Below are 60,948 nucleotides of genomic sequence, written 5' to 3'. Positions count from 1 at the left end.
ACGCTCGTTTGCTGCTGTCGTTACTGCGTGGTCAGGGAATCTTCCAGAGGGAAGGCCTCAAAATCCCTAGCTTTGCCTGCTGGTGGTGACCGGGATTGAGGTCGAGTCATTCGGACAGAGATGGCGCTCAGTACTCAGTGTCAGAGAGCTGATTCGGAGGCTCGAAGTTTTCGGATAACTCAGAGACGGATTGTGATCGGGCATGGCAGGGAGAGTTTTTCTTCCTTCTCCCATCTGCATGAGATATGGGACATTTGAGAGACTTTGAACTTTTTTACTGTGCTCATGGACTTCTTCATCAAGTTATGGTATTGTTGCACTGTTGTAACTATATGTTATAATTATGTGGTTTTGTCAGTTTTTTCAGTCTTGGTCTGTCCTGTGTTTTGTGATATCACACCAGAGGAAATATTGTATCATTTCCTAATGCATGCATTACTAAATGACAATAAAAGAGGACTGTGTGTCTTCATAATCATATCATGAGATTTTTTACTGTCTCAAGTAAGTACATTTCCTAAAAGTCCTGATAAGAATCTACTAGATGTAATTTTTAATTTGAAACCTTTTTATAATGGATCTATATCTAATATTTAAAATATGTTGCTGGGAATGAGCAACATTCCTTTAGATAAAATTAAAAATCTTTGGGAACAAGTCTTACCGACTTCAATTTCTGAGGAAACTTGGAATGAAATTTTTAAATTGGTTAACACTTCATTGTTACATGCTCACCACTCTCTCCTACAATTTAAAGTGGTCCATGGGGCCAGCATGACCAAGGATAAGTTGTCTCGCTTTTATTTGGATATATCTCCTTACTGTGATAAATGTAATAATGGAGAAGCTTCACTCATTCATATGTTTTGGACATGCCCGAGTCTTGGAAAATATTGGAAAGAAGTATTTCAAACTTCTCGGACTTTTTAAAGTAAACTTTAAGCCTAATCCTTTGACCACTTTATTTGGTATTGTTGGAGGAAAGGATATTATTTTGGAGCCATCTGACTTGCACATTTTGGGTTTTATTTCTCTTATGGCCAGAAGGACGCTCTTGCTTAAATGGAAAGATGCGGCCCCTCCTATTCACGCTCAATGGTTACGTGATGTGATGTCACGTTTAAATTTAGAGAAGATTCAGCATTCAATTTCTGAATCTAATCAAGACTTTCAAACACTGTGGGGACCTTTTTTGAACTATTTTCAAAACCTTTGATTTGCCATTAAAGCACAGATGATGGCCAATAATATACTTTTTTTTTCTTTTTCCTCTTTACTAATCAGCTTCGGTCTTGGTAGTGGGTTAATTTTTTTTCCATATAGTAAATTTACTATATTTCAATATTATGAATTAATTAATTTGTATGAATATAGAGTCAGGAGTTTGTATGTGCGATTTAGTATAATGTATTTGAAATATTTTTTTCTTGAACTCTGTATTCTCCTATGTAGAAAATTAATAAAAATATTGAAAAAGATTTTCTCTTATTTGTATCTATCGAGGTAAATGGACAGTTGATGTTTTAGGTTGAGATCCTTCCTCAGGACTGGAAAGAAAGAGGGTTGACAGCTATTATAAAAGGTGGATGTGACAGCTGGTGAGGTGAAAGGTGAATTCCAAATGGGAGGAGTAAGATAGGCAGGTGGGAAGGGGAAGTGAGAATGATGCAAGAAGCTGGAAGGTGCAAGATTGATGTTAAGGGACACAGGAAGGTGCAGATGCTGGAATCTGTAGCAACACACTAAATGCTACAGGAACTCAATGGGTCACGCAGTATCAATGTAAGGAAATGGACAGTCAACATTTCGGGCTGAGATCCTTCATCTGGACATATAGAGGTTAGGCTGGTTTCAGCACTATACAACCAACAAATCAGATACTGGAAAAAAAGATCAGAAGTAGGTGTCTAGAAAATAACTAGATATGATACTGAATTTTTTATGATCCGAAGGGACAAAGGAACAAGCTTCCAACCACCAAATAAAGCAGCTTCAGATGACCAAAGTAAGGGAAAGCATAAAACTGAAATGTAAGATGTACAAAATATACTAAAAATATACACTGAAAATGGGAGAGATTCCAAAAACAACAAGAAGTGACAGAGCAAATATAAGAGTTACATAGAAAGAGAGAGAGAAAAAAAGAAACTGGAAATACCCTGTTACGAGAATACACATAAAATTAAGATGTTTGCTGGCCTGGGCTAGCATCAGTGGCATCAGCAGTTGGTCTGCCACCTGCCCTCAGGGGAAGGAGAGATAAGGAACAATGGAGCAGCGTCTGGAGATGTGTAATGAAGGGATGTGGGAGGAAGAGCTGTCTGGAGCGGCTCCCCCCTTTGAACCCTGAACTGTTTGAAGTGATGGACAGGCGATACCCCAGCAGGGGGATAAAAAGGGACAGGTTCGCTAAGACAGACACACACACCACCCGAGGTAACGAGACCCTGGAAGCGGTACGCTTCTCACGAGTGGGTGGAAAGGTACGATCAGCGGGAACCCGGTGTGTGTCCGCCCTTGCCTGGGTGCCGGGTTCACTGCAGAGGATCGACCGCATCTGGAGGAGGGGTCACAGTCGGTGACCTCAGGTGACATCACCAAGGACCTGCCCAAAAGCTGTTAGTGAGCCATCTCGCTGGTCTGTGAGCCATCCCGCTGGTCTGTGAGTGAAGCAGTGTTCTGAATGATCAGTTGTTCCTCTTCTGTCTCTCTTCCCCCACCTTGTCCATCGCCATGGCAACGATTACTGCGAACTGAACTACAAACTGGACTGAACTTTGAGTCATTTTGAAATTGGTCATTTACCCCTAGACAACGATAGAGCTTGATTGATGCTGTTATCTTAATTCTGTGCACATGTGTGGTTATCATTGTTGAATTGTTGCATTTATTATCCTTTCGATTACTGTGTTGCTTGTTTCTTTAATAAAACTTTCTTAGTTCTAGTACTCCAGACTCCAACTGAGTGATCCATTTCTGCTGGTTTGGCAACCCAGTTACGGGGTACGTAACAACCCAAATTAATATTAAAATCAATGCAGCTGTTATAGAGAAAAGGCGTGCTTAGGAGCTGTGTACCTCTCTAAAAGTGAGAAAATTAGTATTGTAAGTGAAAAATAAGGAAGTGGAAGACATGTTTAATGCTATCAATGTTTACTATAAAGGAAGAGAAATGCAGGCAAGATGTCCCTTGGAAATTGGTACTGTATCAAGGATTTAAATCACCCAAGTTAACGTAACACTAATGAAGAAATTAATGTCACTCAGAAATCCTTAATTCCCCAGAATCAGATTATTTCCATTGTGGGGAAGAGGGAGAGAGTAGCTTGGGCTATAAACTTAAAAAGCCAGTTGACTGAATATTAAAGTTATTGAGGGAATCTGACAGGACAGAAAAGTAGGAATTAATTTTGCTTGTTAGAAATCTGGAATCATTTTTATATTGCAAAGTTTTTTTATCATTAAGCCAATTTGACAACAATCTTTTTTTAACCAGGTGTGTAACAGCATTTCCTACTCTTGAATAGAAGAAAAACTAGTCAGCCCTTTTGTGAGTGAAGTTGGAAAACAACTCTACAACCAAAAGGTTCATCACTTCAAATTTGTTTATCAATGGTATGAAGGGATGTGGACAAAGATTAGGAAAATGAAGTTATGGATTAGCCGATGTTCTCTTTGAATCAAAGAGGAAGCTGTAAAGGCTGAATAACCTAGTTTTGATTCCACATTTGCTTCTAAAACTACTGCTAAATTCAGATGTCTTTTCCAGGCAGATAATTCCTGAACAGAAATCCCAAATTGAACCAAAGCAGCTTTAGAGATTATAATTATTTCATATATTATTCCTCTATAAACAAATTTTCATTTGTATTTCCAGTGGAAGTATTAGTTAAATAATAAACCACTACTGAGTTTGACGCAAAGTACTGGATGATCTCAATGGATTGAGCAGGATCTGTGGGGGGAAAGGAAATATTGATATTTTGCATGGATACTCTGAATCAGGACTGCATGTGCAGAAGGAAGATAGCACATCTTGGTGGGGGGGGCAAAAAAGGGTGGATTTGGAGACAGAGGCAAGTGAGTGATAGGTCGAAAAAGACAAGGGAAGAAAGACAGATGGAGTGACATAGGGAAGGATGGGTGAAGGTGGAGACGAGGCTGGAGGGTAATAAGCAGGCACATCTAGGATACTTACTGTATGCTGGTTTCTGATAAGTAAAGAGGTGATAATCGGAACCATAATTGAAGAAGAGGTCAGGTGGTACCAGATGGGAGGGGGACCTGATGGGCGAAGTAGATGGAACCAGGAGAAGAGGGGCATGTGCTTGACCATTGGGTTCCTTCAGCAGTTTGCTTTTTTTCCAGCATCTCTGTCTCCACGACTGAGTTTGATCTTGAGGATATAAGAATTTGCCATAAAGTAGAAAAACTTGATTTGTACTGTTTTTTCCATCCTTTTCTAAGTATCAATGAGATGTCATCTTAAGCAAAACATTAGCCTCAATTGAAGGAATGAATCAACATATTTTATTTTATTTAGAGATACAGAGCAGAACAGACCCTTCCAGCCCAACGAGACGCACTGCCCAGCAACCCACCTATTTAACCCAAGCCTAATCACAGGGCAATTTACAATGACCAATTACCCTACTAAGCGGCATGTCTTTGGACTTTGTGAGGAAACCGAGCACCTGGAGAAAACCCACGAGGTTCACAGGGAGAACATACAGACGGCGCCAGAGCTGTAACAGTGTGGGCTAACCACTACACTGCTGTGGTGCCCCAGTTCAAGCATCTCCGACACCTGCCCTCCCACTCTGAGTGTTTCTTCACCGCAATGTACCCTTCCTTCCTTTATTGCTGTCTTCCATCTACCTCAGTATTGTTACAGAAACACTCACTTAACTTTGAAATTAAGTATTTATCAATTATATTAATATATATTTAGAAATCCAAAAGACTATGTAAGTACAATAGTAGAACTAATAGTTGCACAGTGCTAATGTTATGGCTTAATGCTAAAACAATAAATATGCACTAGATTGCACATTGTAAAGTGAGAAATAAACCACTTTTAGAACTATTCCTCAAATGTAGAAATTGCAGGTTTCTGCGCATCATCATTGTCGCGTGTTGTAACTCCTTGCAGGGTCCAAACAATCAAGTTACCCGATATGAAAATTCAGCTCGTCTGTAAGAGATGACGCAAATAAACCTTTACCATTATTGATCTTGTACACATTCTCACTTTTCTGCTGAAATTTACAGTCTTATTTCCAGTGTTCTTTTAGCTTCCCTAGAATAAGGGCCTCAACAACCATCACGTGTCATTTTAGTACAATCCTGTCTGCTATCAGGTATTTCAACCTGGTAGACTTTGCATGGCTATCTTTCTAACAAATTACAGTGAAACTAATTTTGTAATTTTAATCTGATTGGCGATGAATTAGTGATTAAAATGGACTTGCATAAATCAATCTCCATTTTGCCATCAGACGGACTCGTTGTTTTTGGAATCCATTCAACCATTGTCCTGTTGTCCTTTGCTGATTATCGGTGCAATTCTACCTTATTAATATGGATTTCAGAAGAAAACAATTTCTTCTAGACCCAAAGGCTATTATTATTCTTGAGATATTTCTCAGGATCTTCTCGAGGTGGAGAGCCTTGTGAGTGCCTGAGATCCCCACAGCAATGCCAGCTGGAGTTTAGCTCATGGTAGAGTCACCCATGGCAGTGAGGTCAGGGGGAGGTTCCAACCAGGACCTCAACAGTGGAGCTGGTGGAAGGTGATGACACAAAATGAGGGCAGTGAAGGTGCAGGAAGAGACCTGAATCAAAGGATCCCAATGGTGAGATAGATAGCAGGGAAGGTTCAGGCACAAAATGGAGACACTGCCTAGCAGGGCGGTCATCGATAGAGTGATCTGAGGCAGAGTGGTAGTGCTTTGGCTCATTTGGGCTTCGGCGATATCAGGTCGAGGCGAAGTAAATTACCCGTGAGGAATAGAAACAGGGAGTATGTCTGCGAGGCCGGTGTTCTGTACTGGGTGTCACATGTGGGATGTCCGGGAGACTTCCAGCCTCCCGGATGGCCACATCTGTGCCAAATGCGTCGAGCCGCAGCTCCTTAGGGACCAGGTTAGGGAACAAGAGATGCAGCTCGATGACCTTCCTCTGGTCAGGGAGAGTGAGAAGGTAATAGAGAGGAGCTATAGGCAGGTAGTCACACTGGGGCCTCAGGAGACAGATAAGTGGTTAACAGTCAGGAGAGGGAAGGGCAAGAGTCAGATACTAGCGAGAACCCCTGTGGCTGTCCCCCTTAACAATGAGTACTCCTGCTTGAGTACTGTTGGGGGGGCGGGGGGGTGGCCTACCAGGGGGAAGCAACAGTGGCTGCCCCTCTGGCACAGAGTCTGGCTCTGTGGCTCAGAAGGATAGGGAAAGGAAGAAGGCAGCAGTGATAGGGGACTCTGTAGTTAGGGGGTCAGACAGGCGATTCTGTGGACGCAGGGAAGAAACATGGATGGTAGTTTGCCTCCCAGGTGCCAGGGTTCAGGATGTTTCAGATCACATCCTGAAGTGGGAAGGAGACCAGCCAGAGGTCGTGGTACATATTGGTACCAATGACGTAGGTAGGAAAAGGGAGGAGGTCCTGAAAACAGACTACAGGGAGTTTGGAAGGAAGTTGAGAAGCAGGACCTCAAAGGTAGTAATCTCGGGATTACTGCCTGTGCCATGTGACAGTGAGTATAGGAATAGAGTGAAGTGGAGCATAAATGTGTGGCTGAGGGATTGGAGCAGAGGGCAGGGATTCAGATTTCTGGATCATTGGGACCTCCTTTGGGGCAGGCATGGCCTGTACAAAAAGGATGGGTTGCACTTGAATCCGAGGGGGACCAATGTCCTGGCAGGGAGGTTTGCTAAGGCTACTGGGGAGAGTTTAAACTAGAATTGCTGGGAGGTGGGAACCGAACTGAAGAGACGGGGGAAGGGGCAGCTGGCTCACAAACAGAGAAAGCTTGGAGACAGTGCAAGAGGAAGGATAGGCAGGTGATAGAGAAGGGATACGCTCAGACCGATGGTTTGAGATGTGTCTATTTTAATGCAAGGAGCATCATGAACAAAGCGGATGAGCTTAGAGCCTGGATCAGTACTTGGAGCTATGATATTGTGGCCATTACAGAGACTTGGATGGATCAGGGACAGGAATGGTTACTTAAAGTGCCAGGCTTTAGATGTTTCAGAAAGGACAGGAAGGGTGGCAAAGGAGGTGGGGGCGTGGCACTGCTGATCAGAGATGGTGTCATGGCTGCAGAAAAGATGGAAGTCACTGAGGGATTGTCTACTGAGTCTCTGTGAGTGGAAGCTAGAAACAGGAAGGGGTCAATAACTCTACTGGGTGTTTTTATAGACCACCCAATAGTAACAGGGACATCGAGGAGCAGATAGGGAGACAGATTCTGGAAAGGTGTAATAATAACAGGGTTGTCACGGTGGGAGATTTTAATTTCCCAAATATTGATTGGCATCTCCTTAGAGCAAGTGATTTAGCTGGGATGGAGTTTGTTAGGTGTGTTCAGGAAGGTTTCCTGACACAATATGTAGATAAGCCTACAAGAGGAGAGACTGTACTTGATCTGGTATTGGGAAATGAACCTGGTCAGGTGTCAGATCCCTCAGCGGGAGAGCATTTTGGAGATAGTAATCACAATTCTATCTCCTTTACCATAGCATTGGAGAGGGATAGGAACAGACAAGTTAGGAAAGCATTTAATTACAGTAAGGGGAAATATGAAGCTATCAGGCAGGAACTTGGAAGTATAAATTGGAAACAGATGTTCTCAGGGAAATGTATGGCAGAAATGTGGCAAATGTTTGGGGGATATTTGCGTGGTGTTCTGCATAGGTACGTTCCAATGAGACAGGGAAAGGATGGTAGGGTACAGGAACCGTGGTGTACAAAGGCTGGACGGCCTGCTGGCCAATGATGGAGTAAGATCTCTTTACTGCTGCTCCTAATTTATTTACTTTTCTTTCCAACCTGTGAGTTTGACATCAGTGGTGGGTAAATTGATGGAAAGTATTCTCAAAGATGGTATATATAATTATCTGGATAGACATGTTCTGATTAGGAACAGTCAACATGGATTTGTGCATGGAAGGTCATGTTTGAAAAATCTTATTGAATTTTTTGATGAGGTCACTAGGAAAGTTGACAAGGGTAAAGCGGTGGATGTTGTCTATATGGACTTCGGTAAGGCCTTTGACAAGGTTCCACACTGAAGGTTAGTTAGGAAGGTTCAATCGTTAGGTATTAATATCGAAGTAGTAAAATGGATTCAGCAGTGGCTGGATGGGAGACACCAGGGAGTAGTCGTGGATAACTGTTTGTCAGATTGGAGGCTGGTGACTAGTGGTGTGCCTCAGGGATCTGCACTGGGTGCAATGTTGTTTGTCATATACATTAATGATCTGGATGATGGGGTGGTAAATTGGATTAGTAAGTATGCAGACGATACTAAGATAGGTGGAGTTGTGGATAATGAGGTAGGTTTTCAAAGCTTGCCGAGAGATTTAGGTCAGTTAGAAGAGTGGGCTGAAAGATGGCAGATGGAGTTTAATGCTGATAAATGTGAGGTGCTACATTTTGGTAGAACTAATCAAAATAGGACAGACATGGTAAATGGTAGGGCATTGAAGAATGCAGTAGAACAGAGGGATCTAGGAATAATGGTGCATAGTTCCCTGAATGTGGAATCTCATGTGGATAGGGTGGTGAAGAAAGCTTTTGGTATGCTGGCCTTTATAAGTCAGAGCATTGGGTATAGGAGTTGGGAAGTAATGTTGAAATTGTACAAGGCATTGGTGAGGTCAAATTTGGAGTATTGTGTACAGTTTTGGTCACCGAATTATAGGAAAGATGTCAACAAAATAGAGAGAGTACAGAGAAGATTTACTAGAATGATACCTGGGTTTCATCACCTAAGTTACAGAGAAAGGTTGAACAAGTTGGGTCTTTATTCTTTGGAGCGTAGAAGGTTGAGGGGGTACTTGACAGAGGTATTTAAAATTATGAGGGGAATAGATAGAGTTGACGTGGATAGGCGTTTTCCATTGAGAGTGGGGGAGATTCAAACAAGAGGACATGAGTTGAGAGTTAAAGGGCAAAAGTTTAGGGGTAACATGAGGGGGAACTTCTTTACTCAGAGAGTGGTAGCTGTGTGGAACGAGCTTCCAGCAGAAGTGGTTGAGGCAGATTTGATGTTGTCGTTTAAAGTTAAATTAGACAGCTACATGGACAGGAAAGGAATGGAGGGTTATGGGCTGAGTGCAGGTCAGTGGGACCAGGTGAGAGTAAGAATTCGGTATGGACTAGAAGGGCCGAGATGGCCTATTTCCGTGCTGTAATTGTTATATGGTTATATGGTTATAAATATTACATGGAGATTTGTGACAAATATGATTATATGTACTTGTCCACTCCAAGGAGGAGGCACATTTTAGAATCTATTTGAAGTTAAGATACAATAGACAAGTACACCCACAGCAACTTTACCTGTACAGCTGCTTGTTAATGCATGTGGCGGCAACTCAATGCATAAGAGGGTGCGGTCCTAGCCAAGGGGTTCAGTTGTTATTCAGACCAAACATCAGAATGGGGAAGAAATATGATCTAAGTGACTTTGTCTGTCAGATTGTTGGTGCCAGATGGATTGTTTGAGAAACTGCTGATCTCCTGGGATTTTCACACACAACAGTCTCTTGAGTTTACAGAGAATGGTGTGAAAAATAAGAAATATCCTGTGAGTGGGAGTTCTGTGGGCGAAAACGCCTTGTTAATGAGAGAGGTCAGAGGAGAATGGCCAAACTGATTCAAGCTGACAGAAAGGTGACAGCAACTCAAATAACCACACATTTGTGTGCAGAAGAGCATCTCTGAACGTACAATACATCAAACCTTGAAGTGGATGGGGTACGAACATAAACTCAGTGGCACTATATTAGGTCGAGGAGGTATACTGCCTTCACTCTACCTTCAACCAACATTCCACACAACCTTTCTCTCCCCACGATTTTCTTCTATCTTCAAATATCCCCTGGATATTTTTTAACTCTCCACACGATTCCTCCATTATCCACAACTCTTCCTGCAACCCCTCTTTCCATTCTTTCTGCCGCATTCCCTGTTCAGCTGGGCTACTGTCAGATGTATCAGCCTTGTGCACCACAGCACCTCAGTCAATGCGATTGATATCATTTTAAATACCTCAACCAGATCACACCTAATGCTTCTAAAGCTTATTTACATAATCTGTCCTCACTACTTAACCCCTTGAGATATAAATAATAATCAGGTAGTAGGGAGATGAAGGGGTAGCTGACGGCAAAATTGGGAAACCATGCAAAGGGAGGAAATTGAACATATTTCACCTTTTTTTTTGATTTAGAGGCATGGTAACAGGCCCACAGCACCCAATTACACCATGTGACTATTTAACCTAGAAACCCATACATCTTTGGGATGTGGGAGGAAACCAGAGCACCCAGAGAAAACCACACGGTCACAGGGAAAATGTACTAACTCTTTACAGACAGCAGCGGGAACTTACCTTCATCTGCCCTTATTAAGAAAGAGATTGCTGCTAAAATCATTGTAAAAGAGGGGGTAATTGAATTTGAGGAGAAGAAAATCTTAGAGAAACTTGTATACTAGAATGTTGGCCATATCCTAGGCAGATGACAGACACTGAGGGAAGAGTCAAAATGCAGCATTCATGGACGTAATCATTTAATCCTCCGTAGATAACTCAAGACCTAAAGGGTGAGGGGCACGCGAAAAGACTAATAGTGGCAGAGGTACTGTGGTGATCAAAGGACCAAATGGTAGTCTGGGGTATCTCTGAAAAAGTGAAGTGGGGTTGATTGGGGTACAGAGGGATATAAGGAAGTGGTCAGAAATGGTTGTAGCTGTTATTGAGAAAATGGGAAATGACAGATTGTGGAAGATCAAGGGGAAGGCAAATGGAGGAGAAAACGGGGGTGACCTCAGATGTGAGGGCAAGGTTAGTTGAGAAGTTGATAAATATCATACTGGATCACTGTATGTGTCGACTGAAATATGTAATTATTTTCAGGATGGATTAAGTAACCTGTAATTTGTTTCGGTCATGGCTATTGCTCCTGTGCCGCCGATGTCACTTCCTCTTCCTCCGATGTCACTTCCTCTTCCTCCGATGTCACTTCTTCTTCCTCCGATGGCACTGCGGGTTCTACAACTGCTGGAGGATTTTCCGTCTGCTCAGCATCGTCAACCACCGGGCTCGCCACCTCCACTGCTATTATCTCCGTGGCCTCTCCACCAGCTTCAGGTACTTCAGGAGTTTGGGAATCATCTGTTTTTAAAGATAGTTCAAGATAGCCATCAAAACATATCCAGATACTGTATTAATATTGCTGCAGCAGAATCACCACTCTGAAAGCAGGGCCACTGGCAAATTTGACTGCAGCACGAGGGTGCAGGTATTAATTTTACATTAATTATAGATTTTGTATTTCACAAAATCTACAATTAATATATTGGTGATTTTGATTCTACACAAAGATGAAGAATTATTGAGAGCTAATGCCCTTTTTTATTTCCATTGGTTTTTTAGTTCTGTTTTTCAATCAAAGAAACAGATTCACTGTTATCAACTTTACACTATTGCTCCAAAATTATGCCAATACTATTCTAGAATAGTCTGGTACTGGACCAGTGATCCCAGACTGGCTGTTACCTAACTTCAATTAGAGCAGCAAACACGAGAAAATCTGCAGTGCTGGAAATCCAAAGCAGCACAAACAAAATGCTGGAGAAACTCAGCAGGTGAGGCAGCATCTTGGAAAAAAGAGTCGATGTTTCGGACTGAAACCTTTCTTAAGAACTAAGAAAGAAGGGCGAAAATGCCTGAATAAAAAGGTGGTGGGAGGGGAAAAGAGTCTAGCTGGAAAGTGATAGATGAAGCCAGGTGGGTGGGAAAGGTCAAGGGGTGGAGAAGAAAGAATCTGTTAGGAGAGGAGAGTGGACAATAGGAGAAAGGGAAGGAGGAGGGGACCCAGGGAGAGTAATAGGTCGGTGAGAAGCAGTGAAAGGTCAGAGTGGAGATTAGAGGAATAAAGCAGCAGTTGGAGTAAAAGATTAATTTTAACACTACTGAAAGAAGAGATAAACATCAGCCACAGTTTCAATCTTATTCATTATCCATTGAGGATTACTGAGAATTGAAGGTATGCATGTGTCAACACTACATGATCTTAATCAACAAGGTTGTTCACTTCCAATCCACACAAGAAGAATATTCACTTTGCAAGGAGTCAAAGGAAACAGGGGACAGTCACTTGGAGCCCAGAAAATGAGGAGGTTAAGGCTTTGAGGAAATGGGATCATCAGGGAATCCATTTAGTTATCAGCGTTTCATGGAATTGGAGGGGCAACCGATCAGGGATTTTGAAAGATTGGAACTACTGGGATATGAAAGGGTCAGAGATACTGGGGCAGCAAGGGGTCAGAGGCAGGTTGATCATGGGGTCTGAGCCACTGGAATTTCAGGGATCATACCTGGAGTGAGATTAGAGTGTGGTGTGAGTCAGCACTCTGGGATGGCCAAAGGATATAAAACAATTTTGTGTTCTTGAAAGAATCAAGCCCATAACAGCACAACAAAAGCTCAATTGTCCCACAGCTGTGGCAGGAGTAACTTGTAGTGATCGCTTTCAGGTCACTTCTCTAGCTTTGTGCTGGGTAGGCTCTAACCTCACAGCATGAACATCGATTTCCATAACCTACGCTAATTTTCCCCCCTTCTTTTTCAGTTCCCCATTCTGGCTCCTCTCCTACTCCTTCCCTCCTCGTCAGCTGCCATTCACTTCCCTCTGCTGCTCTCAGCCCAAAATATCGACTGTTTATTCCCTTGCATAGATGCTGCCTGACCTGCTGAGTTCCTACAGCATTTTGTGTGTGTTCGTCTGGATTTCCATCATCTGCAGAATCTATTGTGTTACTGAAATTGCCTTTGTTTATTTGTGGCACTGACAGGTCTTTTGATCAAATATTTTGGACCAAGCCTAGGAAGTCTTCATTTGACACCCATAAGAGATTGCTGGCAATGATCAATACTGATGACCATGGACTATTTATCCAGCCTAGTGCTGAAGACTTTAGACATCTGCTACATTCTGATTAAAGTCATCACCTTCAGTAATTTCACAGAATCTTGCAGCACAGAAGAAGGTTGTTCAGCCCGCTGTACCTCTGCTACAGAAGAGCTACCCTACCTAGTCCAGTTCGGCTCCTTTCACCCCTACAGTGTGGTAGCTTTTAACCTTTTGTGTTTCTACCAGCCTTTCAGATGATATATTTCAAATCAGAACAGCTGAATGTCTAAAGAAAATTCTGCTCGCTGGTTCACTGGCCAACTGCCTTAAATCTGTTTATAGAGTCCTCTCCCATTTTAAACAATCTCTCTCAATATATAGTATATATATTTTTAGTAAGTATATTATTTTTTTCTCTGGTATAAACTAATATGTTTAACAGAGTTCAATCCAAACATCTTGAGTTCTGTCATCCCCACAACTTAACTAAAATCCTTCAAACTTTGTGCTATTCTGATGAATCTCTTTTAGACCTTCCCCTATTCATTGGTGTAATTTCTAAAAATGTCTAGTGCACAATATTTTAGGTGAAGCCTCACAAATGAACAATTAAAGCTTCATATTTGAGGTCTCATTGTTTAAATTGAGGTGTAATCTGATATCTAGATCATCTAATGTTTCTATCAATGACGTGGCAATGGTGAAAACAAATAGCACACTGAGGGAAACATACTGTACTAAGACACAAGCTGAGACTCGCGTAACATAGAAAGAATATTTGTGAATCTCTTAACCATTCAATCTGAACTTCAGAACAGTGTAATGACTGAGAAAAAAGTATAAACTGGAGTGGATGAATGTAATGTCTGGGAGGAAGAAAGAGCAAAAGATTGGATTATGGGACAAGATAAAAAAAGTAGAAAGTTGGAAGTCTTTGTTTTGAAAAGTTATTATTTAATAACTTTTAAATATCCAACAATTAAAATCTACAGGAATATACTCTTCCAATGGTTCATTTTTAACATCTGGTGTTGTTTTAGGATGAAGTTGCATTGATAATTTAAAAGGCTATTTAGACTGGAAAGAGAAACAGATTTCCTGCAGCTGATTTACCTCACATCTATCATGCACATTGAATACTCCTCCTGGCATTTGATGCCTTTCAATGGTGAGCCACAACTAGAGCTTGTGAAAGGTAAAAGATGGATGAACACAATAACCTCATTAACTCTTCATTGCGGGCTGTAAACCACAATCATTGCTGATTTGATTTGACATTTTTCACTCTATGTTCTGATGTGCATGTGACAAATAACTAACCTTTCTATCTTTAATCTCACACCTTATTTTTACTATTTTAACACTTTGAACAAATTGGCCAATTTTTTCACTTGTACTTTAAAGACAATATCTGGCTTCCCATTATTTTGCACATAATTATTTTTACTATATAGTTACAGTTTAACAATTTAAAACCCACCCTCTTCGAGGGTGGGCACGTGGCCAAGTGGTTAAGGCATTGGACTAGCGACCTGAAGGTTGTGAGTTCGATCCCCAGCTGAGGCAAGTGTTGTGTCCTTGAGCAAGGCACTTAATCACACATTGCTCTGTGACGACACTGGTGCCAAGCTGTATGGGTCCTAATGTCCTTCCCTTGGACAACATTGGTGTCGTGGAGAGGGGAGACTTGCAGCATGGGCAACTGCTGGTCTTCCATACAACCTTGCCCAGGCCTGTGCCCTGGAGAGTGAAGACTTTCCAGGCGCAGATCCATGGTCTCGCAAGACTAACGGATGCCTTTATTATTATTTATTTATTATCTTCGCGGACCATGAAACTATATACTGGCACATGTTGGTAAGCATTCGAATCACCCTACATAAACAGCATTTCCATGAGTCAAGAGGTTTTGCAATATTCTCTGCACAGATTTAGAATTAAACCTGATTCTAACTCTAAACTTACAGTGTTCCATATTATAATTGTTACATTAAATATCAAAATTAGAATTTTAAAAGTAATTCTAAATGTATTTAAATACTATAAAGGAGAACACATTATCATATACTGCATACAAGATAGTTCATATGTTAAATAGGAATATTTTTCATATGTCAACTCTGAAAAATCACAGAAACGGCTTGTTTAAAGTGTTTGGTATACATATTTGACCTAGTGCTTTTTCAACAGTTATTATGAAAGCATGCTAGCTAGGGAAATTTTCTGAGAAAACAAGTTGAAATAAAATATAGTTTTCCCATTGTCCGTCTGAAATGGTTCTATCGGGAATTTGTAAAACAAAATCCAGACAATCCAAAATGAAAAGATGGAAACTTTTCTTTTGTTACCTTAAATGGTGCTGGAATTGACTGCCCACTGTGCTAATGACTAAAGATTAAACTTTTACACACCAGAGTTCATCACATAATAGATTAAAAAAATTATAAATTTTTTTAAATTATGAAAATATGCTGATTTTGTTTTATAGACCTAACATAGAAATCTGTTTTATGCAACTTCTCCCACATATTTTTAATGAATTTTTCAAGATAATAATAATCATCCTCGTAATGATCATTATAATAACAATTAGCATGCTTGGCTACGTTTACCAGCATGAGCTGAGAAAAAAATGAAAAATAATAATAATAAAATATTTTGTGGTGATCATTAACAGCTGTGTGCAGTATATTAGTATTAGTTTCATGGTTGTGCCTCACTATGAAATGAAAGAATTACAGGAAATGTTTGCAGGGTGATGCGATATGGGTGTCTATAGAAAGTGGATGTTTCTAACTTATGGAAAAACTATCTTAAGACCTGTTCTCAGGAACAGAATCTTAGGTAACTTGCATTGAATTTGAAGCCACTCCAATGCATCCTGACCATTGACTACCAGTCACTCTAGCTTAGGGATACGCTATCATCTTAGCTCGGGCCAAACATATATCCTCATTTATAAAAGACATCATAATTTTTTGTAAGGAGTCTGAAATCTGTGAAAAAGGACGGCTTTAGGTAAAACCAACCTACATAAGCAAACAAAAGGACTATCCATCTCCCAAAATATAGTTAGGCCTGTGATATACTTCAACTATGTATTTGCTTTCTGGCTGGAGAGGCTAGGTAACCTTTAGCTGAAGTAGATGCTGGCAGAACTGTGATCATTTCTTCTTCCGCTGTTGACTTTTCCTTGCTGGGTTCAACTGATGCAGGAATTTCAGGTTGCTTAACACTCTCAGCCACAGAGGCCTCTTCACGAGCTTCCACCACTTCAGGAGATGGCACTTCATCGCAATCTACTGAAGGTTTAAACAGCCACATGAAATTATACAGAGATGCAATATGAGCTATTCTCAACTGTTAGCTTCATCCAAAACAGACTGATGCAGGGCTGTTTGCAGAATTTGCTGCAAAGCAGACAGTATTTTTAAAGTAAATGGAAAAGCTTTATATACAATTTGGCATTAAACCACTCAAACCTTAGATCCTAAATTGACATCCAAGACAAAGCAGGAACTGGACTCAGTACCAAAATGAATAAGCTGTTGTTCCAATCCCAGTTAATACCTGGTAAATTGTGCTGGCACTCAAACTGACCTGTGCACATCACTTGGCCCAGAGTTATAGTTAAAAATGATGCCCTCAATAGTTAGCTGTCTATTAAAATATCTGTGTACTGTCTCACAGTAGAATGGCCATATTGATATGCTAAGCCAGGAAAAAAAGCAAGTGGGAACAGGGGCATATCCTAACATGATTCAACACTGGGAAGTGATAGGCAAGGAGGAAATCGGAGAGAAAAGGTAATTTTGGTTATAATAAGCAATTGGAGGAACAGTTGTGGAATACATTGAAGAATCCCACAGAAAAATCTCCAAAGCAAACAGCACTGCATCACTCACAAAGCTTCTGAGCAATGTAGCCCATTAAGCTAACCCATGATGACAGCGGAGTGATATGTCCATTCAAAACCAAAAGCACAGAAAATAGATATTACTTATAAGTCTGTGTAGCATGCAAAAGGCAAGCAATTCTGTTCTTAAAATTTACAATTGACAGTCTTTAGCCTAAATGAAAAGGAAAGGGCAGGCAACAGCACTGACATACAGTAATTCCCCTCTTTATGAAGTGTTCTTGCAAGTTACATGAAGAATGTTATAGTTAGGGGAAATGTTAATGTGCGTGCCTTTTATACAAATTTAACATCAGTGAGGAAAGTAGTAACAAAGCATGATGGTTTATCAGTTGGTTTGACAGGGATTACTGAATTAGAGTACAATGCAGGAGGATAAACATAAAGACAGATATGGAAAATATGCTCAGCTTTAAAATAAACTGTGAATAAATGCATTATTTATAAAATGCACTTTAATGAGGTACTTTCATTTTGATGTTCTATATCTTGCATAAATTAAAATGTCTTAAAGCAATGTTGGCAAATAAGTAAGCAGTCATTCAGTTCAAATGAATTTATGTAGGAATGAGAAAAAATACAAGAGATCTACCCCTGGTGTCCAACTATACATCCACATTTAGACTGTTGTATTCTTGGCATTTTATTCTGGAAAGTGTACAATAAAGAACAAAATTTAATAAGTGCTGAAGAGGAAGTGCAAATAAAAAAGTAAATAAATAAACACATAATTTATATTCTTCAGCTTGCATTTCTTGATACAGTCTCAGATTATGTAGTTTCAATTTACAGAAAATCATGATACCATTAAGAACGTTTTTTTCTAGAAACACAACACCATCCCCTGTAACACACGTTGCCTGCATAGACAAAAAGGAAAAAACAAGAAAGCTATATTCTCAAAATTAACCCATGATCTTAACCTTTGGAATTTGTAACATAGAACAGCACAGGACAGGAACCAGCCCTTTGGCCTGCAATGCCCATTGTTACCATGACACCAATTTAAACTGCACACTCGCCTGTGCATGGTTGATAACCTTCCATTCGCTTCCTGTTGTCGAGTCATACTGCATGGAAACAGGTCCTTAAGCCCAAATCGTCCATGTCAACCAAGCTGCCCATCTAAACTGGCCCAATTTGCTTGTATTTGACCCAAATCCCTCTAAACCTTTCCTATACATGCACCTGTCACTGAACTGACAGCTTATCATAGATACTTAGAAACTGGGAAGAATAAAAGTAGCAAAAATGACCTTTTCCAACTCAAAAAGAATTACATAGAGACAGGACCTTCCTACCCAATGAGCCTGTGCTGTCCAATTACTCATGTGTGATCAATTAACCTACTAACTCGTACGTCTTTGGAATGCGGAAGAAAACTGAGGAAACTGGAATGTCGAGAGGAAACCCGCACCGTCGTGAGGAGAACTAACAATCTCCTTACAGACAGCGGCAGAATTGAATCCGGGTCACTGACACCGTAATAGCATTACACTAACCACTGCACTATCGTGCCATCCACAGCAAAAATGGAAGATCTTTACTGCTACTTCTTTCTTTCAAGTATTAAGGTACAGTTTGATCCAATTTTTAAGTACGCTTTCAAAACTTACTATTTTTATTTCATCAGATTTAAAATATTATTACTTCTCAATGTCTGAAAGGTTGTTATTATATTACCATGGGTAAAAATGTCGGACACTCCACTTCCCCAATTAATAATGGGGCTCCAGAGTTCAGAATTTAACGAGCATGCTTACATCCAATTTTGTATGTATGTGCACATTTATGTTGGTGTTACAGTATCTTCATAATCTCAAGTGTGTGCCGTTTTTATAATGATTTTAAAAGCATTTTTATCTAAAAATATCCATAATCTTTTGGCTGCCACTGGGAGTTAAGTGGGAAATAAAGGGCGGGTTGCTAAGGAACCCATTTATATGGGAATCCCAAGCTTTCTGCAAGATGGGGACAGGGTTTTACATGGACTTTCTCTGGATGGTAGAAAGGAAGTCTTGTTCCATTGACATTCACTGGGAATATCTGGTTTTTGGGGCCAAGGAAAGATTGTGAGGACTAACATTCCAAATCACAGAAACAAATTTTATAAATAATGTTTATCCCAAGAATGTTGGAATTGATGCAACTGATGCATATCAGATTTATTTAACCTGTGGTTAAGTGAAATGTGTCTTACAGTTTTGATATGCATTCACAAAAATGTTTGCTGCACAGAGTACATTATACACGTGCAGATACACTACTTCTTTAAAAAACCTCAATGTGTATGCTAATTTTGTTAGTGTTACCTACAGCATTTATGTTTTCAGCACATCCCAAACTAAAACTTCCAACATACTACATAAGCCAGAGATTGTGCTAAATAGACCCAGATGCAGTAACTGCACATCAATAAGCAAACCTTAAACTAATCATGGCTTAACATCTAGCTGTGTTGGCATCTTCAGTCATGCATGGTTTTAAGTCGGCATTTTTGCAAATATTTAAGAATGCTATCTATAGCTACTCCAGGCAATTTACTATAAATTACATATTAAGGTCAATTGATTATTGGGTACTCACCGGTTTTCTCTGTACCTGTAAATAGGAGAAACAAAGAATAAGAATTTGTTAAAACACAAATAGTAACAGGATCATTTTGTTAAAGAGAGAAAGTGCTGTCAAGTTCCCTCACTTGACCTTGTAAGTAAAAACATCAGTCACTACAGAATTCAAAAGTTGTATGTCGCAAGGAGGATTCCAAATCTGTGAAAGTTTGCTCACGTGAGCGACAACAGGAGTGTCTCAATTGATCTTTGGATCTCTGAACGAATGAAGAGAGAACATTAGCATAGCTCCTGCCCTGAAACCTCTTTGGTGCGGATCCTGGCCACATGCAGGATTTGACTCAGGCCTGCTGCTTCCTGCAGTGCTGACATTGAACTCTCACACTCAGGAGAACCACTGGCTGGAATTTTAACAGCCTGAGCACCTGCATCTTCACATGAGTCAACATCTTCAGGAGAGGAAGGGAGAAGACTGGGAAATAAGCAGAAGAATTAAAAGTAAGACTGCTAATTCAGTCGAGTCACAATCAAATAAATTCCACGATGAAGCATCATTGTGCTAAAATTTACAATTATTTCAAGTAACAGAAAGGAAACAAAATAGTGAAAATTTTGGGACAAACAATATGACAATCAAGTCTCCAAAGAAACAAAGTGAGAAATAAGGAGCCTTCAAAAACAGATTTTAATTAGTGTGATGTAGTCCATAATTTGGGATAGATGAATTAAAGTTTTTTTTGTAGAGGTATTCACAATAGAGGATACAACCAGCATCCCAGAAAAAGCTGTAAATTAGGAACTGGGAGGGAGGGAAGAAGTCACAGAAAATTACAACCAACAGCAGAGAAAGCAAAATTCTAGAAATGCAGACTTACAGGTGTCCACGATAACTCAGAACTCCATTTTGCATGAAATTATGGAATTACAGAAAAGTGATGGCGCAAAGAAGTGGGATTTTATTGTAAAAACTAATTGAATTCCTGGATAGTTTGAATTAAGGAACTTTGGTTTGAGGAGACTAGTTTATTCTGCATAGAATCACACCGTGAAACTAATGGCTGAAAGAAGATTATAGTTGGGAGCTTAATGTCAAAGGATACACATTGTATCGATAGGTCAGGCAGGAAGGTGGAGGAGGTGGCTTTGCTTTGTTGGTAAAAAATGAAGTCGCATCATTAGAAAAAGGTGATAGAGGATCAGGTGTTGAATCTTTGTGAATAGAGCTAAGGAACTGGAAGGCTAAAAAGACACTGATGGGAGTTATATACAGACACCCCAAACATTAGTAAAGATGTGGTCTACAAGTTACAATGGGAGAGAGAAAATGCACACCAAAAGGGCAGTGTTACAATGGTCATGGGGGATTTCAATATGCAGGTAGATTGGGAAGATCACGTTGGTGCTAGATTCCAAGAGGGGGAATTTTTACAGTGCCTATGAGATGGTTTGTTTTAAGAGTATCTCATTATTGAGCCCACAAGGGGGTCAGCTATTCTGAATTGGGGGTTGTGCAACAAACATTAATTGACAAGAGAGCTAAAGGTAAAAGAACCCTTAGAGACAAGTGATCACAATATGATTGAATTCATCCTGAATTTTGAGAAGGAGAAGCTAAAGTCAGATGTATCAGTGGAGTAAAGGGAATTAGAGGCATGAGAGAGGACCTGGCCAGAATTGATTGGGAGTGAACACTGACAGGGATGAGGGAGAGCAGCAATGGCTGGAATTTCAGGAAGCACTTCGGAAGGCACAAGATATATACATCCCAAAGAGGAAGAAGTACTCTAAAGGCAAGATGACACAACCGAGATAAGTCACAGCCAACAGAAAAGCCCATGAAGCAAAAAATAGTGGGAAGTTTTCAAATACCAACAGAAGGCTACTAAAAAAGTGTTTAAGAAGGTAATGATGGAATACAAAAGTAAACTAGCCAATAACATTAAAGAGGAAACCAAAAGTTTCTTCAGATACATAAAGTGTAAAAGGGGGTGGATATCGGACCACTGGAAAACAATGCTGGAGAGGTAGTAATGGGGGACAAAGAAACAGCGGACGAAGTGAATAAGCATTTTGCATTACTCTTCACTGTGGAAAACACTAGCAATGTGATGGAAGTTCCAGATGTCAGGGGTCATGAAGTGTGTGAGGTTACCATTACTAGGGAGAAGATTCTTGGGAAACTGAAAGGTCTGAAGGTAGTTAAGTCACCTGGACCAGAGATTGGGAGGCATTAGTAATGATCTTTCAAGAATCTCTGGATTCTGGAATGGTTCCAGAAGACTGGAAAATTGCAAATGACACTCCACTCTTCAGAAAGAGAGAGAGGCAGAAGAAAGGAAATTATAAACCAGCTAATCTGACCTCAGTGGTTGGGAAATTGTTGGAGTCAATTGTTAAGGATGTGGTTTCGAGGTACTTGGAGGCACATGATAAAATAGGCCATAGTCAGCATGTTTCCTCAAGTGAAAATCCTGCCTGACAAATCTGTTGGAATTCTTTGAAGAATTAACAAGAAATATAGACAAAGGAAAATCAGTTGATGTTGTATCTTGGATTTTCAGACGGCCTTCAACAAGGCACCACACATGAAGCTGCTTACCAAGCTACACACCCATGGTATTATAGGGAAGATCCTAGCGTGGATAAAGCAATGGTTGACTGGCAGGAGGAAAAGAGTGGGAATAAAGGGAGCCTTTTCTGGTTGGCTGCTGGTGACTAGTGGTGTTCCACGGAGGTTTGTGCTGGAACTGATTCTTTCTACATTATACGTCAATGATTTGGATGATGGAATTGATGGCTTTGTTGCAGTTTGCAGGTGATACGAAGATAGCTGGAGGAGTAGGTAGTTTTGAGAAAATAGAGAAACTACAGAAGGACCTAGACAGATTAGGATAATGGGTGAAGAAATGTCAAATGGAATATAGTGTTGGGAAGTGTATGGTCATGCACTTTAGTAGAAGAAATGAAAGGGTTGATTATTTTCTAAATGGAGAGAAAATAGAAAAAAGTTGAGGCACAGAGGGACTTAGGAGTCCTTGTGCAGGATTCCCTAAAGGTTAATTTGCAGGTTCAGTCTGTGGTGAGGAATGCAAATGTGATGTTAGCATTCATTTCAAGAGGACTAGAATATAACAACAAGGATGCAACATTGAGACTTTATAAAGTAACTGTAAGGCTTCACTTTGAGTATTGTGAACAGTTTTGGGCCCCTTATATAAAAAAGGATGTGCTGAAACTGAAGAAAATTATTCCAGTTCAGAATGGCTCATCATACAAAGAGCATATGATGGCTCTGGGCCTGTATTCACTGGAATTCAGAAGAATGAGGGATGACCTCATTGAAACCTATCAAATGGTGAAAGGCCTTGATAGAGTGGATGTCAAGACATGTTTCCTGTGGTGGGAGGGTCTAAGATCAGAGGACACAGCCTCAGAACCTCAGAATAGAGGGGCATCCTTTTAGAACAGAGATGAAGAGGAATTTCTTCAGCAAAAGAGTGGTGAATCTGCGGAATTTGTTGCCCCAGGCAGCTGTGGAGGTCAAGTCTATATGTATATTTAAGGCAGAGGTTGATAGGTTCTTGATTGGTCAGCGTATGAAGGGGTACGGGGAGAAGGCAGAAGATTGGAACTGACAGGAAAACTGGATCAGCTATGATGAAAGGGCAGAAAAGACCAAATGGGCCGAATGGCCTAATTCTGCTCCTATATTTTATGGTTTTATCATCTAATTGTCATATAGTCCATAATGTATTCATGGATTTAATTTCCTACTACCAGTTCCTGCTTTGTGATTTACAATACCTGCCATGGAAGGCTCCTTTCATGACATCATAAAACTGAAAATATGAGAAAGGCTGTTCTGCTCAAAGGTCATCTTTCAGGAAAATCCAAAATATCAATGCCACAGCTAACTTCAGTGAAATACCTGAATCATGACCACCGTTTGGATGCCAAGCACTGACAAAAAGAAAACAGTATCTGGATACAAAGGGAGTGGAATCCTTTGCATATCTAAAATGTGTTTCATTCTATTCAAAATTAGTGAAATCAACCTTCCAGCTCTTTACTTCACCCCCTGCCCCGCTCCTGGTTTCAGCTATCACCTACCACCTTGTACGTTTTCCTCACCTTCTTGCTCTGACTTCTAATTCTGATGAAGGCTCGCGGCCTGAAACGTCGACTATTTACTCTTTTCTGTAGGTGCTGCCTGGCCTGTTGAGTTCCTCCAGCATTTTGTGTGTATTGCTTTGGATTTCCAGCATCTGCAGACTTTCTCATGTTTGTATACATCCAATCAATCACATATTTAATGTTGTCCCTTCATAATGTCTAAACTTTAATTCTTTCTGCCACCATGCCAAGCAAGGATGTATGCTTAAACATCCTTCTAACAATATCAACTTCAAATACTTGGCTCATTTTATTCATTCAAAAAATTTTGCTGGGGGAAAATTAGAAGACCATCCCATTTCACTGCAAGCATATTTTACCCCATTGGACCCCACCAAACTCCCATGCTACCAACAATAAAAAAAAGTAAAATGCAAGAAATGCTCCTTCCTCATCTGGAGGCAAGACCACTGCTTTCTCGTCCTACAGTCTGGTGTCATTTTAACTTTATGTTGAGCTTCCTTTAAAATTCTGCATCTATTCTTCTTGTCTGCTCCGTTGGCATCATATCTTTTCTTACGCTCAAGTATTCCTGTTCTAATAAAAAAAACTTACTTATCAGCACAACTACTTTAACACAGCCATATTAAATAAATAAAATTGTACATACAGTACATGTATATTTATTTCAGCAACAACAGAAAATGAATTAGATTTGTACCATTTTTCACTCTAAAGATGGATAGAGACTATGACCTATGAAATTTTAATGACTTTCTCTCCATTAGCTGCGTTATCCACCCTATTATTATTATAAAACATTTGCTGAATGAGCTTATACCACACTTTATTTAAATGATATTGCTTCCTGGAGTTGATAGATGTGCCTTGAGGATTTGTGCCTAAACACACGAAGAGGAATAGTCATGCAAAATTGATGAAGTTGTTCCAGAATTATATTTCCTGAGTTATCTAAAAGAGAAATAGCAGGAGCTATTTTGAATTTCATAGCTTGTAGAAGTCAACAGACCTTTACAGAATCAAAATCATGATTATTATCACTGACTTAGATGATGTGAAATCTATTGTTTTGCAACAGCAGTAAGCAGCAAAAATGGCAGAAGTATTTTAAATTCCACTTTAATTCTTGAAAGAAAATTGGATGATGTGTATTCATTGCTGCTTATCTTACATTTTTCCTAAACAGCAAATTGACCAAGTTTATGTCTCAACTTGATTCATAATATTCATACTGTCTTCCTGTTATTTACAAAAGGTTGAATGGATAAATAATATAAGTATTTGCTTGGCAATCTTTCTCCCATTATCTTTCTGATTTATGTTTATGGCATTATGTGTTTCATTCTTTGCAATGTTTCCACAGGCCTCTGTGATATTAAAGCTAAATATGTGTTCCAGAAACTTGGAGGGTTGCTTTTCCCTTCAGCTCCCCCTAATTCTCAAAGGAAACCGGATCATATTTGGCACAATGAAAATGGTAATTGGGAAGCTCATGAGAAAAAAAACATTGTCACATATGATGCCGGTGACCATGATAAATTGATTCTCCTCATCCTTTTTATCTTGTCTGTAGGTTTGGCCATAGGAGATCACAACAACATCCTCCTACATCTCTCCTCTGTTGTTTACCAGTCTGGGATTGATTCCGTAATTACCCAGAGCAATGTCTCCAAGTTTCCCTAGGATATATCCTTAACTCTTTCCTAAACCTTCATGAAATCATCCGAAAACACATCAGATTCCATACGTGCTTATAATACTGAGCTCAAACTCACCACCACCTCTCAGCATTACTCCACTGTCTCTAGTCATAGGAGACCCAGTGTGAGCAGTGATCTTTATAAATAAAATCACGGTGCACCTAAAGCCAAGAGCAATTCCTGAGGATTTCAGGCCAAGTTTCATTTATAATCCTCTAATTTTCATTTGTAAAAAGCATTTATATTCCAGATTGTTGCCAGCCATGTCTATTTCTACATCAGTCACAACTATTTAATCCCCACTAAAGGTTTAATTTTCCAAATGCTTATATGTCCAGGCTATTGCTGCAAGCACTGACAAACATTCTAGCTGAGCCTGGCACAACAAGTAGATCAGGATCTGAGATACCTGAAACTTATGCATAAAAGTAAAACTTACTCTTGGGTTGAAGTTCCTGAGGCATCTCTTCAGACTCACTCTGAATGCTCTTTGGATGCTCCATTAGCTGTGCAACCCTGTCATTGTACCTGACTTTATCCTCTTGGAGAACTTTGTATGCCTGGGGAAACACAATCCAACATTAGTTACTTATTCTAAAAGACACTGCAGCCAACTGATTCTTTTTATGCAATTTCTGCATCCAAGTGAGAATTACTTATTTCTGTCTGGTGTGTCTTTTCATTCCAGCACGGCCCTCTGCCTGGCAGGTCAGAGGTCAATCAGCAGGTGGATCTTTTCCAGTGCTGCTTGAAAAAAGGGTACCTTAAATCTGCAATTTCAAAATTTAAAAGAGGGGAAGCAGAAAGATTTGCATTTCTAAAGTACTGAATCTTTCATCATTTTAAGCTAATCAAGTAGAAATTTATTGTTCACAAACGTATGGACCAAAAATTCTGACAAAGAGCAATGCACAATTACCTCATAATTGATTTTACTAATGAGCTTATAATAGACAAATACTGGCCCAGGACATCAGAGATAATCTCTTTATTTATTTTTTAAATATTGCCATGTGATATTTCACGCCCAGCTGAGAGGCCAAAACCTAATCTGAAAGACAATAAAAATACCCTTCACTCAATGCCCCTCTGGAGTATCAGCCCAGACTTTGTGCTCACCCCTGAACCCATAGTCCATAACCTTCCCAGTCAGAGGAGCAAGTCCTAATAATTAAATCATGATGAGTATTAAAATCTGACAGTTTTCCTCATGGGGGCGGTTCATTGCCATTCACTAACCACACTAAGCTCGGTGTGAATGAAGTGTCAGACATAAGCTTGAAGGGGAGGGACAGTATATTATGCAAGGTAAAACAACAAAGCCTGAAATTGATATTGGTCTTAATATGTTAATTGAACTGGATCTTACGTAAAGGCCCGCGCCTGCAAACACTCCACCGATCATCAGAGCATAAAACATGTTCCCGCCTGAGGAACCTGAATGACCACCAGAGGACATCTGGCGAATCCCTGTGAAGCAAAGCAAAGTCATGATAAAAGAAAGCAGAGAATCACACAGCGCTGAAGTGTAATCTGGTCACAACTATCAACACCAATGGGATGACATGGTTGTGAAGGAAGTTAGCATATCCTCATTGACCACCATTAATTTATATAGAGGCACCACAGAAAGCATTCTAAACAGGCAGAACGCAGCTTTTAGTTCATAGAGCGGCGTGGGGGCATCGTGGTCAGCACAACGCTTTACAGTACAGGCCGGACCATCGGGTTTGGATTCCCATCCATGTCTGTAAGGTGTTTGTACATTTTTCCAGCGACCATATGGATTTCCTCCGGGTGCTCTGGTTTCCTCCCACATTCCAAAAATGTATGTTTAGGGTTAGTGAGTTGTGAGCGTCCAATGTTGGCGGTGGAAATGTGACAACCCAAGAACAATCCTCCCTGATGTGATTTGATTAAATGGCGCATTTCACTGTGTATTTCCATAATAAAGCAAATCTTTAATCTTCACGATGGCCACAGGTACAGGAAGCTACAGCACATTCAAAGATGTTGGAGCAGAAGGGGGAGATGGCCATGCTGAAGGCTACTTTATGAGGAAAGGGGAGACGACAGTAGATGAAGAGAGTTCCTGAGGAGGAAGAACCATTAACTTGGGAGGCCAGAAAGGAAGGAGAGAGTCAACAATTTAAATAGAAACAGGGTGAGGGAGCAAGTGAATGGACTTCAAAGACAGGATATACGTACTGGCTTTGGAGGCAGTGCAGAGGAGGTTCACCAATTTGATTCCAGAGATGAGGGGGTTACACTATGAGGAGAGATTGAGTCGCCTGGGACTGTACTCACTGGAATTCAGAAAGATGAGAGGAGATCTTATAGAAACATATAAAATTATGAAAGGGATAGATAAGATACAGGCAGGAAAGTTGTTTCCACTGGTAGGTGAGACCAGAACTAAAGGACATAGCCTCAAAATTTGGGGGAGTAAATTTATTACAGAGATGAGGAGGAACTGCTTTTCCCAGAGAATGGTGAATCTGTGGAATTCTCTGCCCAATGAAGCAGTGGACGCTACCTCAGTAAATATATTTAAGACAAGGTTGGATAGATTTTTGCATAGTAGGGGAATTAAGGGTTATGGGGAAAAGGCAGGTAGGTGGAGATGAGTCCATGGCCAGATCAGTCATGATCTTATTGAATGGTGGAGCAGGGTCAACGGGCCAGATGTCTTATTCCTGCTCCTATTTCTTATGTTCTTATGACAGGAAGTGTTCAGAAATAAACCAAGTCGAGAGAAACTAGAAAATCTTGCTTTTTCAGCACAACAGCAAGTGTGAACACTGTAGATATTGGGCCCAATAAGCCAGCATTAGTGAGGGAAGCAGCAGAGTGAATGGTCTCAATCTTCTGATGGAGAAGCGGATGAGTTAGCACAGTTGTTGCTGGAGGCAGGGGCAGGAAGAGAGTGGGGTGTGCTGGAGGTGGCTGGAGGCAGCAAGGGAAGCCAGCAGGCAATCATTGCTCTTCTGAATGGGTGGACAACACCTGCTGTGTGTACAGTCCGGTCATACCATCTCAAAGGAACGTACATGGTTAAGAACTTAGCTGTGATTTTCACTCTGTAGTAATATTATTCTGTTTCGTAAAGATGTGGCAGATATGGAAAATGGTAAATCTCACAAAGTGCATTGCAGATCAGTCCAGATATTATTAGAGATCAGGACAGGAAAGCGACTTCAGGTAAAAGCAAAAAATCAGCCATGATCTATTGGACAGGAGAACAGGCAGGAGTGTCCAAATGGTTTACTCCTGCTGTTACATCCTACAGCTATATCTTCACCTTAAACCCTGCCCACAAATCTTTAATAATATATTCCCAAATGATTGTTTTAATTTTTAATAGATTTATCCTAATTTAATAACTCTATTAATCTATACACTCTGGACTTACCAAACAAATGTGTTGAGGAAATGTTTCCCTTGCACTGTAAATTCAGATAAAATGCCCTGTACTGTGCAAAGGGCAGTGGAAGACATTAATGTGGAACGTGTGCGTACCATACTTCAAAATCATTCTAGGATTGATCGCAGAGGCAGGGACCCCAGTTGTGAAAAATGTTATTGTAAGTGGGTTGCAACCCAGGATGAAGGAGATGTTTATTGCTACTTGTACGGGAGAGAAAGGCAAAGATTGTCAAAGGCAGTTACACACCAGAAATCTGCACCCGTTCGGGAAGTTGGGGACAAAGTATTTGCATTAGCACGTTGACAAGCCTGGTGTCAGGGCAGGGACAGAGGGCGGGGAGGTCACCGAGCAGTCTGTTTGGTTCGCAGACCACCTGTCCACTGAGCTCAAGAGTGGCATCAGTGCCAAGGTAACTTCGGCAATTATCATTCTCCACTTCCACCACCACCCCAGGAAACACAGTTCACTTTAAAAAACCCATTCGATTAATGCCCCCAGCCACCAGAACAGAGATGCCATTCCAAAATTCTGACTGTCTTGGAGCTTACTGAGCCCAGTAACAGCTTGATTTCTAACTCTGAAGCAGAGCCACTTACTCCACGGTTTGTGCTCCTGATCGGTCGCTAGCGCCATTGAGCAACGTGTCAGTAAGTATAGTGGAACTGCCAGGACAACCAGTCTCGTTACCTGTCTCTCGGAAGGTCACATACCAGCTTCTTGGGAACAAAAGAGAACATCAGTTCCTCATAGCACAGAACCATCCCCCTCTACCTCCCGGCTAATCTATTGGGTTGGAATCTCCTTTGCAAGCTGGACTGCATGTTGGTATTGTCTCTGAAGGAGTACAACTTGAAGAAACTACTGGTAACAGAATCTGAGGACAACTAAATGACCAGAATTTGAAGAACCAGATTTGGTATATCCAAGTGTCTGTGCCTTGTTAAAGGAGTTTGTACGGAATACACCCGAAGTCTGGTGGAGGTTTACTGACGATTCTTCACCTACAAGGGTGTCAGCCATGGTTAAGCAACTGCTGCAACTTCCTGAAGAACGCAGGGTGCTGGAAAAACGTGCCACCGCTCTTCTGCAACCAGGGCTTTGGGATACTCCACTGCAAAATCCAGTTTCAAAGAATGGCCCTTTCCATCATGATCCAACAACCATCCGCCACTGACAGGGTTACAATGGAGTTCCATGGACTCTGTACCACTGAGCCTTAGCCAAGGCTCATGTTGCCCTTCTCAGAACAAAAGTAGGGAAGTGTGGAACCTGCGGCACGGCAAGTTAATATAGCTACAGTAGTGTGCAGCTATACAGAGTGAGGTCTTTCAAAAGATAGTTCCTGTTTGTACAGCAGGGAACACCAACAACACGAGCAGTCCAAGACAAAATAAAGATGCTAATGGACAACTGAAAAGCACACATCTTCTATTGCACAATAGCTCTGACTAAAACTACGGTATCATAGCTGCCTTCAATCAGATTAAATGTAAATAAAGGATTGAATAGCATGTAGTTTTATTAGTTATTAATATCTGTGAGAATGTATCATAATTGGTATTCTGTGTGGGTATAAGGGATTAGAAGGTGCACACCATTTCAATTGGTCAATACCTGTATAAAACTGACAATTCTGAGCAGAAGTTTTAGAAGTTCTACGACAGGGGTAGGACAATTCCCCATGTGCACAAGTAAATAAGGTGTGATTGAGAAACAAGTATGAATTATTTGAGTCCAAATGTTTGGCGACAACAAATCTTGCAGCTTCACTAACTGTGTGCCACTTCTATTTCCAGGAAGTTAGAGCACTGGGGACTTAGGCCAATTTCCAGGGATTATCTTTGGTCTGAATTTTGCCAACACATGCTGCCTGACTCAATATTTTCAGATTTACTAAGTAGATTTTCTACCTTTGACCATGTGAGTGAGTGTTTTGAATATGTCTTCATTGGTGATAAAGAGTGCTTCCAAAGTATTCATAGAGAGGTTAGGTGAGACAGAGAATGTGTTAAAATATTAATAGAGTTGAGTTGGCTACACCTAAAGTGAGTAAGTAATGAGCACCAGATGGCAGAAGACAAGAGTAATGCAATTGTCAGGGTGTACGTGGCCCTCCAGAGGGTATTAGATAGGTATCCTGTAACAAGATTATCACCAAAATTGAAAATCATGGCACAAGGCTGGTATTGATTGTATGGATACAAGAGTTGGCTCAGTAACGTACAATATAGTGTGATAGTGAAAGATTATTTTTCAGACAAGAGGAAAGTGAAGAATAACGATCCCTAGAGGTCAATTTTAGGTCTACTGCTTTTTTTTAAATCACCTTATGCTTGGGAATGTAAGCTGCAATCCATAAATTTTTGGATGACTCAAAAATTTGGCGGAGTATGAACTGCAGAGAGGGTAGTGATGAATTGTATCAGGATGTAGACAGGCTGGTGGAATGAGCAGGCACATGGTACATGAAGTTTAATGTTGAGAATTGTGAGGCAAAGCACGTTGAAAGGAAGAATGAGGAGAAGCTATATAAAATAAAGTATACCATTTGAGAAGTAGCATTAGGCTCCTGACCCAGCATGGATAACTGATTCCACAACCCATGGACTCACTGTCAAGGACTTTGTAAATCATGTATGCAATATTACTTTTTTGGTATTTGCACAGTTCGTCTTGTTTCGCACATTGGTTCTTTGTTAGTCTTTGTGCGTAGTTGTTCATTGATTCTATTGTATTTCTTTATTCCAGTGTGAATGCAGCAGGGCTGGATGAGAGAGTGGATAATAGGCATGAACAACTAAGGACTTTATCATTAGAGGTATCAAGAATAAAATCAGGAAAGTGAAGATGAACCTTTATAAAATACTGGTCCATCCTCAAATGGAAAATTGCTACTTTATAAAAGGGCTGTGAAGGTATCAGAGAGGATCCAGAAAGTATTTGCCAAAATAGTTTCTTGGATAAGCAATTAGAGTCACAAAGATGATTCAAGAGCCTTGGATAATTTTATTTTAATATGAAAGCCAATAGAGATCGTAGGCATGTACAGTACTGTGCAAAACTCAGGCAGATTTTTTAAAAATCTGCAAAGTTGCTTTCAAAAATAATGCAAGTTTCTAAATATCAAAACAATTACTATAAAGAGCAGTAAACAGTAAAAACTAGATCAAAATAATATTTGGTTTAACCACTGTTTGCCTTTAAAAATGCATCAATTTTCTTAGGTACATTATCGTGCAGTTTCCTATGAAAAGCAGCTTGTAGGCTGTCCAAGCATTCTGGACAACTTGCCACACTTCATCTGCAGACTCTGGCTGTCCTGCTTGCTTCTGGGTCTCCAGGTAAACACCAGAAAGCCTCAATTATGTGGAGATCAGGGGAGTGTGGAAGCCATACCATCTGTTGCAGGACTCCTTGTTCTTCTTTTCGCTGAAGATAGCTCTTTATGGTCTTGGCCGTCACTCATCCATGTAGTGTTCTCCGGCTTTTCTATGGACAAATTGCTTCCTGTTTGAGCAAAAAATTTTAAATGATGACTTGTCAGTCCAAAGCACTTGCTACCATTGTCCTTATGTCTTTGCGTGTGGGTGAGTCTCCTGGCTTTGTTTCCACTTTGGAGGAATAGCTTTTTGGTAGCAACTCTTCCATGAAGACCACCCCTGACAAGACTTCTCCGGACTGTAGATGGGTGTACTTGGGTTCCAGTGACTTCTGTGAGTTTAGAGCAGATAGCAGTGTTGGAGTTTTCTGGTTTAAAAAGGATGTCAGTTTGACGTGTCTCTCATCCTGCTGCACTCAGTTTCCATTGCCGACCACTGCGCCTCAACCTTAGCCATTTCTTTGAGCTTCTTCAGAAGAGCTTGGACAGCACATCTTGAAACTCCTGTCTGCTATGAAATTTCTGCTTGGGAGAGACCTTGCTGATGCAGAATGACCACCGTGCGCCTTGTTGCTAAGCTCACTCTTGCCATGGTGTAAGAATTGATGATTTGAAGATTAAACTGTCACATTTGCCACACCCTCACCTTTTGCCTTTTAGTTTGGATGTTCTTCACCCAGTTTGATTCTTTCTACTCCCGTTTCTGTCTCAGTTCATCAGTTTAGCTCATTCAACTCATTATGTCATTGATCATTAGCAACTGTTTGTTATCTTTGGTTAACCATGCACTAGGCTATATACCTACAAAGTAATCAACGTTTTTATTTGAAAAGTGGTCTTTTACTTAATATGTTACTTTCTTCAATGAAATACAGAATTTTTCTGTAACATTTTTTTTTGGAAAATGAATGTTTGGAAACCAGCTGCCCAAAACAAGCGAAGGCCAAGATATATGTACTGTTTTGTCTTCATATCAGGAAACAAAAGGTCTGTCTTGGAGGAACTGTGTCAGCATCTGTACTGATGTGCCCCATCAATGGTTGGCTCCGTCAGAGGTTTCGTTTCTCTTGTAAAACAAAATTCTGACCTTGTCACAACACACTGCTTCAACATTGTCAATAAGTTTTTCATATTGTAAATAGCATTAATTAAAATCAATTTTCAACCTTTATTTAAATTAAATCCACCAAGCCTACCTTTAGAAAAATTAAATCCCATTTTGGCTTAAGCCAGTTATTAAACAGTAATTTATTATATTTATGAAAGGGAAAGAAGGAGATTAATTTCAAGAGAAGTAAGCTAAGCTTACCCTCCCCCTCCCGGTTTCACCTTTCACCTTGTGTTTCTCTCTTCCCCTCGCCCCCAACTTTTTAAATCTTCTCATCTTTTTTTCTCCAGTTCTGCTGAAGGGTTTTGGCCCGAAATGTCTACTGTACTTTTTTTATTGATGCTGCCTGGCCTGCTGAGTTGCTCCAGCATTTTGTGTGTGTTGCTAGGCAGTTTCCATACTGTGTTTTAAAACGAATGCATATCGTAAGTCTATGATTTTGTTTTACTGCATGGCTTCAAAGAGAGCCAATTACCTTGGCAGTGAGGTGGTGCAGACATTAGATTAGATTAGATTAGATTCAACTTTATTGTTATTGTGCCGAGCACAGATACAAAGCCAATGAAATGCAGTTAGCATCTAACCAGAAATGCAAAGAATAGTGTTACTTACAAAATAACTGCAAATAAAAAGTGCTACAGCACACAAATATAAAAGTACTGAGACAGTACAAAATGGGTGCAATACTGCTAAGCACTGTGATGTGAGGTTCAGCAGGGTCACAGCCTCAGGGAAGAAGCTCTTCCTGTGCCTGCTGGCGCGGGAGTGGAGACTCCTGTAGTGCCTACCGGATGGGAGGAGAGTAAAAAGTCCATGGTTAGGGTGAGGTGCATCCTTGATAATGCTTTTCACCCTGCCCAGGCAGTGTTTATGGTAGATGTTCTCAATGGTGGGCAATTGGGTGCCGATAATCTGCTGGGCAGTTTTCACCACACGCTGGAGTGCTTTGCAGTCCGATACGGGACAATTGCCATACCACACTGAGATGCAGTTGGTGAGTATGCTCTCAATGGTATAGCGGTAAAAGTCCGTCAGTATCCTGGGACAGAGGTGAGCTTTCTTGATGCTCCGTAGGAAATAAAGGTGCTGTTGCAACTTTTTGATCAGGATGGAGGAGTTCAGGGACCAGGTGAGATCCTTGGAAATGTGGACACCAAGGAAATTGAAGCTTGATACACGCTCCACTACAGACATGATGGGTCTTATTGATGAAGTTTTAAGGGAATTGGGATAGTAAGGGATTAATGATTTCTGCAAAACTGTACTTTGTCAGTGTGACTGAGTGGTATCTGCCTGGCAGAATTGTCTGGTAAACTGCTTCTCTGCTTTAATCAAGGACGGAACTGTCTGATTCTGTAAAGTAACGATGTGTGTGTCTGATGAAACTCCAAGTCTGAATACTCCTTTCTCTCACCCTCTGTACCTTGTAGTTCCACAACTAAGAACCGGAAAACAATTCCATATATGGATAATGATGGTCTCTTTGAACTGTATAAATGTGTAACCTGCTGATAGAGGTCCGATCCCAGCCCCCAGAGGGAGAGGAGCTCTGTCCCTCTGGTGTTTGGCTCCACGTGCCTCTCGCTGGCTGAGTTCGAACAAATAAACTGGTGAAAAGGATAAAACAAAGAACTGTTTGTGGTGTGGTTATTGGTCCGGTCAACTTAAGTTCACATATGGTGCCGTGACTCGGATCCCAACATAAGGAAAGTCCCTACAGGCTGAATAAGTGACGAGGGATTCTGGGTGAGTGTAAACGGGCTGTAGTGTGCCCGGAGGTGTCTTACCTCTGACCAGCCCTTCCACTCAAACAACTCCTGCCCCTCCCCTCGAGGAACCTGTACCTTGACAGGATCCAACAAACCACCAGGACCAGGGGAATAAGGTAAGCAGTTGTTTTTGTGAGTATTAAAGTCTGCGGATGCTGAAGAATTGGGCAACAGGTCTTTGGCCTGGTTGACTAAACTGTATAATTGAGTCGACTTAACTAATTGGGCAACGGGCGAGGAAAGGGCCCGATCTATTTGTATAATTGGGCAACATACAAAGAAAGGGCCCGATCTATTTGTATAATTGGGCAATGGGCAAGGAAAGGGCCCGGTCTATTTGTATAATTGGGCAACGGGCAAGGCAAGGGCCCGGTCTATTTGTATAATTGGGCAACGGGCAAGGAAAGGGCCCGGTCTATTTGTATAATTGGGCAACGGGTAAGGCAAGGGCCCGGTCTATTTGTATAATTGGGCAACGGGCAAGGCAAGGGCCCGGTCTATTTGTATAATTGGGCAACGGGCAAGGCAAGGGCCCGGTCTATTTGTATAATTGGGCAACGGGCAAGGAAAGGGCCCGGTCTATTTGTATAATTGGGCAACGGGCAAGGAAAGGGCCTGGTCTATTTGTATAATTGGGCAACGGGCAAGGAAAGGGCCCGGTCTATTTGTATAATTGGGCAACGGGTAAGGCAAGGGCCCGGTCTATTTGTATAATTGGGCAACGGGCAAGGCAAGGGCCCGGTCTATTTGTATAATTGGGCAACGGGCAAGGAAAGGGCCCGGTCTATTTGTATAATTGGGCAACGGGCAAGGAAAGGGCCCGGTCTATTTGTATAATTGGGCAACGGGCAAGGAAAGGGCCCGGTCTATTTGTATAATTGGGCAACGGGTAAGGCAAGGGCCCGGTCTATTTGTATAATTGGACAACGGGCAAGGCAAGGGCCCGGTCTATTTGTATAATTGCGCAACGGGCAAGGAAAGGGCCCGGTCTATTTGTATAATTGGGCAACGGGCAAGGAAAAGGCCCGGTCTATTTGTATAATTGCGCAACGGGCAAGGAAAGGGTCCGGTCTATTTGTATAATTGGGCAACGGGCAAGGAAAGGGCCCGGTCTATTTGTATAATTGGGCAACAGGCCTTTGGCCTGGTTGATTCAGTCGACTTAATTAATTGGGCAACGGGTAAGGAAAAGGCCTGGTCTATTTCTATAATTGGACAACAGGTCGCTGGCCTGATCGATTAAGCTGTATAATTGAATAACCAGCACAGGACGGGTCAGACGTTTGGCTAAACAGAGGGGAAAGGGACTGCAGTCTATCCAGATAAAGGAAGGTTTAGATCGGCAGTGCTGCACACGAGATCCAGGGCCAATATGGGATCCCGAACCCATGTCTGGCATACCGACCCTGTTTGAGGACAGTGACCGTGGTGGGGAGTGGGCACCCACCGTACACCCCCCACCTTACCAAGGGCCAAGTGCACCCACTGCTCCCGAACCCCAATCCTCCCAGTACTCGGATACAGTGGCCGCTCGGGTAAAACAACGGCGGCAGGGAAGGGGAGGCTCTCTATACCGAGATCCATAAAGGGAATACCGAGGATTGTTCCAAGATGGGGGGGAGGAGTCCAATAAAACCCCAGAGTTAATGGCTCCACCAAGACAATTGCCCACCCGAACGCTGCCCAATCCACGAGCAGTGGAGGAGGGACAGCCCTCAGTGATTCCTGTGTATGCACCATGGAAGCCTCAAGAAATGATAATGATCATGAATCAGGCCCCAGATAGAAAAGAAAAACCAGCATAGTTTGCTCCGTATGTCCACAGTACTATACAAATGTATAATGCGACCATGCAAGATCTATGCGGTCTCTGCTACATGATTCTCTCAGCTGATGAGGGGCAGAAATGGAAGGCAGAATTAAGATACCAAACCTATCAGGAGTTACAGGCAGGAATCCATAATGAGGATGAACAGACAGACCAGATGATCCAAGCCTTGGAAAGGGCTCTCCAACAACCTGTAAATATCACTAAAGTACTTGAATGCAAACCTAAGCCTGGGGAATCGGGACCAGAATATCGTGAACGATTTGTGGCCTGCTACGCCACTTTCTCAGGAGACCAAGCCTTTAATTAATGGGAATTCGTCCCCCCAGTTTAAAGTCCTACCGCTTCAATGCTTCCCAACTAAGTTAGCTAACATGATTAAAACAAATAATATGGATTGGCCTGACAATGGCCGAAATCGAATCCGATGAGCTTTGACATATTACTGGGACCCAGTTTTCAAATCCTGATCAACCCCGAAGGGAACTAATATTAAAGGTGAATATGTTCAGCGGGGAGAAGGACGCAAGCGGGCTATATCTGTGGATCAGAACTGGGAACAAAAACCTACCAAGGGACAGGTGGGGACAATGACCTGTTTAGAAATTGACAAGCAAGGATACTCTCTACCGTGAGTACCACCCCTCAGGAAGAGCCCAATATAATATTGCAAGTTGCTGGAATTCCAATTCCGTTTATGATTGATACAGGGTGTGCCACTGAGGAAAGCCAATATTATGCACCCCTTGAGGGACAGAAGTTCCCAGTCATTGGGGGCAGATTTTACAATTAGTTAATACTTCCTCTATTTGTGCTAAACATTCCCTAATTCAATTTAAAGTGGTTCATAGAGCACATATGTCCAAAGATAAGTTAGCGCGTTTTTACTCGCATATTAATCCTTTTTGTGATAGATGTTCGGGGCAGATAGCCTCTTTAACTCATATGTTTTGGTCTTGCCCTACTTTGGAAACTTTTTGGAGAGATATTTTTAATATTATTTCTAAGGTATTAAATATAGATATCTCTCCTCACCCTATTACTGCTATCTTTGGACTACCTAAAATTTCTAGTAATCTTCCCCCTTCAGCCCGTAGAATGATTGCATTTCTTACTTTAATGGCGAAAAGATGTATTTTACAACATTGGAAAGAGCTTAATGCTCCAACTACCTTTTTTTGGTTTTCTCAGACGATTTTATGTTTGAATTTGGAGAAAATTAGAAGTAACCTTTATGATTCTTCATTTAAATTTGAACAGATTTGGGGACCTTTTATTCGATATTTTCATTTAATGTAATATTTACCCTTCTTGTTTTTTTTCACTGTTTTTAATGGAGGTCGGGATTGAGGACGTGATTTTAAGTTTAACTCTGTTTGGTTTCAAGTTAGCCCATTGCTTTGCTTTGCTTTTAGTTAGTTGCACGGTGGGTTTTTTTGGGGTTTTTTTTTTCTTTTTTTTCCATTGATATATATAAAATTTAGTATACTATTATGTTATCTTGGTTTCTTATGTTTAAATTACATTGTTTGTAGTATTTTCTTTGGTATTGATACCTTTTGGAATTTTATTATACTTTAACATTGTATTAATGTTTATATGGCTTACCTTTTTTGTATACTTATTCAATAAAAAGATTTAAAAAGAAAGAGAAGTTCCCAGTCACAGTGATTGGAGAGGTTAAAGGAAGACAGGGCAGTGCATTACTGGCCGAAACTTCCGGATTTCCTTTGGCGACAGACAGGACTGGTGGTTCCCCATACCACCGTTAGGGTTTGCCCTGGGTTCAAGCCAAAGAGCCTAGGGTTCCTCGCCTACACCCTGACGAAACAAGCCTTCAGCACCAATGGAGACTGACAAAACTTGTGCGCGGGCCAACTCCGATACTGGAAGGAGTCTGAGGTGAAGACGGGACATCTGGCAAGGCATTCTTTTAATATTGACTGAACCAAGACGTTGTACCCCATCTCTGGGCAATTTCAGCCCATGAAGTTGGCCGCACCAACTGCCCCCCTGTCCAGATCACCGTGAAAGAAGGACAGACTTTCCCATCCCTTTCACAATACCCTCTCAAGCCCAAGGCAACGTTTTATGAGGATGGAAGCTCCTTGTGGATCCAGCAGGGAAACGATGTTCTGGCTATGCGAAAGTGATGGACAGTGAAGTAGTTGAACAGGCCTCTTTTGAAACAGCTGTCTCCGCCCAGAAGGCTGAACTGTTTGCTCTGACTTGTGCCTGTATCCTAGCAACAGACTAAAGTGCGAACGTTTACACAAACTCTCGTTATGCACTGACTATGGGGCTTTGGGGATTCCTGACTTCCTCTGGCCACCTCATTAGTAATGCTACCTTTGTAAACAACTTACTCACCGCCCTACAGCTACCTCGAGTTTTGGCTATTATTAAACGTGCAGCCCATACTGGGGAATCTAATGAGATATCAAAGGGTAATACTAGGACTGATGCAGCGGCCAAACAGGCAGCCTTGGACCCCACACTTCTGATCCCCTCGGGAAATAGACATGACCCACAGACCGGTATGCCAGATATGGGGGAAATACGTAACTTCCAGGGGGACGCCCCTGAAGGAGAGCGCAAACTATGGTCCCAAATTAGTTGCCACCTTGAACCTTAGACCAATTTATGGGTGACCCCTGCGGGACAGGTCTGTGTTCCCTCTGTGTTCTTACCTATTTTGATAAATTATGTACATAATTGTACACACCTGGGCAAGGAGGGAATGGTTAATACATTATTACAATCTTGGTGGCACCCTGATTTCCAGCAAGCAGCTGAAAAGCGTGCAAAAGTATGCTTAATTTGTCAGAAAATGAACACTGGAAAGGGAATGCCTTGTGTTTCTGGAACTACCCCCTTGCCTGGTGGACCTATTTCTTGTTTACAACTTGATTTTGTAGAATTACCTAGAGTGCATTGTTGTAAGTATTGCTTAGTGATAGTAGATTTAGCAGATGGATTGAAGCTGTTCCTACAACTAATAATACCGCTACGACTGTTGTGAAAATATTGTTAAAAGAAATAATTCCTCGCTATGGACTTCCAGAAATGATAAACTTGGACAATGGGCCACATTTTGTGGCCAAAATAAATGAGGAAGTCTGTAAAGAACTTGCTATAAAACAGCAGTTCCACTGCACCCATCATACAAAAGCAGCCGGCATAGTGGAACAAGCCAATGGTACTTTGAAAGGTAAGTTGGCCAAACTTGCACAAGAAACTGGATTGACCTGGTTGAAGGTTTTACCCTCAGCCCTATTCCATATGAGAATCACGCCATCAAGTAAGACGGGGTTGTCACCTGCAGAAATTATCTACGGGAAGCCTATGAGAAGCCCATGGGACCCTGACCTTGTTTGCTGCTCCTCCCTGAGAGCTTACCAGCAACATTGGATATGCATACCTTGGGGGAGGAGATGGGAAAATACTTATGCAAATTAACTAAGACTCTCTAACACTTGCATTCACAGGTGCGGCAGGCCTGTCGGGAAGACGAAACCCAGCCCAAAGGTGACTATCCCACCAATGAGCCTGGAGATTTTGTCCTGATCAAGAACTGGGATCGAGGGAAACTCTGATCTCAGTGGAGAGGACCATATCAGGTGTTACTGACCACTCCCACGGCTGTGAAACTAAAGGGGCAGTCTCGGTGGATACATCAAAAAGACTCCAAAAGTGTTACTGAAGGAACTGAGTAGAAGGACTCTCTTGGACTAAAGGAAAATGAATTGGTTGATAGTGGTGTTTGTGCGTATGTCTTTGAGAGGACACCCCAGCATCTGGGGGCCCCCATGTCAACATCTTTATGTCTCCCTGTCACACCAATGCCAAAAGGTAGAACGAGGGGCCTACTGGGTTTGCACCGAAATTCCGCAGCACAGTAAGACTATGATTCCAATGTCAGTAATCCCACTCAACCAGAGTGAGGAACTCTCAGCCTGGGCTTTCTCAGACATTACCCAGGGGAAGTGAGGCGAGGAACTGTAGTCCTGCCAGAGGTGACTGAGGCTGTCAGTGTTTTGAGGGATGGTATCTCAGGACCCCACCAACGGAACCTCATATACTGGGAAACATACATCCTGGCCATACCTGCGGGTGCCTAGCAGCGGAGTGGTAAATGCCACCTGTTACTATAACTTCCAGGGAGGGGAAGATGCATTTTTTTTCTGGGAAATAGCAGCTGTACCACCTATACCACTGCAGACCCTTCCTGACCAGTAAATGGCACCCACTGGGTGTGAGGAAATCAGGCCTATATATGACTCCCAATGGAAACTGCCTGTAGATGGGACCCACAAAGTCCCAGCAAAGGGTGGACCGGCTGTTGTTATCTAGCATATTTAGTACCCCATCTGAGAGTCATGGCCCAGCCTCAGGATCACCCCCATTGGAATAGGCAACGAAGGGGTATAATGGAATCTGAGAGATTTTGGATGACTGCCTTTCCCTCATATGGGGTAGCTAGAAATTCCAGGGAAATAATTAATTTAGCAGCCGCTCTCGAAGAATTGGCTAATAATACAGCCGGAGCACTGACTGACACTCAAGCACAGGTAACTGAGATATCCACTGAGATGACTGCAATTTGCCAAACAGTGCTACAGAATCGGATGGCCCTAGACTTTATACTGGCAGAGAAAGCAGGGACCTGTGCTATCATAGGTAAGGAATGCTGTACTTACATCCCTGACGAATCTTCAAATATTACTGATCAATCTAAACACATAATCCAAGAGATCCAGAAAAGTCTTGATGTTGGCAGTAAGCTACAGAGTTTTGGGACCAGAAAGGCAGGGGGGATGGCCCCGGCCCTTTAATATATTTGGGGACTTCTGGGGGATGATTTTGTATTTCAGAAGTCTGATTGTACTAATTTTAATCATTGTCTGTATCTTACGGTGCCTTTGGCCATGTTTTATGCCATGCCGTGAAAGTAATAGTCTGTTATAACATGTTATCATAAAATGATAAAAAGGAGGGAATGATGAAGTTTTAAGGGAACACACATCAAAGTTGCTGGTGAACGCAGCAGGCCAGGCAGCATCTCTAGGAAGAGGTACAGTCAGCGTTTCAGGAAAACCTTCCTTCAGTTAGTCCTGACGAAGGGTCTCGGCCTGAAACGTCGACTGTACCTCTTCCTAGAGATGCTGCCTGGCCTGCTGCGTTCACCAGCAACTTTGATGCGTGATGCTTGAATTTCCAGCATCTGCAGAATTCCTGTTGTTTGAAGTTTTAAAGGAATTGGGATTGTAAGGGGTTAACGATTTCTGTAAAAATGTACTCTGTCAGCGTGACTGAGTGGTGTCTGCCTGGCAGAATTGTCTGGTAAACTGCTCCTCTGTTTTAGTCAAGGCCGGAGCTGTCTGATTCTGTAAAGTAACGATGTGTGTGTCTGATGAAACTCCAAGTCTGACTACTCCTTTCTCTCACCCTCTGTACCTTGTAGTTCCACAACTAAGAACCGGAAAACAATGCCATATATGGATAATGATGGTCTCTTTGAACTGTATAAATGTGTAACCTGCTGATAGAGGTCCGATCCCAGCCCCCAGAGGGAGAGGAGCTCTGTCCCTCTGGTGTTTGGCTCCACGTGCCTCTCGCTGGCTGAGTTCGAACAAATAAACTGGTGAAAAGGATAAAACAAAGAACTGTTTGTGGTGTGGTTATTGGTTCGGTGAATTTAAGTTCACATTATAGTGTCCTGCAGTTATTTTATAATCCTCCTTTATTACACTGCAGACCAGATGTCTGTGTGCCTTTTATAAATATCAGTAATTAGCATGGTTACAATATTTCATTGACCAAATACAAGTCTCAATCAATACTCTCAGAGGAAACACTATTCTGTTTTTCATACTGAACCAAAACATAGAACAGTCCAGCACGGGACAGGTAATGCGCACACTATGGTGTGCCAATCTTGATGCCAATTTACAATAAATGCCCTTTTCCTCTGTATTATCTACATCCCTTCATTCAAGTGTCTAACCTCCTTTGAAACACCACCAAAATACCCGATTCCACTTCTATCCCTAAATCCCCAGCAACCATTCCAGGCACCTAACATTCTGTGTGTAAAAAAATACTTGTTCCTCATGGCACCTTCAAATTTCCCACCCCCACAACCCCCTCCTCCCAACCAATATTAAACACGTCCTCTGGTGTTTGACATTTCTGCTGTAGGGAAAGGATTCTTACTGTCCAGCTGACTGTCCAACCATATTTCTTCACTTTCAGTTATCTTCCAGCAAGTTGCTAACTTTACCAGAATAATTTAACACATCAAAAATAGAATGTGTGGTTTTCATAAATGTTCTTCCATCATTTTGCATTTTCACAAATTAAGATTGGTTGATGTTCTGCTGCAATCAAATCTTAAATCCAAACCTAAAATGCAGATTTGTTGATGAGAACCTTTGTCATTCCTCATGGGTATTTACTAGACCGGAAACATTCTTAATCTCTTGACATTAGTTAGCTCTACATTTCCTGCCAGACTTACAAAGAGATGTAAGTAAGAACATGGACAAAAAGTGCTTTAATCCCTCAACAACCTTCCTTCCTGGAAGTCCTGGAGGTACACCACGATTCTTCCACATGAACATCTTCTTTCTTCTCTTTCTTCTGCATGAACATCTGACACAAACGCTGAGGAAACCGCAAGAAGGAAAACTTGCACATTTATGCTCAGGCTGTTTTTTGATACCTTCAGTTAAAACACCATTGAAACTGCTGCCTCCCTAGCTGTGCTTAACCACCGAATGCTAATTTGAAGAAACTATGTGAAACACATGACAAGGTTATATAATCTGAGGGCGGGACTATAATATAAGAGGAGAGACCATCGACAGAAAATATCGAGGGGGGGCTTACACGATTTTTATATTCGATTGGCATGCAACATAAGAGACAGCGTACATCAGTTTCACCTCTCTGAGGCACACAAGGAGGAAATTTCTGGCCCGTGTGCTAATGAGCCAACTGTGACCTAGATTTTCAAATACCACGTACAGGGAGCTTCTTAGGAAAGATCTTACGGAGAATGTACTTGATTGAATTGGAGCTATGAACATAACTTAATTCTTGGCAAGCAGGTTTTCGAAATCAGAGAGTGTAAATGTGGGCATCCATTGAACGACAGCGTAATCATTCTATTTATACGGTACTGCTCTCTATTTCACCACTAACTGAACATTTGCAAGGCCCAAGTAATAAACATATGGGAATAATCATTCGGTCGCCGGAGATTTGAAAATTTGAGGCTAAGAGATATTCAGATGATTGCTGTCACCCTTCGGATCAACGCTCTGAGTGGATTTTACAGCTGAGATGAAGCGGACTAATGCGTTGCTTCCAAAGGACATCATCAGCCTGAGGCTAAATTCTTTCGTAACTAGTCCTACTTTAAAAAAAACACTTGAATCTTCTTAGTCATAAAAATCGTAGAGAATATTTTCAAATTTTCTCCTAAGTACAGGTACATCTCGTGAACTAAATACAGATCGGGCTTTAGAGTGAAATGATTGACCTTGGGGCCTCTTTTTTCTTGGACAAAGTTCATTATGACATTACTGACTCGACAGGGTCAATAAGTCCGCGTTGCTCACAAAAACAAATAAACTTTTTTATTCTTTACAACGCGTACCTTCCCAAGTCGCCCAAGCTCCTGGGCTAAAGCGGCTGAGTTATTATGCAATTATTCTTGTCACCAGATCCTTGCATGTGATTCAGATATGAGAGATGAATTCCCTCTGGGACTTTTGTCAAACATTCCTAAAGTAATCGAATCTATGGTTTGTGGGGACCCAGCACCTGCGCCCATCTGTGCAACACTCACCAGTCCTATACGCGTTCCTAAGTAATCGCGAAGAGAATGAGATCTTCGCCGCGGGTGCCAGGTTGTAAAAAGCGACCCTGCAGAGATACATCGTGTCTATCTGCTAATCCGAACAGCGACAGCTTCTTCTGTAGACGATACCGGCAGCGCTCGGCACTCCAAACCACAGTAGCGATTCCGTGTCTCTCTCTTAACCCGCCGCTGTCTGACCCAACCACTAACAGCGTCACGTTTTCAGCAAACAGGGCCCCGAGGTCGCTCCTGCCATGTGGATCAGAGCTAACCCGCCCATACTGAATAATTATTAAACAACAAGAATCAGAGGCTGCTTTTCCACAATGATGTGAAGAGAGATACTTAAGGAAGCGGGTGAATTGTCCAAACGCAAGAAAACAGACATGACCTGAAACTGAAAAGATTTGTCATTCAATAAGGATTCTCCTTAAAACAAAAGATAAAATTTGGCTGTGGTAACGATGTCCCGTCAGTGCCACAAACTTCGTACAGAAAGTTATTTTTTTAATGGTAAGAGAAGCAAGTAAAACGTGGAAATCGATTTAACAGTACCATTGTAGGGGTAATGAATAAATTGTTGCCTTAAAAAGTTGTTCACAAGTTCAACTTCAATAATTATAATAAAAACAACTGCAAATATAGAAAATTTGATAGAAAAACAGAAATTCCTGGAACACAGCAGATCAAACACAGAACACAATGCCTGTGCCGAATTAAACAAATCACTTTTGTCTGCACGATTCATATTCCTCTCTACCTTTCATATTCATATATCTATCGAAGATCCTCTTGAATGCCACTATCTTAACTATTAGCACCCTTGGCTGTGAGATGCAGCCACCTACCAGTTTCCATGTGGAAAAACTTGCCAGTACTTTTCCTTTAAACTTATCCTTCACCTCCAAGCTAACTGTGCTTTCCAATTTCCACCCTAGGGAGAAAAAACTCTTACTTTCTAAACCTATTAGGTCCACTCCTCACCTTTCAATGCTTCAGAGAATCGATCCAAGTTACCCTATCGATTTGTATTGCCACTTCTGAGGGACATGGGCTTGGACACAAAGATCCTTCTGTACATCAGTGCTGTTTGGAGTCCTATCATTAACTGTATACCCCCCACCCCACCTTATGTTTGACTTCCCAAAATACAACAGCTCATACTTGTCTAGATTAAACTTTGTCATTTCTTTGCCCAAAAGTGCAGCTGATCTATATCCTGCTGTATCCTTTGACAACCTTCTTCACTGTCTGCAATTCCAATTTTTGTCTTGTCTCTAGACTTAATTACCTACTTGTCAAGCAGAATGTCAATTAAATTCCTCTTTCCATAGATATTGCTGGCCTTCTGTTTCCAGCACTTTGAATTACTTTCTTCAGCCTTCTTGTTTTGTGACAATATACATTTATTTCACCGGTACTTGAGATATGGCACTTTTATGCAGCTAAATTCACAAAACACATGATAGAAATTGTGTCATAACTTTCATTGTGATTGATTTCTTCTAAAAGCATTAATCAGACATGGGTTCCTATTCCAGTCTTAAATTTATATTTCCCATGAATGATTTGTGACAAATTCAACTAATTTCTCTGTAAATTATATCAACTTTAAGTTACCGATGAAAGCAAATTTTGGTGGTTGAATATACCTGTGGACAACATTACAATGGCAATCCAATTCAAAACTTAGCAGTTCAGGCTGCACTCTTGGGGAGAGAAAATAGTATGCATGATTGTGTTAGTCAACACCAGCAAGACCAAGGAACTTCAGAGGCAAACCAGAGGTCTATGAGCCAGACCTCATCAGAAGATCAGAGGGAGAGAAGGTCAGCAACTTTAAATTCCTTGCTGCTATTATTTTGGAGTCCTGAGTCCTGGGTCCTGGACCCAGCATGTGAGTGCAATTACGAAGCAAGCATGGCAGCACCTCTATTTCCTTAAGAGTTTGCAAAGATTTGGCACGACACCTAAAACTTTGACAAACTTCTATAGATGTGTAGTGGTGAGCATACTGACTGGCAGCAACACTGCCTGGTATGGAAACTCCAACGCCCTTTAACGAAAAATCCTACAAAAATTAGTGAATATGGCCCAGTCCATTACACGTAAAGCCTTCCCAACTATTGAGCACATCTATATGAAACACTGTCACAGGAAAGCAGCATCCATCATCAGGGACCCCCACCATCCAAAACATGCTCTCTTCTCACTGCTGCCATTAGGAAGAAGGGGGTACAAGAGGTACACCACCAGGTTCAGGAACAGTTACTCCCCTTCAACCACCAGGCCCTGGGTAACTTTACTCAACATCACTTGCCCCATCTTTTTAAATTCTCCAACAATCATGGACCCACTTTCAAGGACTCTTCATTTCATGTTCCCGATATTTATTGCTATTTACTTAATATTCTTTCTTTTTTTTTTGTATTTGCAGAGTTTGTTGTCTTTTGCATACTGGTTGAACACCCAATTTGATGCGGTCTTTCATTGATTCTGTTATGATTATTATTCTGTAGATTTACTGAGTATGTCCACAAAAATATGCATACAATCTTAGGGTTGTATATGGTGATATATACGTACTTTGAGAACAAATTAACTTTGAACCTGCTGAGTATTTCCAACTTCTTATTTTTGTATATATATTTCAGCTTTTGGTTTTGTTTTTGATCACCTATTCAAACCTCCCTATCTCAACATTCAAGGAGTAACAATCAAACAAGACTGAGATGCTTTAGCTACAATGGAATGAGCTCAGGATATGGGGCAGAGGGAGTCACTAGCGTGAAGCTTAAAACATTGTTCATGAAATCGTCAATCGTCAGGTGTTAATTTCCAGAAGAAATCAGAGTAGCTGCTGTGAGCTTGGACAACTGAGGAAAAAGTTAGTCAATTACATTTGTTGGATGGAGTCACGTATAAAACAAACTAGAAAATTATTACAGATTTCCTTCCCCAAAAGAATGTTAGTGAACCAGAAATATTTTACAACAATTTGGTAGTTTTGCTGCCTTTAAGGAGTGTTTTTTTTTCATTTCCAGAGTAATTCAGTTATTTGAATTTAAAATTCCCATCTATCATATTGGGATTTGAATTTTGGCAGCCGGTCTAGTAAATTGAGCCTAGTTTTTTTTTCTGAGCTCAATGAGAAGTACAAACCTTAAATCAGAATCAGTTTTATTTTTGCAATGAATAAAAATTTGTACATTTGTTCACCAGTACTTCTTCCAAAATCCTCTGGTAATCATCTTGAATGAATGGCTCCAAATCATTAAAGCTTATAGAAGAAGAAAGCCCTTAACTCCGAGTGGAGTCATCGGGACGCCGTCATGACAGCACTTTTTATTAAGCAGGCTTTCTTATTTTTACGAGGCCAAGTTGCTAGCTCGATACTCAACCCAGCACGGATGGAAAGCGTGCAAGGGAGTCGGCTTGGGAGCCTTCGCTCCGAAGTCCGGCGCTGATGCCACTACGCCACCAGCCAGCTATTAAAGCTTATAGTGAGGCATAAAAGCTTGCAGTCAAAGCCATGATCATAATTCTGAATTAGCTGGCTCAGTCAAATCATAACACGGTGACATTAAATGCAATAGGAAAGAACTTTGGTTACAAATATTTGAGTCAGAAATAAAAATTGTTGTTTAATTGTATTTGAATTACTACCCAAAAGGCTCATAATAGTACAGGAGGTGATGGAACCAAATATACATACAATTACCTCCATCTGCATTGCAATTAAATGACATGGCCACAACTAATTCAAATAAGGAGAGAAACAAGAGATCACTTTTTCTGCTGACTGTATAACATGTACTGAATGTATTCTTAGGAATGAAGGTCCTGTCTGAATCACATATTTATGCATAGCACTCTCATTGGCTGTGATCAGACAAGTGATCATGAATAATGGTTGCATTTAGCGAGCTGCCCCAATGCATTTGTCATCCTCAAAGTTCTGATGATCGTTTTGTTTTATAGAATTTTTTAGTAAAGTACGTTTTTCTCTCCAGTTAAGAGCTCTATCGTGGATCACCACTCTGCAAGGTAACAACAAAAATGGTACCAGTGGACTCTATAGGAGAGGCCAAGGTGATTGATTCTCGAGAAAAGAAAGTTCGTAAAATAAACTTAATGGCCTGCATCCATAAATAAATCAGGTATAACACTGGATTAGATCTTCTTTTACATTTATTTACCACAAGAACATTTCATTTCACTCCAGAGGGCTTCATCCCCAATTAATATAACAGCTACTATGAAGTTGATAATGTGTGAAGAACAGCAGAAACAAACAGACTTTCTTTGCTTAATCCAGAATGAATCGTCATTCAGGTTCCTTTATTTGTCGAGCAGCTTGTATCTTCTTCCTGCCGATTTATTTCACTGACTTTGTTGTACATCTAGCGCAGTCCTTTAAATACTTCGATGAACTGCAGAAAGAAAGCATGTAGTTCATAATTTTCTCTTTCTTATTTGAAGAGTTATCTCAAAGACTCAATAGGTAAATGACCACTTGGTGATCTATTTCAGGTGGCCACGTACCATTACTGTTCTGAATTTAAAATAAAATCTCCATTTTATTTCTCATTGGAAACCAATCAAAGACTTCTATACCTTCCTCTGCAACTGAATCCTTGACTTCCTCATCGGGTGACCACAGTCACTGCAGACTAAAAATAACATCTTCTCACTGACAACCATCCCTGGTGCACCACAAGCAAACGTGCTTAGTCTGCTGCTCTACTCTCTCTACATCTACGATTGTGTGGCCAGCCACAGCACAAACACCATCTATAAATTTGCCAATGACACAGTTGTTGTAGGAAGAATATCTGATGGTGACAAGGAGATGTACAGGAGTGAGATAGATTAGCTGGTTGGGTAGCATCACAACAACCACCTTGCATTCCACATCATGAAGTCCAAGGAACTGATTCTGAACTTCAGGAAGAGGAAGTCATGGGAAATTACACAGTACTTATTGATGGTTTTCAGTGGAAAGGATAATCAGTTTCAAGATCCTGGGTGTTAGCATCTCCGAAGAACTACTCCAGGCCCAACATACCGATGCAATTACAAAGAAAGTACAGCAGCAGTTATGTTTTATTAGGATTTTGAGGAGATTTGGTATGTCACCAAAGCCTCCTGTAAATTTCTACACATTTACTTTGGAGAGCAATCTAACTGATCACATTACAGGCTGGTATGGAGGGGCCACTGCACAAGATCAGAACAAGCTGCAGTAAACTCAATCAAAAGGTATACCTCAAAAAGGCAGCATCCATCATTAAGGACCCCCCACTACCTAGGATATGCCGCCTTCTTATCGCTACCATCAGAGGAGGGATAGGTGTCTGAAGTCAAACACTCAATATTTCAGGAACAACTTCCTCTCTGCCATCAAAATTCTGAATGGATGATGAACCTCAATATTTTTGTTCTGTTTTTCATTACTTATCAAACTTTTAATATCTATTTCTTATTATAATTTATAATATATTTATGTGACTTGTCAGTGATAACAAACTTGACATGAAAGTCTTTCAACATTTCTGAAATATCAAACTAAAACAACAAGAAGTAACACTGAATCTAAAACACACAAGAACAGGATTATGTTAGATCTTGATGCATGTTCAAACCATCCACTGTCAGTTACCAACCAGACTGAATCATGACCCCTTAATCAAGGTACTGGACAAGCTTCAGCACATTCAACCTCAAATCGAACATGTTCAACAGTAAGAGGGCAAAGGAGTTAAATTAGACAAGAAAAAAATGGGCCCAAAGGTACAAGGCAGTAAATCCACACATTACTGAAAAATAATGGTTTGTCATTATTTAATTCAATAGTAAAACAGGCTTAAAGGGTGCATGGGCTCTCCTGGTGTTATACAACATGAAAATGAAGATCTTAAAATGGTTTATTTTGGAACCAAAGAGCCACAGCTTATGTTGGTGATAATAAACCTGATTCTGAATCAATAAGCCTTGCAGATAGTAATGTATGAACAGGACTTGAGAATTTGGACCTTTCTATGACCTCAAGTTTACAGCAAGCTAAAGAATGGATAAGGCTTTCAGTAGCAGACTGATTGAAACAGAGAGAGATGTAGATATCTTTAATGATAATATCAGTTGAGAATCCCATCTGAGAATCAATTAAAATGCTGGGATTATAAACCAGTATTCATGTTAAGATGTATCTTAATATTTCTTATGAACTACTTGCCTGCAAGAAAATGACTCTTAGGGTAATATGGTGACATGTATCTACTTTGATAATAAATTTACTTACTTTCTTTTGAAGAGTAAGAATCCTCAAAGCCAAATCCAATGATTTGCAATGTGATTGTAGGAATTTTGTCTCTACATTTCATTTATTTGAAGGAATGTTCACTTACGTAACATGTAATTTCATTTGTATTAATATTCTCAATTCCCCCCTTTATGTCCCTTAATGAAGTTACCATTGAGATAAGTGCTTCACTTAATTTCACATGGGATCAGTATAGTGAAACTCTTCCAGCAATTTAAGACATTTCCCTTTTACAAACTTGGTCACAATAACATGTTCCCAGCAACCAGAAAAACAATTTGTATTTCTGCAGCATATTTAATGCTATGTAACATTCCAGGGTATTTTATTGTTGTCAGAATTTGGGGTGAGAGAACAGTTTTTGCTGGGAACAGAAAACAGTACATTTGGTCTTCCCAATATTTAACTACAAGTACCATCTGTTCACCCATTACTGAAAGTCAAAAGCAGTCTGATAATTTAAAGATAGTGGAGGGGTTGAGAAAAGTGCTTATCCTAAGATTTTTGTTGTCAGTACGTTGTTTTCAGATAATGTAATTGAGAACAGCATAAAGAATGAAATAGAAGAGCCAAAGGAAACGGTGCAGGAGCAAAAATAGCCAACATGGGCGGTTCTCCAGTTTCAAATCACTAGAAAACTATGGAACCACACAAGTACAGTTTTATCCACAAGATCATGGATAGAAGACTATCCACATTAAAGGCTCCAGTCTGATCAAGGACAGGGAGAGAAAGCTTCTTGTAATATATGCATTGGCATAAACTGATAATGAGAATTTAATGGGGTGCTCTGAGAGAGATGACAAAGCTTTATCAGCCAAAAGCACATTCAAAAGAGTTCAAAATTTTGAAGATGGTGTACTAAAATGGACATTTGGTTTTGTTCAAATTACGTTATCTCTTGTAAAAAAAATGAGTATTTATGTTTTTTTCTTGTGAATGTTGTGTATATGATGGTATGTGCTTGTGATGTGGCTGCAATTTTTTCATTGCAACTGTGCTTATGACAATAAACTTAACTGTAACTTTTGAAGAATAGAGAGCAAGAACATAATTTTATTCTAATGTCAGGAATAATAATGACTCTATTAAAGAAAAGGTACAGCACCAAACAGTATCCATTAACATCAGAGACAGGAAATTGCAATACAGTTTGATCATAGCTTCTTCAGAACAAGATAGCTCTAAGCAGCATCTAAAACAATAGTTGTTATATCTTTTGATTTCATATTCTAATTACAAAACAAAATTAAAAATTCCTTACTTGTTTTACATGATAGACAATCAATTATTCGATTCCATGATGTGCTTTGTATGCTTGAACATCCTGATTATGTTGCTTGAAGAGCTGACATTTAACAGAATGAGTACAATAAACATTTAATTATACATGTTGCGCAGTTGATTTACTGGATCCATAATGAATAATCTAGCTGTTGGTAACATAAGTAAGCTCTACATCCTGTAAACATATAATCACACTTTCAACAGTTTGTTTTGCCACCTGCAGAATTTGTGATCTAAATGAATAAATGCAAAATTAATGTGGCACTGAAACAGACGGAGAAGATTCCCAATGTCAGTCTCTGATTTGTATCATTAAATTTTGCTACAGCAGCAGCCAGAGCACTTTCATGTCCTTCAATATTCAGGAATAGGGTTGAGGAAAAATCATATGACCACTTCCAAACAATATGGTCCCTGCCGGACAATGTAGGTCATGAGGAAGCACAGCTTTTAATGCTGCAGATTTCCAGACGAAAGATATAGTTACATCCAAAATGGAAGGACATAATGAAACTGAAAATACGAAAAGTATCGAGACAAGAAATGTTTCCAGCATCCTATGTTATTTCATTTATCATAAAGGAATTAAGTTTTAATTATTTCAATTTTGAAATCTTTGGGTCAAATTTTTAAAAATCACAGCTTCCTGCTTAATTTTCAGTCACTCAAGGTCAAAGAGACTATTTACCCGACACCCTCATCAATATTTAAACACTTAGGAAAACCATTGGATGCTTTTGGAACTTCATTCTAGCTTTGCAGAATGTGGTTGGGAAGCATTAATGGTGATGAAGCTATGGTCCCCGTGAGTAATTCCATGTATAATAAAGGTTATAGAGGGCACTTATAAGATGGAGGTGTAAAGAGGTGAAAAACTCAAAGTAAGCATGCAATGTAGAAGGACTATTTAAATTAGTGGAGGTCAGAAAGTGGAATACGTTGTTGAATGGTACAGGCTGAAGGTTCTCCATTATGCTTGTAAAGTAATGACATTCCACGCTGCTTTGGAGCACCCAGACAAAAGCAAAACATACAACTGGCTGCAGTTATCCTTTACAGCTCAGCATTCAATACCATTGACCCCACAGTATTAATCACCAATCTTCTAAACCTGGGCCTGTGTACCTCTCTCTACAAATTAATCCTCAGCTTCCTCATTGGGAGCTTTGGCAGTACAGATCAGTAATAACATCATCCTCTTGTTGACAATCATCATTGGTGCACCTCTAGGACGTGTGCTCAGCCTACTGCTCTACTCTCTCTATACTCATGATTGTGTGGCTAAACTCAGCTCAAACACCATTTATTAATTTGCAGATGACACAACAGTTGCTGGTAAAATCTCAGGTGGCAATGAGGTGGTGTGCATGAGTGAGATAGATCAGCTGGTTGTGTGGTGTCACTACAACATCCTCAAACTCAACATCAGCAAGACCAAGAAATTAATTGTGGATTTCAAGAAGGGAAAAATTGACAGAACACACACCAGTCTTCATTAGGGGTCTGCAGTTGAAAGGGTAAGCAACTTCAAGTTCCTGGTGTCAAAAACTCAGATGATCTACCCAGGGCTCAGTACATTGATGCAGTCACAAAGAAGGCACACCAGCAGCTCTCCTTCATTAGGAGTTTGAGGAGATTTGGTATGTCACCAAAGACTCTTGCAAATTTCTTTAGATATACTGTGAAAAGCATTCTGACTAGTTGCATCACAGCCTAATATGGAGGCTCCAATGCACAGGATTGCAAGAAACTGCAGAGGGTTGTAGCTCCATCGTTAGCACAACATTACCACCATCAAGGAGGAAGTAAATAAGCCTGTAGGACCACAATTCAGGAATAGCTTCTTCCCCTTCATCATTTACTTTCTCAATGGTCCATGAACACAACCTCAGATTCCTTTTCTTTGCACTATTTTTTAAATGTTATAATGATTTTGTCTTTGCACTATAATACTGCTGCAGAACAACTACATAATAGTTGTAAGATAGGTTCCCTCAGTCTCCACCTAGCCTACAGGAATTACCTGCCACTCATTTACAACTCATCACCTGCAGCCTATTTAAACCCAGCTCTCATCCACAGTCCTTGTTCACTCACACGAACCAGCCAGCCTCAACCCGTTGCAGCTAGCCTTCGGATATCTTGCTGCCTGTGGTGTTAAGTATCTGTTCTCTCTCAAAATAATCACTATAATCATTAACCCAAAATATTAATCACTGTTTATCTCCACAGATAGTCAACTTGCTGACTACTACTGTTTTCTTTTTAATTTGGGGTTCCCAGTATCTAAAACATTTTTGTTTCAGTTTGTTTTAAAAAGATCACAACAGCTCTGTATATACATAGCCTGTAATAAAAGCTGACTGGGTGCAATGTAGTTCTGATAACTCAGACAGGATACAAGCCCTCATGCTAAGTATTTAAAGATTAGTGCAAAACAAATTATTGGGTTTGTAAGGCTATAATGATATGAAATTCAACAGATTAAAAATGTAAAGCTAAACTTTACATTTTATCTAAACGGCTACTAGAATTAAAACTCATTCCTCAAGTTAAAATTTCTTGCTCATTTCCAAACTGGAAAACATAGCCTCAAAAAATGCTGCAAAATATAATGCAATCTTTTCAGCTTAAGTTTTCACATGGGCAATAATGCAAGGGTAAAATATCAACATTTGTAACAAATAACCCTGGATCTTTTTCCTTTACTTCTACAGTATTACTTACTAGAGTCCACAATGCTATTGTACTGCCAAATGCCAGGCCAACTCTTAGCCAGTTTGGATTTGTGTAGTCAGGTTTCCTTGCAGTGAAAGCAGAACGAGTCAAAACTGAAAACAGAAATGGTACTTCAATCATTCTTCATGAGATAACATGAATTTTACATTGTCACAGCATACCTCATGTTTGTACAAAAATGCATCCAAGATCAGGGAAAAATAAGCTAGCCATTTCTCCCAACTTGAACTCCTGTTGAAGACATAAAGCTTATTACTTAAAAAGTTGAAAATACTGACGGACCACTAATAAAAGCTATTTATTTGGGAATGGGATCATAAATTCACAACTCAACATATGTCACAATCTTCAAGAAAGAAAACCCAAGGGTCTCAATTTTTAAATACTTCATAGCTAGACGACACAGTGATTTGTATTTCACAAATAAGGATGTCATTAAAAAAATTGGAGAAATTGCCCACTATGGAACATTTCTGCTTTATGCCATCAATTTTTGTTTCATTTTCAGGTCTATTATAGTTGAAAACAGAACATTAAACATTACAGCACAGCAACAGAACCTTTGCACTACAATGTCTACGCTGACCATGACTCTAAATTAAAGCAAACCTTTCTGCCTACACGTGATCTATACTCCTTCATTCCCTGCACATTTATCTGTCCAAATGACTTTTAAAATCACTTTAATGTACTCTTCTGCCACCGCGCTGGCATCCTGTTCCAGAACCTACCATTTTATATAAAAAAAACTTGCTCCACACATCTTTTAACTTTCTCCTTCTCACCGCCCTCCAATAGTTGACATTTCTACCCTGAGAAAAATCCTAACTACCCTACCCCACGCCTCTCAAAACTTTGTGATGGCTCCAAATTAAATGCAAAATCAGGAAGCTTACAAGATTTGCTTGTACTTGTATGAAATTTTATGAGAAAAGGCCATAATTCATACTTTCTTCAAAAACACATCCTCACCCTCCCTTCTACTTAAATTCCTCTATCTAAGGGTTCCAGACCTCCTCCAACTGTCCACCCTCTAAAACAAACTTTAGGATTCTAAAGGTAGACACTCCTCTCATAAACAATCTATCGCTCGTATTTCACTCATTTCCACTGAAGCAGGTCTTCCATTTGTAGTCAGAACAAGAGAATTAAATTCTGTAGACATTTTTTCTAGGTTTCCCGACCTCACAGAACATGAACACAGATTAAAAACCTGGCCTGTAAAGACAGCATAGATAACTAATGCAGAACAAGAATAAAACGTGTTTGGATAGTTAACTTATCATGCAAAGAAACAAAAGGGGTGCATGCACTGGTGTAGAGAATCAGAATAAAGATAACACAGTGCAGGAAAGTGACTGTAAATGTCACCAAAGATTATAAAAATTGAATGATTCAGCAGTCTTAAGGACAAGTACTGGTCAAACATTGGACATCTTTCAATTTTGCACTGCATGTGACATCTGCTAAATATGCGTTAGTTGCAAATAAAGAACAGCAGTAATGAAAGTGCTTCAATACAAATATACATGCAGTAAAAGCTTTTGTTGAAGAAGTATTAACTAGTGAGCTCCTAGCCCTGAAAAATCCCCGATGACCAAGGACATAGTCAAGGAATTTGCTTTTTTAAAAATCGTACTGTCTCTCAATAAAATTCAAGTAAGGATTGCTGTCCAGTATCCACTTGCACAATGTGGAGCACTCGTATAAAAAAAATCGTGATTGGCCATCCACACATCCAAGAGTTAAATAGCTTCAACTCGCAACCCAAAACAAATGGAAGATTTATTTTTCTCATCTAGTGTTATCACCATCTCTGTATACGGGGAATGCTTCCTTCAGAGTAATCATTAATACTTTGTGCTGAAACAATTACTATATCAACACTTGATTAGACAGCAATCCTCAAATAACCTGAGGGTTAAAGAAATTTCAGCCAGTCATCAAAGGCCTTTGAATGCATTCTATAATAATGAAATACCAACACAAATTTTATCTTTATGTGTTTAAATATAAAGAAACAAGCATACAATAAACCAATAGTCCATGCTGCCATTAAGATATAATATCAAGGCATTATCCATTTCCTGGCTTCCATAAGAAAACAGACTTGAACGCTTTCAAGAAGATACAGCTCTTTACCCGCAGCATTTCATCCCACATGCACTACACTTAATCCCAAATTTGTTATTTCAACACATTTAAGACCGAGGCAGATTTTAAAACATTTCCATTGTCTTTACATATTAACTGTCATACATGAATCTATTTTACAATCAATTTTATTCCAATGTTAAAACATTTCAGCTAAATTCTAATATACAGTTTAATTTCAGAAGATTTTTTAAACGTTTACCCATGAGATAAAATATACTCAGCCTTCAATCTGCTTTGGGAGGTATAGATTGTCTGCTTGCTTTTCTGTTCAATAGTGAGCTCCAGAACATGGCAATAAACCTGTTGATCAGACTTGAAATGTTAACTATGCCTTTCTCTCTCCATGGATGCTACCAAACTTGCTGAATCTCTTGTGTTTAAACTAAATCAAATGCAGTGAATTTTTTTGCCAAATGTGTACCAAGGTAACTGCATCATGAAAAATTGTGAAGAGAACGGAACTGACTGTACAACCCCACCTGTGATTTGTGATGGAGGAAATACCATTGAGCCAGGACATTTAACCAAGGAACTCTGGCAAGAACATCATGGGCTTATGATCCAACAACTATAGCCATCTGATGGCACAAGAGATGATTCTTTGACATATAATCCAACAAATCCCATCCAAATTTTTGCAGATATAGTATTTATCCAATTCCCTTTTACAATTAACTGAATCTGCTTCCATCTCCCTCATAGCATCAAATTCCCAATAATTCACCACATAGGAACTCATCTCATCTAAAGAACACAGAACATAAACAGCAGGAATAGGCTAACTAGCTGCTGCAGTCAATAGGACTTATCTTCTCCCTCAGTAGAATTTTCCTGTCCTATCTGCAAATCTTAATTCCTTGAATAATCAGAAATACAGCAAAGTCTGCGTTGAAGACAATCAATAACTGAACTTCCATCATCTTCCAGAGTAAAAAAATCCAGATTCACCATCTACAAGTGTCAAAAATTTCCTGTATTTCAGGATTATTTTGAAACTGTGATCCTTTAGCCAGGAAAAATATCAACCCCAAATCTATTCCATCAAATTCTGTAAGAATATTGTTCATTTCAATTAGGTCAACTGTCAATCTTCTGAATTCTACAGAAGGCAGGCTTAGCCTATTCACTCTGCTGAATCTAGTCTGGTGACTTTGCTATACTCTCTCTCAGCAGGTATAATCATATTTTAGGCAAGAAGACCAAAGCTCTTCACAAAATTCATGTATGGTCTCACCAAGGTGTGTTCAAGTTTAGTAAGACACTTATTTCTTGTATTCAAATCCTCTTGAAATAAAGGCCTTACTATTAGCTTTCAATGTTCTTTTCCACAAAGAATCTGATATTCCTTTTGGATATTGACACTTTCTAATCTTTCACCGTTCCACTGTTGTTATTATTCCTACAACTGAATAACCTCACATTTGTTTAAAAACCTCTTGGAGCCTCTTTGAATTCTCTTCACTACATTTCCATTTAGGTTCAAGTCACCAGCAAACTTGGAAATCTTATAATTGGTCCCTTCAGCCAAATTGTTATAGATTGCACAGCCTTCCCAAACTTTGTTTCCTATCTTTTCACCAACTCTCAAGCCACAATGCCAAATGACCTCCAATGCTATTACTCCCAAGGCCTTACGACAGAACAAAAATACTCAATCCTTTCATCTTCTCCAGTAAAAACATTCTCAAGGAATCAAATAGATTAACCAAACATAATTTCTCGTTCATAAGCTCAGATGACTTTGCTCAATCATATTACTTTCCAACATGTTCTTTATTACGAGTTCCAGCAAATTCCCACTGTTGTTTGACTTCTAAAGTAAATTTATAATCAAAGTACATATGTCACCGTATACAACCCTAACATTCATTTAGAATCAATGAACGACCGCATCTAACAGGACAAACAACCAATGTGCAAAAGAAAACTGTGCAATAACAAATAAGAGCAATAAATATGGAGAACATGAGATGAAGAGCCCTTGAAAGTGAGCCCATAGGTTGTGGGAACACTTCAGTGATGGGGCGAGTGAAGTTATTCCCTTTTATTCAAGAGCCTGATAGCTGAAGGGTAATTTCTCTCCCTGAACCTGGTGGTGTGGGTCCTGAGATTCCTGTACCTACTTCCTGATGGCGGCAGTGAGAAGAAAGTATGACCTGGATGATGGGGGTCCTTGATGATGGATACTGCTTTCCTGCAATGGCAGTCCATGTAGATGAGCTGGATGGCATAGAGGGCTTTAACCATGATGGACTGCGCTGTATCCACTACTTTTTGTAGGCTTTTCTATTGGGCATTGGTGTTTCCATATCAGGCCATGATGCAATCAGTCCATATGCTCTCCAACACACATCTTTAGAAGTTTGTCAAAGTTTTAGACAAGCCAAATCTTCGCAAACGTCTAAGAAAGTCAAAGCGCTGTTGTGCTTTCTTCGCAATTACACTTATGTGCTGGTTCCAGCACAGATCCTCTGAAATGATAACACCAAGACATTTAAAGTTGTTGACCCTTTCCACCTCTAACCCCCCAATAAGACCTTCTGTTTCTTCCTCCAGAAGTCAATAATCAGTTCCTTGGATTTACTGACATTGAGTAAGAAGTTGTTGTTGTGGCACCTCTCAGCCAGATTTTCAATCTTCCTCCTATATGCTGATTCGGTCTTTGACTCAGCCTACCACAGTGGTGCTGTCAGCAAAGTTAAATATGACACTGGAGCTATGCTTAGCCACACAGTCCCAAGTACAGAATGAGCAGAGGAGGAGGCTAAGAACAGTCTTGTGGTGCACCTGCAGAGATGATGGTGGTATTGTTAGCAACTTTCTCTTCTTCTCTACCCCCCAACTCCACCTCATTTCATTTTCCTCTAAATGAGAATAACCTTTTCCGGGAGGAATATTGTGAGCAACACATGTGACACAGTAGAACTACTACCTCAGCGCCAGCAACTGAGAATCCATCCTTGCTTTGGGCACAACCTGTATGGTTTGAACATTCTCCCTGTGCACGTGTTTGCCCTGGTCTTTGGTTTCCTGGAGTATCCGAAAGGCACACTGGTAGCCAAATGGCTACTATATATTACCACTAACCTACATGGCTGGTAGAAGAATCAGGATGGATTAGATGGACACGCGAGGGAGAATAGATAATGATGAAATAAGAGGAGGAATTTGGAGAACTGAGTTAATGCAACAAAAGCCCCCTCCTCTTTCAGAAAAGAACAAGAATATGAGAAACAGAAAGGGATTTAGCGTTGGAAGACGATTTTTTAAAAAATCACAAAAGGAACACAGGCTGACAATAACAAAAGGTCAAATTTAAACTTTAGCAGACGTAGACAGAAGTCAATAAAAACGCAGTGATATTACTGAAACACCAGCACGATTTTGCGAGGGTGAGAGTGGAGAAATGGGCTTTACATGGGCTGTGAGAGGTCAGTTGGCCTGCTACAGCTTTAGCCCTTACTGCTGCTGGGTAGGCTGTCAGCCGAATTCAGGCCAACACGTATCCGACATAAACTGCACACCTGCGCCTGCTTCTGCCCGCCTCAGAGACAATAGCACCCGATGCCCGGTGTCCGAGGCCGGCCACAAAATCATCACACTCG

The 60,948-nt window shown here is 40.5% G+C and overlaps 2 protein-coding genes across 3 annotated transcripts in view; both read right to left on the bottom strand.

The window, feature by feature from the left end:
- Positions 1-4,515: 4,515 nt before the first annotated feature.
- mgarpa (mitochondria localized glutamic acid rich protein a) lies at positions 4,516-45,089 on the bottom strand. Of its 2 annotated transcripts, none has more exons than XM_063045075.1 (7): positions 44,827-45,089; positions 26,830-26,930; positions 25,900-26,020; positions 19,643-19,657; positions 16,272-16,442; positions 11,157-11,399; positions 4,516-5,194 (listed from the first exon to the last, which is right to left on the bottom strand). In XM_063045075.1, exons 1-6 carry the CDS (start codon positions 44,915-44,917, stop codon positions 11,179-11,181), a joined length of 720 nt encoding a protein of 239 aa, XP_062901145.1. In that variant the 5' UTR covers positions 44,918-45,089; the 3' UTR covers positions 4,516-5,194; positions 11,157-11,178. The 2 variants fall into 2 exon arrangements, with proteins under 2 accessions (XP_062901145.1, XP_062901146.1); XM_063045076.1 differs by having other exon boundaries at positions 16,272-16,439.
- Positions 45,090-49,011: 3,922 nt separating this feature from the next.
- ndufc1 (NADH:ubiquinone oxidoreductase subunit C1) overlaps positions 49,012-60,948 on the bottom strand; it is a 12,247-nt gene continuing 310 nt past the window's right edge. Inside the window, exons 2-4 of the mRNA XM_063046648.1 lie at positions 55,175-55,278; positions 52,425-52,508; positions 49,012-49,271 (exon numbers count right to left, since the gene is read on the bottom strand). Of these exons, the coding sequence (XP_062902718.1) occupies positions 52,449-52,508; positions 55,175-55,278 (164 nt within the window). The 3' untranslated portion in view covers positions 49,012-49,271; positions 52,425-52,448. The remainder of the gene's footprint in view (positions 49,272-52,424; positions 52,509-55,174; positions 55,279-60,948) is intronic.

Source organism: Mobula hypostoma, chromosome 4 (assembly GCF_963921235.1).
Source record: "Mobula hypostoma chromosome 4, sMobHyp1.1, whole genome shotgun sequence".
NCBI classification, from domain to species: Eukaryota; Metazoa; Chordata; class Chondrichthyes; order Myliobatiformes; family Myliobatidae; genus Mobula; species Mobula hypostoma.
The sequence above is the reverse complement of the archived record's forward strand: the minus strand, read 5'-3'. Positions and strand labels throughout refer to the sequence as shown.

What these genes read in the sequence shown, in the direction of transcription:
- mgarpa (XM_063045075.1), bottom strand. Translation starts at nt 44,917, where the DNA reads ATGTATCTCTGCAGGGTCGCTTTTTACAACCTGGCACCCGCGGCGAAG. An exon ending in TAGGAACGCGTATAGGACTG is followed by an intron (nt 26,931 to 44,826) that starts GTGAGTGTTGCA and finishes TTTGCTTCACAG; the next exon opens with GGATTCGCCAGATGTCCTCT. An exon ending in AGCATCTACTTCAGCTAAAG is followed by an intron (nt 11,400 to 16,271) that starts GTTACCTAGCCT and finishes CTTTAAAAACAG; the next exon opens with ATGATTCCCAAACTCCTGAA.